The sequence below is a fragment of the Gossypium hirsutum genome, chromosome A09, assembly GCF_007990345.1.
Source record: "Gossypium hirsutum isolate 1008001.06 chromosome A09, Gossypium_hirsutum_v2.1, whole genome shotgun sequence".
Classification (NCBI taxonomy): Eukaryota; Viridiplantae; Streptophyta; class Magnoliopsida; order Malvales; family Malvaceae; genus Gossypium; species Gossypium hirsutum.
In genome coordinates this window covers 70,711,945-70,782,562 of record NC_053432.1, presented here as the reverse complement: position 1 = coordinate 70,782,562, position 70,618 = coordinate 70,711,945, and the positions used below count along the sequence as shown (strand labels likewise).

The 70,618-nt window shown below is 33.9% G+C and overlaps 9 protein-coding genes across 13 annotated transcripts in view; 5 read left to right on the top strand and 4 right to left on the bottom strand.

Annotated features, from left to right (window-relative positions):
* LOC121206166 (calcium-dependent protein kinase 32) overlaps positions 1-7,124 on the top strand; it is an 8,515-nt gene extending 1,391 nt beyond the window's left edge. Inside the window, exons 3-8 of the mRNA XM_041076584.1 lie at positions 4,735-4,878; positions 5,168-5,320; positions 5,464-5,579; positions 5,731-5,898; positions 6,185-6,415; positions 6,674-7,124. Of these exons, the coding sequence (XP_040932518.1) occupies positions 4,735-4,878; positions 5,168-5,320; positions 5,464-5,579; positions 5,731-5,898; positions 6,185-6,415; positions 6,674-6,829 (968 nt within the window). The 3' untranslated portion in view covers positions 6,830-7,124. The remainder of the gene's footprint in view (positions 1-4,734; positions 4,879-5,167; positions 5,321-5,463; positions 5,580-5,730; positions 5,899-6,184; positions 6,416-6,673) is intronic.
* A 142-nt stretch (positions 7,125-7,266) lies between these two features.
* LOC107891294 (pentatricopeptide repeat-containing protein At1g59720, chloroplastic/mitochondrial) lies at positions 7,267-9,680 on the bottom strand. Its single transcript, XM_016816048.2, has 2 exons — positions 8,714-9,680; positions 7,267-8,503 (listed from the first exon to the last, which is right to left on the bottom strand). Exons 1-2 carry the CDS (start codon positions 9,623-9,625, stop codon positions 7,676-7,678), a joined length of 1,740 nt encoding a protein of 579 aa, XP_016671537.2. The 5' UTR covers positions 9,626-9,680; the 3' UTR covers positions 7,267-7,675.
* Positions 9,681-23,037: 13,357 nt separating this feature from the next.
* On the top strand, positions 23,038-25,887 carry LOC107889398 (polygalacturonase). Its single transcript, XM_041076583.1, has 10 exons — positions 23,038-23,453; positions 23,549-23,680; positions 23,776-23,949; positions 24,069-24,089; positions 24,274-24,481; positions 24,641-24,722; positions 24,824-24,932; positions 25,016-25,132; positions 25,232-25,559; positions 25,638-25,887. The coding sequence occupies exons 1-9, from the start codon at positions 23,130-23,132 to the stop codon at positions 25,445-25,447; spliced, it is 1,383 nt and encodes a 460-aa protein (XP_040932517.1). The 5' UTR covers positions 23,038-23,129; the 3' UTR covers positions 25,448-25,559; positions 25,638-25,887.
* A 5,423-nt stretch (positions 25,888-31,310) lies between these two features.
* LOC107889399 (uncharacterized) lies at positions 31,311-32,371 on the bottom strand. Its single transcript, XM_016813805.2, has one exon. The coding sequence runs from the start codon at positions 31,849-31,851 to the stop codon at positions 31,540-31,542; it is 312 nt and encodes a 103-aa protein (XP_016669294.1). The 5' UTR covers positions 31,852-32,371; the 3' UTR covers positions 31,311-31,539.
* Positions 32,372-33,555: 1,184 nt separating this feature from the next.
* LOC107889400 (zinc finger AN1 and C2H2 domain-containing stress-associated protein 11) lies at positions 33,556-36,093 on the top strand. Its single transcript, XM_016813806.2, has 3 exons — positions 33,556-33,797; positions 33,874-34,002; positions 35,082-36,093. The coding sequence occupies exons 2-3, from the start codon at positions 33,904-33,906 to the stop codon at positions 35,868-35,870; spliced, it is 888 nt and encodes a 295-aa protein (XP_016669295.1). The 5' UTR covers positions 33,556-33,797; positions 33,874-33,903; the 3' UTR covers positions 35,871-36,093.
* A 2,444-nt stretch (positions 36,094-38,537) lies between these two features.
* Positions 38,538-40,637, top strand: LOC107889402 (uncharacterized). 2 transcript variants are annotated; one of them, XM_016813809.2, is made up of 3 exons: positions 38,538-38,701; positions 40,074-40,174; positions 40,257-40,637. In XM_016813809.2, the coding sequence occupies exons 2-3, from the start codon at positions 40,081-40,083 to the stop codon at positions 40,400-40,402; spliced, it is 240 nt and encodes a 79-aa protein (XP_016669298.1). In that variant the 5' UTR covers positions 38,538-38,701; positions 40,074-40,080; the 3' UTR covers positions 40,403-40,637. The 2 variants fall into 2 exon arrangements, with proteins under 2 accessions (XP_016669298.1, XP_040932516.1); XM_041076582.1 differs by having other exon boundaries at positions 38,554-38,701; positions 40,053-40,174.
* Positions 40,638-41,151: 514 nt separating this feature from the next.
* LOC107889401 (leucine-rich repeat receptor-like tyrosine-protein kinase PXC3) lies at positions 41,152-44,758 on the bottom strand. The gene is made up of 2 exons (XM_016813808.2): positions 41,806-44,758; positions 41,152-41,716 (listed from the first exon to the last, which is right to left on the bottom strand). The coding sequence occupies exons 1-2, from the start codon at positions 44,135-44,137 to the stop codon at positions 41,391-41,393; spliced, it is 2,658 nt and encodes an 885-aa protein (XP_016669297.1). The 5' UTR covers positions 44,138-44,758; the 3' UTR covers positions 41,152-41,390.
* Positions 44,759-51,818: 7,060 nt separating this feature from the next.
* Positions 51,819-54,636, bottom strand: LOC107890316 (NAC domain-containing protein 1). Of its 4 annotated transcripts, none has more exons than XM_041076581.1 (4): positions 54,345-54,636; positions 53,281-53,448; positions 52,366-52,667; positions 51,819-52,254 (listed from the first exon to the last, which is right to left on the bottom strand). In XM_041076581.1, exons 2-4 carry the CDS (start codon positions 53,360-53,362, stop codon positions 52,111-52,113), a joined length of 528 nt encoding a protein of 175 aa, XP_040932515.1. In that variant the 5' UTR covers positions 53,363-53,448; positions 54,345-54,636; the 3' UTR covers positions 51,819-52,110. The 4 variants fall into 4 exon arrangements, with proteins under 4 accessions (XP_040932515.1, XP_040932514.1, XP_016670272.1 ...); XM_041076580.1 differs by lacking the exon at positions 54,345-54,636 and adding an exon at positions 53,772-54,071 and having other exon boundaries at positions 52,366-52,664; XM_016814783.2 differs by lacking the exon at positions 54,345-54,636 and adding an exon at positions 53,772-54,066 and having other exon boundaries at positions 52,366-52,601.
* A 10,530-nt stretch (positions 54,637-65,166) lies between these two features.
* LOC107889403 (uncharacterized) lies at positions 65,167-67,480 on the top strand. The gene is made up of 3 exons (XM_016813810.2): positions 65,167-65,402; positions 65,484-65,981; positions 66,638-67,480. Exons 1-3 carry the CDS (start codon positions 65,306-65,308, stop codon positions 67,156-67,158), a joined length of 1,116 nt encoding a protein of 371 aa, XP_016669299.1. The 5' UTR covers positions 65,167-65,305; the 3' UTR covers positions 67,159-67,480.
* The last annotated feature ends 3,138 nt before the right edge of the window (positions 67,481-70,618 follow it).

Here is a 70,618-nt window from a genome sequence, read left to right as displayed (position 1 = left end):
ATTGGTATCAGAGCCAGATTCGTACTTGGGGAATACGACCGTTTACGGTACTATTCACGTATATGGCACTATTCACGTATACAGTACTATTCACGTATACAGCACTATTCACGTATACGGTACTGTTCACGTATACAGTAGTTGGGATTGAGGAGAAAAATGGCAGCAGCATCGTCATCAGCAAGGACTACTGTGACAAATGCAAAATTTGAAGTAGAGAAATGTGACGGTACCAATAATTTTGGTATGTGGCAGTGTGAGATCCTGGATGTCTTATGTCAGCAAGAGCTGGATATAGCCCTTGAAGAAAAACCTGACAAGATGGATGACAAGGAGTGGGCCAAGATCAATAGACAGGCGTGTGGTACAATCCGCCTATGTTTGGCCAAAGAGCAGAAGTACTCCGTCATGAGGGAGACATCAGCGAAGAAGCTGTGGGATACATTGGAAGAAAAGTTTCTAACGAAAAGTCTTGAAAATAGGCTTTATATGAAAAAGAAACTTTATCGATTCACGTATGCACCCGGTATGTCGATGAATGACCATGTGAACTCATTCAATAAAATTTTAGCAGACTTGCTAAATTTGGATGAGAAATTTGAAGATGAAGACAAGGCATTATTATTGTTGAATTCCCTTCCTGATGAATATGATCATCTTACCACCACATTGCTTCATGGGAAGGACACGATCACATTTGATGCAGTCTGTAGTGCGTTGTATAGATCTGAGACTCGAAAGAAAGATAAAAGAGATCACAGAGATACAACCGCAGAAGTCTTAACAGTAAGAGGTCGTTCACACAGCAGCAAACCTGGTAGAAGGGGTAAGTCCAAAGGGAGACCCGCCAAAGATGAATGTGCCTTTTGTCGTGAGAAAGGGCATTGGAAAAAGAATTGTCCTAAGTTACAAAAGGGCAAGTCTATTTCTAATGCATGTGTAGCGGAGCATGATGAGGAGTCAGACTTTAGCTTGGTTGGCATGGCAATGGCATGTCAAACAGATGAGTGGATATTGGATTCGGGATGTACTTACCATATGTGTCCTAATAAGGACTGGTTTTCTAGTCTTGAAGAACTAGAAGGTGGAGTTGTTTTTATGGGCAATGATAGTGCCTGTAAGACAATGGGTGTAGGTACAATCAAATTGAAGAACCATGACGGCTCAATCCAAGTTCTGACAGATGTTCGCTATGTACCCAGCTTGAAGAAAAATCTCATCTCATTAGGGGCCCTAGAATCTAAAGGGCTCACAATCACTTTGAGAGATGGATTACTAAAGGTAGTAGCTGGGGTATTGACGGTGATGAAAGGCACTAGAAGAAATAACTTGTACTATTTAAATGGAAGTACAGTTATTGGATCAACATCAACAGCTTCTGCGAAAGATGCAGATTCAGAGGCTACCAGGTTATGGCATAGGCGATTGGGACATGCTGGTGAAAAAGCTTTGCAGACTTTGGCGAAGCAAGGCTTGTTGAAAGGTGCAAATTCTTGCAAATTGGAATTTTGTGAACATTGTGTTCTGGGCAAGCAGACGAGGGTAAAATTTGGTTCAGCAATTCACAATACGAAAGGAATTCTGGACTATGTTCACAGTGATGTGTGGGGACCTACCAAAGTGGCTTCTTTGGGAGGTATGCACTATTTTGTCACTTTTCTTGATGATTATTCAAGAAAAGTATGGGTGTATCTAATGAAAAGAAAAAATAAAGTTTTGAATGCATTTCTGAAGTGGAAGAAGATGGTGGAGACTCAGACAGGTCGAAAGGTCAAACGACTTCGATCAGATAATGGTACTGAGTACAAAAATGATCCATTTCTACAAGTATGTCAAGATGAGGGCATTGTACGACACTTCACTGTTCGAGATACACCACAGCAGAATGGGGTGGCAGAACGCATGAATCGGACTATACTGGAGAAAGTTCGATGTATGTTGTCCAATGCTGGATTGGGCAAGGAATTTTGGGCTGAGGCAGTTACATATGCGTGCCATCTAATTAACCGATTGCCATCAGCTGCAATAAATGGAAAAACTCCGATGGAGATGTGGACTGGTAAACCTGCTACTGATTCTTTACATGTTTTTGGTTCCACTGCATATTATCATGTAAAAGAATCTAAGTTAGACCCAAGAGCAAAGAAAGCATTATTCATGGGTATAACTGGTGGTGTAAAAGGATACCGTCTCTGGTGTCCTGATACAAGGAAGATTGTTTTCAGTAGAGATGTAACTTTTGATGAATCAACCATGATGAAGAACGAGGATTCACAAAAGGATGACAAAACCAGTAGTACTTTGCAGCAGGTGGAGTTTGAAAAGGTTAATGATGATCCAGCTAATATTGAAAGAACAAATGATGAAGAAGTTTCGACCCAAGAACTTCTACAGCAACAAGATTCAATTGCATATAGGAGGCCAAGAAGAGAGATTCGTAAGCCTGCTCGCTCTGACGATATGGTGGCCTATGCACTTCCAATTGCAGATGATGATGTTCCTTCCACTTACACAGAAGCAATAAGTAACTCTGATGGTGTAAAGTGGAAGCAAGCTATGAATGAAGAAATGCAGTCTCTTCATAAAAATAGGACTTGGGAGTTGGTGAGACTGCCCAAAGGAAAGAAGGCAATTGGATGCAAATGGGTATATGCAAAGAAGGAAGGATTTCCTGGTAAAAATGAAATTCGATACAAGGCTAGATTGGTAGCAAAGGGTTACGCTCAGAAAGAAGGAATAGACTACAATGAAGTGTTTTCTCCAGTTGTGAAGCATTCGTCTATTCGGATTTTGCTAGCCTTGGTTGCGCAATATGATCTTGAACTAGTTCAGCTTGATGTAAAGACCGCGTTTTTACACGGTGATTTGGAAGAGGAAATCTATATGACTCAGCCAGATGGATTCAAGGTTGCTGGAAAAGAAAATTGGGTTTGCAAATTGACAAAGTCGCTTTATGGATTGAAGCAATCTCCGAGGCAGTGGTACAAGCGATTTGATCAGTTCATGAAAGGGCAAAGGTACACAAGAAGTAAATTTGATCATTGCGTGTATTTTCAGAAGCTACAAGAAGGAACTTTCATATACTTGCTCTTATATGTTGATGATATGCTAATAGCATCTAAGAGCAAAGTTGAGATTGAAAGATTGAAGACTCAACTCAATCTCGAGTTTGAGATGAAAGATCTAGGAGAAGCTAAAAAGATTCTCGGCATGGAAATATGTAGAGATAGAGCTCATGGCAGAGTTAGCTTGTCTCAGAAGCAGTATTTGAAGAAAGTACTACAGCAGTTTGGCATGAACGAGCAGACCAAACCTGTAAGTACCCCGTTGGCTTCTCATTTCAAGCTTTCTGCACAACTATCTCCTTCGACGAATACGGAACGAGAATACATGTTGCAAGTTCTGTATTCTAATGTAGTGGGTAGCTTGATGTATGCAATGGTGTGTACAAGACCCGACATTTCACAGGCAGTTAGTATAGTGAGCAGGTATATGCATAATCCTGGAAAAGGACATTGGCAAGCTGTGAAATGGATTCTACGGTATATTCAGAAGACCGTGGATGTTGGATTACTGTTCAAGCAGGATAATACACTTGGTAAAGGTGTTATTGGGTACGTTGATTCTGACTATGCCGGTGATTTGGACAAGCGAAGATCAACCACCGATTATGTGTTTACACTTGCTGGAGGACCAATAAGTTGGAAGTCTACACTACAGTCTACAGTTGCGTTGTCAACCACAGAAGCCGAGTACATGGCTGTAACAGAGGCTGTAAAGGAGGCTATTTGGTTACAAGGTATGGCTAAAACCTTGGGGTTGGTTCAGGAGCATATTAACGTGTATTGTGATAGTCAAAGTGCTATTCATTTAGCAAAGAATCAAGTCTATCATGCACGTACAAAACATATCAACGTACGATTCCATTTTGTGCGGGAAATTATTGAAGAGGGGAAAATTTGTCTTCAGAAGATCAAGACTGCAGTTAATCCCGCAGATATGATGACCAAGGTGGTAACAGCAACCAAGTTCGAACATTGTTTGAACTTGATTAATATCCTGCAAGTTTAACAGTTGAAGAAGGCACTATCAAGTATTGTTGTCAAAAGCAGAAAGAATTGTGTGAAGATAAGATTATCCTAATCAAATCTTCAAGGTGGAGATTATTAGAATATACCCATACCCCATACCTTGCCCATACCTTTCCCATACCTACCCATACTTTGGAAAGGTCAAAGTTATGGGCACCAAATATTTTATTTAGTGTTGGGCATGGGAAAATAGCAATTTTTGGTCCCTAAGTGAATAGTGACTTTGCAAGGTGGCCCTTGAATCTCAACTATAAATAGGCCAACCATTGCTCATTCTCATCATCCCACATTTGCCATTCTCTACTTAAGGCATTGTTCTCTCTCCCTATTTGTAAAGTTTCACTTGTATTTTTGGAGTGAAATATATTTTGTAGTGCCCGAGGACGTAGGCAAGATTTGCCGAACCTCGTTAAATTTTGGTGTTCTTTACTATTTAATGTTCATATTTTGTGAGTGTGATTGTAGTGATTTATTGTGCTATTAAATTACGATAGAGGGATATTCTGGCTAGGAAAGACTTGGTACTTAAGTGATCCTCGTGATCCACCTCTCTTTCCTGGGAATTGAACTTAGTGTGATTTTTCAGTACAATAATTTTACTCTTTCACACGCTTCCGCACAACAGAAACTTTTCCTTTTGCAGGTGAAAGGTTTACGGAGATAGTTGGAAGTCCATACTACATGGCTCCGGAGGTGCTGAAAAGGAATTATGGGCCTGAAGTGGATGTTTGGAGTGCTGGGGTGATCCTTTACATCTTACTTTGTGGTGTCCCACCTTTTTGGGCAGGTTAGTATGTAACTTCTGGTGCATTCATGTTACGAGCTGTGAAATTACAATTAGTTGATAAAGAACATAAAAGAATTATTCTACCGCACAAGGGCGATATTATGTGAAAGTTGACAATGGTACATGAATACACTAGTTCATTACTATTTCTACCCTTCAATACCTGACTGAACAGTTCAACACATTTTTCCTCAGTTTGATGCTCCTTTCCAGACTTTTATTTGTTTATTTCCATCTTTCGTTTTTATTCAGTTTCTCTTTGTTCGCTCTAACTTTCCTTCCTATGCAGAAACTGAACAAGGAGTTGCACAAGCGATTCTTCGCTCTGTTGTAGAGTTTAAGAGGGATCCTTGGCCTAAGGTTTCTGCTAGTGCAAAAGACCTTGTGAAGAAGATGCTCAATCCTGATCCAAAGCGGCGACTTACAGCTCAGGAAGTACTAGGTATACTTTAGTTCTAATGATAAAGGTTCTCTGTTCATGAAAATTTTTAGTTGCCACTTAAACAAAGGAAGTTTCTTAGCAAAATTACATAGCTGTTTATTAAAATTCCTGGAACTGAATCATTTCTTGCTTATCAAATTCAGCTCATCCTTGGTTGCAAAATGCAAAGACCGCTCCAAATGTTTCCTTGGGTGAAACTGTGAAGGCAAGGCTCAAGCAGTTCTCTGTAATGAACAAGCTCAAGAAAAGAGCTCTCAGGGTAATCCTTATTTCTTTCTGTTTTTATTTTTATTTTTTTATTTTGGAAATAGAACCTGAATAAAGCTTCCATTCGTTAGCTTTTTGACATTTCTCCCAGCTTTTTGACATTTCTCCCAATTTTGTATTCTGGGAAAATCTTATACTAATAGGTAATAGCTGAGCATCTTACGGTGGAGGAAACCGCAGACATAAAAGAGCGATTCCAAGTGATGGATACTGGCAATAGAGGCAAGATTACCATTGATGAGCTAAGGGATGGGTTGCATAAACTTGGCCAAATTATTTCTGATGCAGATCTTCAAGTACTAATGGATGCAGTAAGTTCTACTTTAAAATTGCTTTATCTTTTTTGTCCTTGATCTTTGGTTGGGAAGGGTTGAATAACTGTCACCATTAGTTTATTGATGCTAGTGGTTTCTAATGTCCGGACTTCGCTTTGGTACAACAATGCTGTTATCTCTTTTAGTGACCCATTGTTATATTGAGCACGGGAAAAAAAACCTGTTGAAATATGTGCATTGTGAGGATAATCAAAGTGTTTGAATCTTTTGGAAAAAAGTAACAGAACTTATTATTATTATTATTTTAATATTTTCTTTGCAGGGGGACGTCAATAGAGATGGATATTTGGATTATGGAGAATTTACTGCCATCTCCATTCACCTGAGAAAGATGGGTAATGACAATCACCTTAAAAAGGCATTTGAGTTTTTTGATAAAGACCAGAGTGGTTATATCGAGATTGAGGAACTAAGAGATGAGTTGGCTGATGAGCTGGAAACCAATGGCGAAGAAGTCATTACTGCGATCATGCACGATGTGGACACAGACAAGGTTAGACTGGTTTTCATTCTTTTTCTTTTTGAAGCATGCTATTCTGACATTCATATAGCCAACATTTTCTCAAGTAGAAAACATGATGTTCATACATCAATTTAAGCAAATCAATGAGAAAAGCCTGTGGTTCGAGTAATGTGACACCCAAACCGATGATTTTATTTAATGGGAATAAGAAGAATGGGAAGCAAATGTTTGTGACTTAAACGTGGATGCTGGAAAACTCATGTGGAATTATGATTGTTGAACGTGCAGGATGGGAGAATTAGTTATGATGAGTTTGTTGCAATGATGAAAGCCGGTACAGATTGGAGAAAAGCATCTAGGCAATACTCACGACAGCGGTTCAACAATCTCAGTCTCAAATTGATGAAGGATGGATCATTGCTGTCGCCTGATAATCCTATATGATCCAACAAAACAAACTTCCCTTAATGAGAAAATTAGACAAAAAAAACCCAGAAGTAATAGTGATGAAAAAGGCTGTTGAATTCATCAGTATTACCTGTGTGTGAAAATTCCTTTTGTTCTGGGGAGATGTAAAGAAAATTCCTTTGATTTACTAGGATTGAGCCATGCAATGATGCCAAGGGGTCCATCTATCTAAATATTGAAAAAATGGGGTTCGTTCATTTGTATTGTAAATTATCTTTGTTATTTATAGGTGTACTTGAAGAATGGAAGTGTGCGCTTGTAGTTTAGCCTTTATTGGTGTCAACTTGCTTTTTCAAGTCATAAGATAGGTGCCAAATGGATTTTTTTCGCTGGTTTCTTTGGAAAGACAAGATTTATTAGCCATTATCGAACCAAAGCATGTTAATAGATAAAATTTGTTCCAAGAAGAGCCCTGTTCATAATCTCCATTTTTCTTATTAAAATAAAATTATTAATAAAAAAAATGTTATGCAAGATAATATTACAACCCTTCATGTACCTCGTGCCGCAAGGGGTTGGAAATTTAACAATCTGGCTAAATGTTGCTAGAATCAGCTTAGCCTTCCTCATCAGGGGTCTCCCGAAGATTGATAAGCTATTAGAAATTAAGCTTCCATTGTCACTGTTTGCTCATCGTTGCCATGGTTACCATTAGTTTAATTTATCTAACCACTGTCATTGGTTGATTTGCGAAGTCGGAGATATGCCCCCCCCCCTCTCTTCCTTAGCTTAGCCTCAGGAATTCTCATATGTTTGGAAGCCGGATAATGCAACACTCCCACTGTGCTACCACTGTCAATAAGAATCTGGATCATGTTTGAATCACCAATAATCCTTGCAAAAGCAAGAACCATCTACAAACTTATGGAACCGAACACGATCTCTAACAATTATTTCACGCTCATAGATTTTACTGATGATCTTTGTCACTTCATGACAATCGATGCAAACTCTTAGATTCTTTACTATTCTAATTGGCACTGGTGCTTTCGTCTTTAAAATTCCATAAGCAATAGCAAGCCTCTCACTATGCTCACACAAATAAATTCCTTTCTCTTCATTACCAACATTGTGCAACACATCAGAAACCTGTGGTTCATGCCCAGCATCACTAACTCGCTCAGCAATAACCCTCAAAGCCTGTCTTATGTCCTTTGCCTCGGGATGATGCCAATCTCCCATCACAAACTCATGAACAAAGCCATCAATTTCAATTGATGCACACCCAGGCACTACCTTCATGCCCCTTTCCTTCATCATCTTTCTCACATGACTCATCTTCTCCCACTGTGCAACTGATGCATAGAAATTTGAGAGCAGAGTATAATTCTCTGGATTAGATGGTTCTAACGCAAGAAGTTGCTCGCCTGCGACTTCACCTTTATGCAACATCTTATTCTTCTGGCAACCAATGAGTAATGTTCGCCAAATTACTGGATTTGGAGAGAAAGGCATTGTTTGAACAAAATTGCAAGCCTCACCAACAAGGCTGGCCCGACAGAGAAGATCAACCATACAACCATAATGCTCTATTGATGGTTCAATTCCTAATTCAATCATGCTTGACCAATATCTCCTACCCTCAGAAACAAGTCCACCATGGGCACAAGCAGATAAAACGCCAATAAAGGTAACATGACTAGGTGTAACCTGGAAAAAGAAAGCAGAAAATGAGGATCACGAACTTCAATTTTTGTCATTCAAAACTATAACTACATTCTACAAAAGGATTTTATCCTGGCAAGCTAGCTTGATGGGAGCATGAGCATAAATGCATGGGATCATAACATTGTCTTGTGGAATGAAATGCTATATGAGTTTAAAATCTAAGATGCTTATCCTGCTCATCTATGTCAATACCTTGGATTCCTCCATCCTAGAAAATGCTTCCAAAGCCTCCTCTGCTAAGCCGTGAACTGCCAATCCAACAATCATTGAACTCCAAGCTTTATGGTCTTTTACTGGGATGCCCTTGAAAATTTCTTTAGCTTTTTCAATGCATCCACACTTGGCATACATGTTAACAAGTGCAGTACTAAGCATAATATCAGTCTCAATCATGTGCTTCTCGATATACGCATGAATCCACCTACCAATATCTAGTGCCCCTGCCATAGCACATGCAGAAATCACACTCACCATTGTTACCTTATCAGGAACAACATTCGAGGTTTGCATTTCCCTAAACGCACCAAACGCCTTATTGACCAATCCCATCATAGCATAGCCACTTATCATCGTACTCCATGCTATCACATTTCTCTCGTGAATTTCATCGAACACTTTCTCCGCCAGCCCAATATCTTCACATTTCGCATAAAAATTCAGTAACCCCGTTTGAACAAACTGGTTCGAGCCAAACCCAGATCGAAACACACGGGCATGAACCTGTCTTCCCTCATCGAAAGCCAAAATATTGGAGCAAGCCTTAAGCACGAAAGCCAGGGTAAACGTATTAGCAGAAGGATACCCTTTTCTGACCAATTCTTTATATAAAAAAAGGGGCACCTTCGATTGGCTTCCGACAAGATAATAACCCCGAATAAGGGAATTCCAAGAGAAGATGTTAGGGTTGGGGGTTTGAGCGAAAACTTTGCGAGCATGATTGATATCTCCATGGCGAGAAAGAGCACAAAACCCAACTATTTTCGAGAGGAGGAAGGATACGGCGGAGATAGGAAGGAGGCGAGTGAGAACATGCGCGTGGATTTGACGGATGACGCGTGTATCTGGGCATTTTTCAATCAGATAACCAATTCTCTCTTCTTCCATCCAACCTCACAGTTTTCTTCTTCTTTTTGCTGTCTTTAAATTAAGTTTAAAACCCGGGAAAAGTTTTAACTGAAAATAAAACATAGTGAAGATATATGGGCCTAATACTTAGGCCTGCATCATTTTTGGGCTTATAAAGTTGAGGTTGAAAAGCCCAATTTTATTTTTCTTTCATATTATACTTTTATTTTCTTTCCGGCACAAATCGGGTTATTGGAGTACCATTTTTATATCTATTTGATAAATAAATCTTTGAAAGAATTTTGTTATAGTTTTTTTTAAATATTATTTTTTTGTCTTAATTTAAATTTTTATCATTATAAAAATTTAAAAAAATTATATTATTTTTACTTTTTCAATAATAATATTTATAAAATGTTATAAAATTTGTATAAATTTTTAACAATTTAATATAATATATTTTAATTAATCCACACAATTAATGTAAAAAAAAAAATCTCAAATAAGAGTACATGTGTGGGTACCTCTAAGGTTTGTGATTGCTATGTATAGAGGAAGCCATTAATGCAGTTAATCATAAATTGGTAGAAGTTGCTTCCAACTGAAATCGAACATCAATATCTTCCTTTTGTTTGCTATAAATGAAATATAAACGCAAATGATGATTATGGTATTGGATAAGATCTGAACCTCAGATTTATAATTACTTCCATTGCACAATTATGGTGATCTGGTCATTATTCCCAACTTTTGAAGCCATTTTGCACTTGATTTCAATTATGAGGTTATTTTTGTTTTACCAAACATGATTTCATTTCAATAAAAGAGTACTATCACAACATCCTAGCAAAAGTTAGGAGAAAAAGCAGATACCAAGAACTAACTTGAGATTAAGAGAACGATAACTATCATATTAAGAGGACTTCACAAACATCTTATTAAGAGACATTAATTATTTATACAAAAAAATCGTATAACTACGTATGATCCTGCATACTATACCGATCCCCCAGTACCATTGATAACATTAGACACACACACAAAAAAAAAATCCCGAAATCACAGATAATTTTATAAACTATTAATTCATTTGTCATCAATTATATAATTATATATGATTCCCATAACTAATTGAAGAGATTAAACATTTTAGTCAATAACCCATTGAGTGATTTGCCTAACCCAAAATTGTCACTCATGGCACGTAATATATGTAAATGTAGGTGCCATACATTTGCTTAATGGCAACGTCCATCAAAGGCATTTAATCTCCAAATCTACCTTTTATAAATTGAAAATGGTTATAGGATAAGTATAGATTATAAAATAGAGAAAATTAAAACATCAACATAAACTCTCAAATTCATAATTTGAGCTTTGAACAAAACTTCATCACTCTCCTCTGGATATGAAATAAGATGCATTATGGTGAGAAAAACAAAATATTTACTTCATTATTTTAATGATCATTAGACCTTTACATATTTCGTTTTGCATTGGACTAAGACCAAATCCTTAAACTAATCCGATATACAAATGGTATGGAAGTGATGTTTTGCACCATACCGCCATGTTGGGTGTAAAAAAAAAATCAAATAAAGCTGTTTTTGGATGACAAATTAGGGCTGCAAGAACTTGTACCGAATTTGTTATCCAAATGTCATAACTGGAAATCAGTAGTTAGGGATTGCTTATTCTTGGTGCACAATGATTTGGTGGAAGAAGAAGAAGAAGAAGATAATAATATTAACAATAAAAAAGTCTTTTAGATTCATCATACATAATGACAAGCTGCATCACCAATATACATATGTACATGTATGATCCACTCCAAAGCCATCTCCTTCACTCAAACAAACTATGACCTCAACACCTTCTCTTACTTCCATTTTGTACCATAGAACTGACACGCTTCTTCTTGTTGTTTGTACAAGCAAGGTAACCCATCTACCCCTTCATACTTCATTCCCTACTTTAATCATCTGTTTAGGGTTTGATGGTCATGATTGACTAAAACTCATTACAGGTTTTTCTTTCCTTTATAGAAGAGAATGAATTTAAACCCTAATCATTGAAGTGTGAATAAGATAACATTATTTTATCAAAAAAAAAAAAGAATAAGATAACATTAGAATATTTTAATTTAGTTACCACAAATTTTTGTGGCAACTCCCGATTGGACGTTGTCTCTTTTTTTATTTTTTATATAATTTTCATAATTAATTAAACTAATAAATAATAAAAATATTAAGACAATTTCGCACTAAATTGTAACGCTCACTATTGAAAAAATGGTTATTTGAACGAAAAAAATTTGTTACAATTTTCGACCATCAATATAGCTTTAAATAAGAACCACACTTTATAGATAAAAAAAAAATCATAGGCTAGGTTTAATATGTAGTTTACTTCTTAAATATGTTTAAAAGTATCTAGTCGGTATCATAAATTTTTTTTATCTAGCTTATACTTGAACTTGTATTCCTTATTTCAGGTTGGTACCTCCACACTTACCCTGGTAGTTTATGTTGACGTGGCACTGATGGTCAATCCAATAGTGCAATGTAGCATACATATATTAAAAAAATTAAAAATATAAATTAATAAAAAATTATATATTTTTTTTACATCAAGAATGAACTTATACAAATAGTTGCCAAGATATATTTGAATTTAGATATCCATTTGTCTAGATTTATTTCAGATTTTTTTTAGCTAGTTTATATGTTTTTACTTTTTATTATTATAAAATATCAAGTTATTAATATTTTGAAATTAAAAATATGTAAAATTTTAAAATATATAAAGTAATAAAAAATATAAAAAAATATTTTACATCAAGAATGAACCTAGAAAGATGGTTATCCAAATTAATTGTAGATGTGCTTTTTAGTTCTTTATATATATATATATATATTATAAATTTATAAAATTTTAATTATTTATAAAGTTTTATAAATTTATAAAAAATTTAAATTTTTTTATTTATATTATATAATGTAAACTTTTATATATATTTAAAATATTATATACTACTTTTTATAAATTTATATTTTATATATATTTTTTAAAATGATAGTAACCTAAAAAAATATTTTATAAAAAAATAAAAATATATAAACTTACTAAAAATATATCTAAAATGAATTTGGACAAATAGATGTCCAACTTTAGATGTATATGGACAATCATATGACCAAATTTATTCTTGATGTGAAAAAATATTTTTTTATTAATTTATATATTTTAAAAGATTTTTTATTTTATATTCACCACATGTCATGCTGAAAGGCTACCACTTGTTACCATTGAATTGGTCATCAATGTCACGTTAGAATAAAGTGAGGATATTAGTACGGAGGTACTAACTTAGGTGGCAGAAGATAAATTTAAGTAGCAACTAAGTACTTTTGAGCAAGTTCAAGTAACAAACTACATATTGACTCAAAAAACTATTGACCAACAAGTAACCATATCAATGCCCCACCACAAAATTTTGGTTGCAATCAAAATTTTTCTCACTATAAATTTCTACCACAAAAAGAAAATTATAAACCCAAAAATAGTTGAAAGAAGTGGAAGTAGACTTCTTCACCAGATATTTGGATTAAATTCGAATCCTTGAGTACTAGACATTATTAAAAGAGTTTTATCTGAATATGATCTTCGACCCAAATAACATTATGCTCAAACTATAACGTGATTATATAAAAAAAAAATCATAAATTGTGACAACCTTTAATAACCAATATGCATGGAAACAACATTTGCTTTAACTCTTAAATATTATCATGTACCTAATTACCCTACAACCTAAGTACTAGAGTCTTAAAACAATATAAATTACACTTTAGTATTTTGTTATGGATGGGCACTTTTAATACACAATACAAATATTAGATAAATTTATAATAATGGATAAATAATTTTAATACATGAATTTTTTGATAAAGTTATTTATCTATCTATATATATTTTGTTAATATAGTATGTGTTAAACATTGTTGTTTAAGTAGTTTAAGAATTAGTTAATTTGTTGCTCTTGCTGTTATAGTTTATTTAATATTATTATATAGTTGAAAGCTTGTTTCTTTCGTTGAAATTTGTTGAGAGTTAGTTAAGGATGTTGTTAGTGCTAATTACTCTTCTGACACACCAATTGTATATCTCTATTTGAAGATATTAGAGTTTAAATAATAAAATAATAAAATGTTTTTTTCTCTCATCCTTTCCAATTTTTCTTTCTTTTCATCATTTCACTTGTTAACATATATTTTTGTGTGGTTTAATTGATGCTTTCTTCTTGATTTTATAGTGAGATTTACAAATTTATTTGTTTTCGTTGGTGATATCTATCATCAACTTCTTCATCTATTTAAGTGAAGGAAAGTAGATGATGGATAAATATTGGGTTACAAGTAACCAATGATTCTTGATGATTTTGTTGTAAGATGAATTTTTTGTTTCTTACTATTTCTTAAGTTCAATATAGTTCAACCTCATCATCATCTGCACCAAATGTTGAATCAACATTTGTGTAACTAATTAGCAATAGATAACTAATAGGTTAGTGGTGTAAGAAAAATGATGATGGAGATAATAATAAAATAAGATAAATAATTTTAAAGCTCAAAAGAGTAACTATTTTTCCCATCTACTCATAAGTATACAAGATTGTTGTCAAGTAATAAACTTAAAATAAAATAATTCCATTAAAGAAAGCATTTTGAGGATCAAACTCACGTAGAGAATGAACAAATAGGTAATACAATTTAATTAATTAAACTAACCACTTACTAAATTTAGAATTAACTAAAACATAAGGAAATAAGACTTTTACTAAACTAATCTAATCTAAATAAAACAATAAAAGTAAATCGAAAGTAATTGTTAATAAAAATTCACATAAATATAGTGGTGAAGAAATCTTCCGTTAGTGGAATTTAATAATCTATTTCAGTTATTAATGAATTTAAGGCTCATAACTAAGATGGTCATTGAGGTGGAGGTATTCTCAATTGCTGTATAGCTTACAAGCATCTAAGGAATTCCTAAGTTGGCATATAGGAATTAATTAAATTGTTGATTGTCATTATCATCGATCTCCCACTACCTAAGTTGGTTTATATCTTATAAGTAGCCTCGTAATTGGTATATATCTTAGTGAGTTGGGTATCTATTCAATTATATCACTTAGGTTAAGTCATAATCTTGTTGCACTCTCCCCTAGTTTATTCTTTAATCTATCATGCTCGACTTTATTTTTCTTCATTTTCACTTCCTCTTTTTCCTTCCTTCGTGCTCGATCTTGTATTTTAAGTTTAGTTTAACCTATGAAAAAGTCATAAAACACTTATTAAATTCTAAATACCTAAAGACAAATAAAATATAATGAAAATTTAAATAATGCAAATAATAAAAATTACTCTAAATGTTTAAAATTTTTCTTTAGAATAAAACAAACTAAGTGAAAAGGCCTAAAGATATAAATATGATGAGCACCCATCATACCCTACACTTAAACTTTTTCTTGTCCTAAAGCAAATCAAAGACACTAAATGCAAATTCAACCTAAGGTACTTGTCATAAATCCAATGAACAAAATACAAATTTGTTGCGGAAAGGATCGATTCGAGAACTCCGATATGACTACAAGTAAATTGACCGGAACGAAAAATAAAGTGAACACAAGGATTTACGTGGTTCGGCTTTAATGCCTACGTCCACGGGCAGAGGCGAAAAGAAATTTCACTATAACAAGATGAAGATTACAAGTGTTTTACACTCAAGACACAACCCGAGAACCTCACAACTCTCAACCCCTATAGAAAACCCGAAAGCTAAAATCCTAGCTTTCAAAGAACAAGCTTTGCTCTCTCTTGGTTTGGGATGATGAATATGGCTAATGAACCTCTCTATTTATAAGAGAGTTCAAGGACATAATTGTCCAAAACTTTGGCAAAGATTTGTGGTTGAAAATGGACACCAACAACCATCCACTAATCCACTACCACCAACAACCCACTACCAACAACAACAATCCACTACCAATTTTAAGCCATTTCTTAACAAATCTCCACCTTGGCTTGAAATTTACCAAGCTGAACATCATAGTGAATTCCTCGAACTGGATCACCTCTTCCAAACGCCTCTCTGGCGCTAATCAATCCCGAATACCTATCAAGTCCAAGCAATGCTTGAACTTATATGCAGGGATCACCTTAGTTAACATATCTGCAGGATTCTTCTCGGTAGCAACCTTGCTGATAACAATGTCACCTTGCGTAACATGTTCCCGAACAAAATGATATCTGACATCAATGTGTTTGGTCCGTTCATGAAACATCTGATTTTTAGTCAGATGTATGGCACTCTGGCTATCGCAAAATACAACAGTGAAATCCTGTTGTAAACCCAAACTGCTTACTAGACCTTTCATCCACAATGCTTCTTTCACTGCTTCTGCTAACGCCATATATTCCGCCTCAGTCGTAGATAAGGCTACGGTAGACTGTAACACAGCTTTCCAACTAATGGCTCCTCCAGAATAAGTGAAAACATAACCCGTCAGAGATCTTCTTTTGTCCAGATCTCCAGCATAATCAGAGTCCACATAGCCCGTGACACTGCTAGTGCAGTCACTCTGATCATATACCAAGCATAAATCTGCAGAACCTCTCAAGTACCTGAGAATCCATTTCACGGCCTGCCAGTGTTCCTTGCCAGGACAACTCATGTATCTGCTGACCACACTAACTGCATGTGAAATGTCTGGACGAGTGCAAACCATTGCATACATCACGCTTCCAACTGCACTCGAGTATGGAATGTGAGACATTTGCTGCTTTTCTTCATCAGATTGTGGTGACAACTCTGCAGAGAGTTTGAAATGTGGTGCCAACGGAGTACTCACAGTTTTCGCTTTATCCATGCCGAAGCGTTGAAGAACCTTTTCAATGTAGTTCTTCTGCGACACACGAAGCTTGCCCGCCTTGCGATCTCTGTGAATATCCATGCCCAAAATTTTCTTGGCAGCACCCAGATCCTTCATCTCGAACTCACCACTCAACTGCGACTTTAACTTGTTGATTTCCGACATGTTTTTGGAAGCAATTAACATGTCATCAACATACAGCAACAAATAAATGTGCGAACCATCTGAGAGCTTCCGATGATAGACACAAGCATCATAGTCACATCTTGTGTAACCATGCTGAATCATGAAGCTATCAAACCGCTTGTACCACTGCCTTGGGGATTGTTTCAATCCATATAAAGACTTCTTTAATAGACAGACATGGTCTTCTTTACCAGGAACTGTAAAACCCTCTGGTTGACGCATGTAGATTGTTTCCTCGAGCTCACCATGCAAGAACGCCGTTTTTACGTCAAGCTGCTCAAGTTCTAGATCAGACTTGGCCACCATGGCAAGTAATACACGAATGGAAGAATGCTTTACGACTGGGGAGAAAACTTCATTGTAGTCAATCCCCTCTTTCTGAGTGAAGCCTTTAGCAACCAATCGTGCCTTGAATCTAGTTGCTTCAACCCCTAGGATGCCTTCCTTTTTCTTGAAGACCCATTTGCAACCAACTATCTTCTGGTTACTTGGCGGCTTAACCAACTCCCAAGTATGGTTCTTGTGAAGAGATTCTATCTCCTCACTCATAGCAATTGCCCACTGTGCCGACTCATCACACGTGACAGCCTCATTATAACTGGAAGGTTCTATACCAATGGACTCCGCCACACTGAGCGCGAAAGACACCAGATTAGCGTAACGCGGATTTGGTTTGATTTGTCTCTTCGTTCTTCCAGTGGCAATGCTATATGGTTTTTCTTGAGGTGACTCATCTTCATCGGAATCTTGCACCTCAACTTGATCATCCTGGACTGAAGTACCTTCCGTAGGAATTGGAGCGTCCACCTGACACTCCACCTGCTTCTCAACACCGTGATCTCCCATTCTATCTGACACCTCCTTTTCCCGGGAATTTGTGGTGGATCGAAGTATGGATGACTCATCAAAAGTCACATCTCTGCTGATGATGAACTTGGACGAAACCGGATCAGGACACCACAACCTGTATCCTTTCACCCCTTGGCCGTATCCAAGAAATATGCATTTCTTCGCCCTCGGTTTGAGTTTTCCCTCATTTACATGAGCATACGCAGGGCAGCCAAACACTCTTAAACCAGAGTAATCAGCAGGAGAACCAGACCATACTTCCTCAGGAGTCTTCAGCTCAATAGCTGTTGATGGAGATCTGTTAACCAAATAACAAGCAGTATTAACAGCTTCAGCCCAAAATTCTTCACCGAGCCCAGCATTTGATCGCATGCAACGAGCTCGCTCCAAGAGAGTTCTATTCATGCGTTCTGCAACTCCATTTTGTTGTGGTGTTCGACGAACAGTGCGGTGTCTCACTATTCCTTCATTTTTGCAGAACTCATTGAATTCACCTGAGCAAAACTCCAAGCCATTATCCGTCCGGAATCGCTTGATCTTCTTTCCTGTTTGATTTTCGATCAAAGCTTTAAATTGCTTGAAGTTGATGAGAACCTCATACTTGCTCTTCAGAAAATACACCCAAACCTTTCTCGAGTAATCATCGATAAAGGTAAGCAGATATCTGTAACCACCTTTAGAAATTGTCGGAGAAGGCCCCCAAAGGTCAGAATGGAAGTAATCCACTGTGCCTTTTGTCTTGTGAATCCCAGTGCTGAACTTTACCCGAGTCTGCTTACCGAAGACGCAGTGCTCACAGAAATTCAACTTTCCTGTACACTGCCCAGACAATAATCCTCGTTTGCTTAGCACCGATAAGCCTCTCTCGCTCATATGCCCGAGCCGCATATGCCATAACTTCGTGGTGTCAGAATCTAGATCATCTGATGATGACACTCCCGCAACACCTGTAACCGAGGAACCATCGAGGAAGTAAAGGCCCCGCTCCAAATTACCACGTATCACAGTCAAAGCACCCGAGAATACCTTGAGAACTCCACCTTCAGCAGAGTACCGAAAGCCTTTCTTGTCCAACGTACTCAAAGAGATCAAATTTTTCTTCATTTCTGGAATGTGCCGAACATCAGTTAGAGTTCTAACAATACCGTCAAACATCTTTATACGAACTGTGCCAATCCCCATGACTTGACATGCGTGGTCATTTCCCATTAGTACTGAACCAGAATGCTTCTCGTATGTTGAGAATGCATCTTTCGAAGTACTTATATGAAATGTAGCTCCCGTATCAAGAATCCATCTCCCACCAGCGTAAGAGTCGGATACTGCAAGAACGATCTCGGCATCACTTGAAGAATCTGCATCAGCTACATTCGCACGATCATTTTGTTGCTCCTGTGATTCTGATTTCTCCTTCCTTTTCGGACAATCTACCTTCATGTGCCCGTACTTCTTACAGTAGTAGCACTGTATTCTCTTCTTGGACTGCGATCTAGGATGGCTTTTACTTGAACTTCCACCCTTTGCCTTGGATCTTCCTCGAGCAACCAAGCCTTCGCCTTCATTGTTTTCGACCACCTTACCAGTGATTTTCTTCCTCAACTCACTGGAACTTAAGGCATTTTTCACCTCCTCTAGAGTCAGGTCATCACGACCGTACATCATTGTATCAACAAAATTCTCATACGAGGGAGGCAAAGAACACAAAACAATTATTGCTTGGTCCTCATCATCGATTTTGTTATCGATATTATTCAAATCCATGATAATGGAATTGAATTTATCCAGGTGCTGGGAAACAGGTGTACCTTCCTCCATCTTCAGGGCATAGAGTCTTTGCTTGAGGTAGAGCCGGTTCGTCAATGACTTCGTCATGTACTTGCTCTCTAACCGGAGCCACAAACCGGACGCGGTTTTCTCATCCGCTACTTCTCGTAGCACTTCATCTCCTAGACATAGCAGAATAGCACTATGTGCTCTTTCTAGCATGTCATCCTTTTGCTCTTCCGAAAGCGTGCTTGGTAATTTATCTTTACCAGACAATGCTTTTAGCAATCCTTGTTGAACCAGCACTGCCCGCATCTTGATGCGCCATAAACTGAAACTATTTTTCCCGGTAAATTTCTCGACATCATACTTAGTCGATGAAACACTTGTAGCCATAATTTGGAACCTTTGAATGAATGATAATATTTTCTTCCTGATGTGAAAGATCAGACAAAGCTGCAGTCACAGGGCAATTCAGAAAATATTATCACTCCTTCAACTACGCTCTGATACCAATTTGTTGCGGAAAGGATCGATTCGAGAACTCCGATATGACTACAAGTAAATTGACCGGAACGAAAAATAAAGTGAACACAAGGATTTACGTGGTTCGGCTTTAATGCCTACGTCCACGGGCAGAGGCGAAAAGAAATTTCACTATAACAAGATGAAGATTACAAGTGTTTTACACTCAAGACACAACCCGAGAACCTCACAACTCTCAACCCCTATAGAAAACCCGAAAGCTAAAATCCTAGCTTTCAAAGAACAAGCTTTGCTCTCTCTTGGTTTGGGATGATGAATATGGCTAATGAACCTCTCTATTTATAAGAGAGTTCAAGGACATAATTGTCCAAAACTTTGGCAAAGATTTGTGGTTGAAAATGGACACCAACAACCATCCACTAATCCACTACCACCAACAACCCACTACCAACAACAACAATCCACTACCAATTTTAAGCCATTTCTTAACAAAAGTTATGAAGAAAAATCAAAGTAACTCTATCAATAACTTAACTCATTGAATATGTCTAAAGAGGATGTTGTTAATGTCAGAGATGATTTTCAAAAAACTTACATAGCTTGAAAGTACTAAAACATTGAAGCTTTTGTATATAAGTGTGTGCAAATCACACCTGTGCAATCTCATCAGTACATTAGAAATGTAATAAACAATACTCATCCTTTCTCCATTATACCAGTTCCAATATGTAATAGAGTCACCGAATCTTTAAAGCTTGTAGTTGGGCTTAGGTCAAGGTATGATAATTCAAGGAAATTGACAAGAAAGGATCGACATAGACTTAAGTCACTTAATGATTAAAATAAGCAATAAGTATTAATTTCCCATCTCTCCCAATGATGACTTGATATTTTCTTTTCAACTGTACCTTTTTACACTAATCCCTTATTTCTCCATTTGCAATGATAAAACATACTTAAAAAGGAAGAAGTAAAACAAAAGATTTTCAACAATCAAGCACAAGCACCTTTTCTTTTGATTTCCCTTTTTCTCTTCTAAGTGTTCTTTCTTTTTCCTCAAATTTTTACAATGAAGCACAAAAGAAATAAAAACATGTATGCTTTTATCCTTTTTCCTCACCAATTCTTTCACCAAAATATACCCACCTAACTCATTAATACTTTTAAGTTGATAAAAGAGAATAGGCTAAGACTAGAGTTGTCCAAGGGCCTAGCAGCTCGCCCGAACTAGGTTGGCCAACCAAAAAACAAGCTTAGGCTTAAATTGTTTTTTGAAAATGAGGCTTGACCTAATCCATAGATAAATTTAGAGTTAAAATTGAAGTACTATTATAAACTATATAAATTATGAATTTAATTGAAATTTAACAAAAAAAATATTGATAACAAGTAAGATATATCATGTTATGAAGAATAAAATGAACATGACAAAATGTATAAGCATGTCAACATCTATAAACCCAGACTAAAAAACATTTGAGCTTGATATGGCTCAAAATTATATGAAAATAAAATTACTTAATTCAAAAATTGTACAAAAATAATCAAAAACAATCTTAATTTTTTTCATAGATGCCACTGTGGCCACTAAAATTATAACTTACGATCAGGATTAACAATCTTAATTACGTGACATGAAGGAAGAACTCTAAAATCCCAAAGTAAGCATTTTCATGCTTTACAAAAATTACATCGTCATAACATAAATATATAATTGTGTCAAAATTTATATAAAATTTTAAATACATTACCAATATATAAATTTGTATTTAATTCAACCACTATAATAAATTATACAAAATATGAGATTAATTAAGACACAATACAAACGCAACGCAAACACATAATTTATTATATAAATGGAATCATTATAATACATTAACAAGTTATAACCTCACTCTTATATATTAATTTAGGATCACTTTAGAATAGTTCGTAAAAAAAAGTTCCTAACAACATTGAGCAAATAAGTGCTCTCTCATTCTTCTTCAAAAGTAGAAACACATGTCTTTATATATGCATTGTAATACTTTGTAAATGAAAAGTGCGATTTGAATGAATCTCTAAAATTCCACCTCATGTAAATCTCTTATTTATGGAATAAAATAAAAGAGATCTTCTTGACTTTAACTTCTTTAAAATTAGTATCTCTTTAATTAAGGTAAATATATCACCAGACCTCTTGAAAATTTTTCTTGATTTAGTCTTTTCTCAATTATAAAATCAAACAAATAAGTTGCATAACATCCGGTTGCAACTGACATTGCATCTGAGACATGCAATTGACAATAACAAAAACAACTAACGAAACTCGAATTGAGACAGAGTAGTGCAGAATAGAAATGAATGTATATATTCAAGCGGATGCCTAATTACAACTAATGTTGTATCTAGAACGCACATCTGGCACTACCAAAAATCAAATCGAAACGAAGTCGACAGAATAAGGTTAAATATATTGGACGAAAATTACTTTTAAAACTTCACATTCATAATAAATTGAAACACAGAATCAAATATTCCAACGTTCCCCACCATCATTCCTAACAAGATGATAAAATGAGCACCCAAAACAAGGCATGTGAAAGATTGGACGTATCTAAGAGTTATCTCACCTTGGTATGTATCATTTTCATTCATTATAATGTCATGCAATCAATTCTTTTTAAAGTCAATTATTTATTACACTTAAATTGTTAAAAGAGTTTATTTCAGTATTTCATGGATTAAGATTGCCAAACTATTTTACACAGTACATTCTTCTTTCTGACCTTGTCAGCATTTGATTGGTAGGTACCCTTATCCATATTTCGGTATATCTGTCAAACATAAGTTCACCAAGTACATCATACATGTATAATTCAACAATAAATGGAAATAAATTAATAATATTCAATATTTTAATATAAACAATCCAAATACTAATAAATGATTTTTAAAGTATGACGATTTTAAAAATTACACATTCATATGAAATTTGGATATATTATTAAAATTATTTTTAAATATTTAAGATGAACAAAAATAAAACCGACTTTAATTACCTCCAAATAATTTTTTATTAATCTTCAACATTGAATGATGTTGGAGTTAGAAAAGGCAGAGATTATTTCGTCTCAATCTCTCATATCGTAGACCATACCTCAAAGAGTGTTGCCCAAAGACACCAAGCAATCTCCCTTCTCTTAGTATTTCTTTTTTTCTTTATAAATATAGAATCTCATCATTAAACTAACTCACAACCATACCAATTCTCCCCTACCTTTCATAAGATTAGTTTATTTCTTTTTCTTTTATTCTTTTCTCTTACAAAACAAGACGCAAATGGATGGACAAATTAGACAAGTAGTCGTCCTATATTTCATAACCATTTTCTCTTTATTCTCACGTTACAACTCTTTGGAAAAGGACCCCCCTCCTCCCTCTTATAATTACTTTGAAGACCTTGTATCCGCTGGATATGATCCACAAGCCTACCCTTCATATTTCACCACCACCATTGATGATGGGCACTTTAAGGATTTGATCTCACAAAGGACTCAAGTTATTAGCCAGCTCCAGAAGTTAGGTGTCATATCAGCACCATCAACTAAAACAGTTAATGTCGATGATTTTGGAGCCACCGGTGATGCCACTCAAGACACTCAGGTTAGATCACACAGAAATATCTATATAGATATGAAAGTTCATACCGTTCATAAAATTCAAAGGGTGTTTTATGTGATAATCAATGATGGTTTCAGGCATTTGAGAAGGCTTGGGAAGAAGCTTGTTCGTCCAAGGGTGAAGTTGTGCTTGAGGTGCCTCAAGGAAAACGCTATCAACTCAAGCCTATTAGATTTTCAGGTCCCTGCAAGTCTAATCTTACAATCCAGGTGAGGTTGAAAACCCCCCCATTAATTTAGTTATCCCCCTCAACTTCAACGCCAAGCCAATGATGGATCATAATCCATTTCGACCAAAATTGCAGATATATGGAAGCATGGAAGCATCTGATGATATGTCAGACTACAAGGAAGATACAAGGCACTGGCTTATCTTTGATAGTATTAATAATCTGTTAATTGAAGGTGGTGGAACTGGAAAAATTAATGGTAATGGGAAGATATGGTGGCAAAACTCTTGCAAAATCAATAAAACTCTTGTAAGCTTACCCCCCCAAAAAAATTTTCTCTATATTTGCTTCAGGTTTTATTTTTGCTCTTCCTTTCTCTTATCAACTTTTTAATCATTATTTGTTTCTTTTCTTTTATTGTTTTGCAGCCATGCAAGGATGCACCAACGGTAGGTTAAATGAGTCGTTTTTTCTTTTATCATCCAGCTTTTAAAGTTACAAGAAAGACTGAGGAAATGAAACATGAGTCTAGTGAAGTTAAAAAAGTTTTATTGTCACTCTATTAAATACGAGCTCGAAAATTTTTAATTATAACATAATTGTGGTGGGGTAAAATATAAACTGTCGTTTCAGGCTCTCACCTTCTACAATAGCAAAAACTTGAAAGTTCAAAACTTGAACATCCAAGATGCACAACAAATTCATGTTTCTTTTGAAAAATGCAACGGTGTTCAAGCTTCTGGTCTTGCGGTGGCAGCCCCAGAGAGCAGCCCCAACACCGATGGGATTCATATCACTCGTAGTCAAAACATATGGATCACAAATTCTGTCATAGGAACAGGTACTGTACATGGACCGAACTTGAACAATCATATATGGTCTTGGCCCATGGACACCTTTAACAGAATCCCACCCAAAATTCTACAATTTATTATTATTATTATTATTCTATATTGATTTTGCCTTGCATGTTTTTTGTTTTTAATGTTTTTAACTGAAGGTGACGATTGTATCTCCATTGTAAGTGGATCCAAAAATGTGCAAGCCATGGACATAACTTGTGGCCCTGGTCATGGAATCAGGTCTTTAACCCTAAATTTTATCGCCCTTTTTTCTTTTTTAGATTTACTATGTTTCTATATACGTTACTTACATCTATCCGATTGTTATGATGGGAGGCCAGTATTGGGAGCTTGGGATCTAAAAGTTCAAAGGCTTATGTCTCGGGTGTGACTGTGGATGGAGCTAAGCTTTCTGGAACCGCAAATGGTGTGAGGATCAAGACATGGCAGGCAAGTGAAGCTTTCTAAATAATATCTACGATATCCATTCAAGATGTGTTTTAATACAATATTGTATGATTAATGATGAGCAGGGAGGGTTAGGAAGTGCAAGCAACATCTTATTCCAGAACATTGAAATGAATAACGTCAGCAACCCCATCATCATAGACCAAAACTATTGTGACCAAGATAAACCATGCAAAGAACAGGTGACGCAAACCTATGCTAAGTGTTTGTTTATGTATGCAAAAGAGTAATCTACTGTTGACTCTAATATATATGAACTCGATTATGTTGAATTTGTGCAGAGCTCTGCAGTTAAAGTGAAAGATGTGGTGTATAAGAACATCAATGGGACTAGTGCTTCTGAAGTAGCAATCAAATTTGATTGCAGCAAGACTCATCCTTGCCAAGAAATTTTGCTGCAAAATGTTAAGTTACAGGAACAAGGAGATAGAACTGCCAAAGCTATCTGCAACAATGTTAAATTGACTGAAAAGGGAACTGTTTTCCCACAATGTTAAATTGGCCTTCACATGTGGAATAATAGATATACAATATATATAAATGTGTGTCAATAGTAGAATCTTAGATTATTTGTTTATAGATGTGGAGAAATGAAGAAATCAGTTTTAGGTGAGACAATTGCTTCATTTGTTGAGCTTGAGATCCTTCATTTCCCCTTGCTGTCTTATGATTTGCTAATTATTTCAGGTTTATATATATGGGATTAGAAGTGCTTGGAGGACTCACTTACAAAGCTACTGAGATTGTTTCTCATTACAAGGACTAGGCTGATTCTGTAAATTAGTACTATATTTGAAGAACAATAAAACAACGTCTTATTTAGAAATACAGACAAGGCAGATTGTTTATTTGATAGGGGCCGGATGTACTGTAATAACATTGTTGTAAAATCTAATTATGTATATCTCTCTGTCTTATGAATAAAATTAAATTCCTACATCGTGAGATTTGTTTACGTTCTACAGGATAAATCCTCATTCACTTTCAAGCTGATTAAGCAAACAAATTTATCAGTTATCCCCATGTCTAATGTCACAAGGACCGCAAATTCTCTTCATTAAACAGACGATGTTACTTACCCATGTGTAGTACATAAATAATTAACTAATCATCAAGATTGGAATAATAATGTATTTTGCATATTTGTAGAATTTTGTTAAAACACAATAATAATAAATTTATTAATTAGTAAATAAGAAAATTAGTTGTCAAGAAATCAACAAGGGGTGGATCTTTTATCCTTAAGGCTAAGTGTTATATCATTAATTCATTCGTTACACTCCATTAACTATATCTAATTAGAAGTTAACTTTGAGATTACTATTTTAATTTAGTTAATTACTTTTTATTCCTTCATATCCTTTCTTAATGTTAGCATTGACTACCATCCTTAATTGGTACTTCTAGAGTTGGTTAAACAAAGTTGTGAATTAAACTCAATTTTCATGGTTACGATCCTGGGAATGAACTATGTTTAAAGTTGATATATTTTAACAGTACACTAGGAAGTCATCAGATATCCATAGGTTGACTTGGGAGAAAGACTAGTTGAAGAAGGATTGTGAGGCTTGGATGGCTTTTTTTTGACAAGTTAAGGTGATCATATGATATACAGGTTAAGGCCAACCTGGAGATGAAAAAGCTATTGGAGAATTTTGACCACTCATTCACAACAAATGTTCAGTGAAAGAGGCTTTGGTGAAGGAAAAAGCTGCAAGTGGAGGAGGCTAAACACCTTCAATGGAGCTTGGATGTCAAGGAAGATCACGCGAAAAAGATGCTAGAGTTGAACGATTGTTATCTTCAGCAAGCCGCGAATCTTGAAAAGTGAATGGCAAAGGAGGAAGGAATCCCTTAAGGAGCAATTTGCTGAGCAAGATACTAATGTTGGGCTGTTATTTTAAAGGGGGAGATTAATAAAGGGAAGCAAGTTCATTTCATCCAAGACTTGACAACGTTGCATCTTCAATTGAACCATGATCCTTTTGATGTAAGCGATGTTTAATCTTACCGCCATTAGAGAGTTTTTGCCCGGAGATGACATGCACAATCCCTCTGGTCCAGAATGCGAGCTTCTGAAGTCTCAGCTATCAAGCTCTAGTGTACTTTATCATCTGCCTTCTACTCCCCAAGCTATTGATGATGGCACTACTTTTCTCATCGAGGAAGTTGCTGGAGTCCACCCTACTGGAAACATTGTTAATATTATCGATTCCCCTTGAATCATTTTTTTATAATCTTTTACAAGTTAATAACAATTTTTTTTCTTTTTTGCATACCATTCTATTTTGCTTTTAGCATATATTGGTGTTTTATTTTTGTTTATATATATGCATGTGTTGGGTTGGTAACACGTGGTTCGCAAAATCCTTTTTTTTTTATGCGGTGAACCATGTTATGTGACGTAGAGAGATCATGTTGGATGATTTAAGAAATATTCAACGCATTTGCCAAATGTGCTCATAAGTTGTTTCCTTGAAAGGGGAACTTTTTATATTGGATTTGATATATAAATTTGAATTCAATTTATTTTATGCTTATGGTGTTTGCTTGCTATTGCTTTTTCTGCGGTAGTTTTGCCTGAAAAGGCTAGGTGCCCTGCCTATAAGGCACCTTTGCTTTTGCTTTTGCGTTCTTATTGGTGCATTGGAAACTTCTGTGTGCGTGCCTTGAACTGCATTTGGGGTGGTGTTGTGGTGTCAAGTAATCCTTCAATTGGTTACTTGTCAGAGGATGGGCATAGGGTATCCTTATTGCTATTTATTAGCCGATTCCCCATTTCCCCCATCAAGTCTTCCCTAAAATGTGTTGGCAATGGCAATTGCATAGTTTCTGTTGTAAGTCTTGCATCTGCATCTATTGGGGAGAACTAAGGAATGATCTTTTTTTCAGTGTAGAGAACTAAAGTGGAGAGCAACTTCGTTGATGTCGAGATAATCGTAGTCCACTGCACAAGGGAGAACTAAAATGGTGAGCAGTTTCATTAATGGCGAGGAGAAAACCATAGTCTGCTGCACAAGGGAGATCTAAAATGGCGAGTCACTTCATTGATAGTAGGGAGATAACCATAGTCCACTACATAGGGGGAGCATTTGGGAGATTTACTTGTATCTTTGTCTCGCATCCCTCGAGGTCACTTGAAGAGTACCACTAGAGCAAAGTAGGACTGAGTCCATTCTCTCGGCATCAAGGAGGGGGTAGCTCCTCGATGATTGTGATGAAGAGACCTTTTGGTTGGAGCTTCATTTTGTTGGAAAAGTCTAAGGAGAATTTGGCGAGCTTTCGCTCCCTTAATTTGTTATAGTTGACACATTGGAGAACAAGGGGCTTTAGGCCGTGACGATGAATTCTGGTGAGGTTGTCAATGGAATGCCTTGGGCATCTTTTTGGTGGTGTTGCAGTAAAAACAACTCTGCGAAGTTAAGACCATTAAAGGTGCTCTTAGTTCCTTTCCATGCTTAATAAGCTTAAACCTGAAGAGGTTGAGCAAGATGTCCCTAGAAGATGTGAATAAACCTAACGAAATGTCAAGAGGGGTCACTACTTTAGTGTCGTGCACTAGGGCTACTAGAAGTAGAGATTGGGTTGGGGCGGACCCCTCAATGGTAGCTGCGTAGAGGAGTAGATTCCATCAATGTGTAGCATATCCTGAAATAATATTGATAAGGACTTGTTAAGTCCACCTTTCAAGATATCATATGGCCTCCACATCGTGTTTAGTCCACGGTTAGTAGAATCACCAATAGCCGTAATTTTCTATTATTTGTGATATTTTTCGTTCTATTATACTATTTATGTTATTAATTATATTATTTAAATTTATATTTTATTCATTATTAATTTAGAAAATAATAAGAGAAAATGGAATTTTATTTTTAGCAACTTTTATGATTTGGATTTTGAAAATAGTATAGTTTTAATATTTTGATCATAACTTGAATTACTGACCTTCATTTTAGGTTCATAATAAACCAGTTCGAAGAAAATTAAAAGATTTATCTAAAATTATTTCACAGATGAAGCCCAAAAATATTAGAAAGACGTCCAAAAACGGCTTGAAAGTTTAATGAAAAAATAGTAAAAATAAAACCTAAAAATAATTCTTCTTTATTTAATTAATGTCACTTTTATATTTTCTCTATTATATTATTTTTGTCCTATAAATAAACATGATTAAGTGAAAGATTAGGAGATTCAGACCTAGTCGTTCTTAGTTTTATCTTGTTTTCTATATTTTATGGCTTTCTAAACCCTCTTTTCTAGTTAAAGTAATATTCGAAGTTTGATTCTAAAATATTGTGAGATCGAATTGCTTTTAATCTTTCTTTGATCCTTAGTATTTGCATGTTTTCTTGTTTAATTATAATTGTTCAGGTTTGTTAAATATTCTGCTAGTATTTGATAGCTTAGAATTATTGTTTTGTCAATAGATAACTAGTCGATCGATTAATTTCTAACATTTGCGACCACTGCATGATTATTTGTATAGTATGGACATGCGATCTAACTTAAATAAACTCTGATAATGTGTTTGTTGGTTTGAATTGTGTCTCTTTCGTTCTTAAGACTATTGGTAAATTAAATTCTTAACCGATCATTATAAGGTTGTTAGTCAATAAGAGAAGTAATTAATGGTGATCGTCTTAATTATCGAGAAGGTAAAAATAAATTAGGTTATTAGGCGATGATCGGTGACTATAACTAATTTATTAAAAAATATTGAAATCATCTTTGCATTAATGATCAAACCCTTGAATCAATTGAATAATTTACTTTGATTAAAGTTTTTCCTTATTAATTTCTTATATTTTATTTTATTATTTATTTTTTAAGCTGATTTATTTTAATTTTAATTTTTTATTCTAAATTGCCTTATTTATTTTTATTTTTATTTTACTTGTTTGCTAATTAAAGAAATAAAATTATTATCGTGCCTCTGATACAACCCTACTTGTCATTTTCCACTAATTCATTTTTCAAGTAGGTTTTATTTTTGATACATTTAACAATTGTACACAAATCCACCAAAAATAAATTCTAAGTCTAAAAGCAAAATGTAAAATTCATTATATAAAGAGTAGGTCTATCCCATAGGGATTGGTTTGACCGTGTTCGAAATTCTCACAACCAGGACACTTCTTGAGCAATTTCATGCCCATGACTCTTGCAATCTTGCATAAAATAAATAAAAGGGTTAAAGTAATACTAAATTAAATAAGTAAATAAAAATCGATTCTGAAATCAAATAAAATAGACTCAATTGATGAATATTCTATCATCGGGTACAACATCAGTCTTGATTTTAGAATTAATTAACATATTACGAACGTTTTCTCGCTCACTACTAAATTAGTTATAGTAATCAAGGATACCTTAACCACCAATTTCCTTAATCGTAAATTAACTATAGGAACCACCTTACAATAAATCTTCACCGAAGGAATAACCCCAAAAGACACTTTCAGAATTTGATCCGTCAACAGCCTTGCTAATTAAAACAACCTAACTCTAATCAATGATGTCAACCGTACGAAAAATTAAATCACTTAAACTCATATGTCACCCGAGTGCAATCTCAATCCATCCACTTAAACCATTCATAATTATAAAAACATAGAGTATATCCATGCATTTAGATCTTTAAACATGAGGAGTACTGCAGCTGCAAGAAAATAATTTTATTAAAAGATCTCTCAACCATTCCTAAAAACAGATTCATCAGCGTTACATAACATTGAGTGCAAGGGTAGAAATCCTGCCCGAGTTTTTCCCTATATTAGGTAGCAATGAAAGTAAATTATAAAAAGGGAAAGGTTAAGCTTGTGGGGGTGAGCTATGATTGCAAATGTAGCAGTGAAAGCAAAGCTTAAACTAAAGGTAATCACTTGTCCTTTGATCAATCAAGCTTTGGACATTGCTTGATCGGATGAACATGTTTTACATGATACTTTTAGTATCATTTTGTTTCTTTATGAAAAAGTAGCAACGGTAAGTTTTCATGGTCGGATCTCATAAAATCTTGTGAAATATTAGCTTTTGGAAAAGCAACATTGAGTTTTAAATTCAAAAGGCTGTAATTACTAGAGTATATGATATGCTTTTTCAGATGGTGGCCTCCTTTGTGCCTTGCTGTTGCAATGCCTTTTGACCACTGTAGATATGGTAGGAAGCATGCACGCATGATTTCCGGGCTAAAAATTTATCCTAAAGTTGCCAACATATAGCACATATGAAAAATGTCCTTGATGGCTTTTTGGTAGGATGGTTGAGAGGGACCTGATATCTTGAGTTAAGACCTAACCTCACTACCACTTTAGCTAAGAATAACATGTAAATAAATCACAGGGGTAACTAAACTGGTAACATGCATGATTTAAGTTTCCATTAAAAGCACTCTCCTGTGATGCTGCCATGGTAAAGAATACAGTAATAACTTGTTGTTAGACACTGCCAAGAGAGTTCCCCTTTATCTGTTCATGCTAATACACTGTTATAGTGTTCTCACTACAACAGTTCCACATCATATAGTTGAAGTAATCAATAACAACTCTTACACTTGCATCAAATCATTTCATGTATGTATAAATCTTCATTTCTTTTCCTCTTCTCTTGCTGGCTTCGGTTCTTCTTTGGGAGGTGGAACTGCAGCGGGGACTCCACCATCAATGCAACTTCTGCACTTGTTTTCTATCCATCCTTCAATGTCGTTCTCCCCATTTCCACCGAAATGCCTTCCACCACATAGCCGAGCAATGATCCCTGCAATAACACCTATGATAGTTATAGCTGCCAGCACTACGATCAGTGTTTCGATTGATCGATGCGAATAGCGACTTGGTTCCCTCACTGTGGGTGGCACCTCAACTACCGGTACATACTGATTGTTTGACCCTGTTTCCATATCTATGATGACAATGGAAACTGAACTAAATGCTCATACACTTTGTATTTCTATTTTGGTTACTGAATAACGGTGTAAGACTGAACTCAAGGACCACTCACGGAAAGCCTGCATACATGTGAGTAAAAGGCAAAAAAAGAGATAGATAATTGAGAGTAAAGAAGGGTGAAAAGGTGAGCAGACTATGAAACCAAGAAAGCAAATGAAGTAGCAGATTACCAAGGCTTAAAAAAGCAGTTGAGAGGAGGAGGAGGAGGAGGAGGAGGAGGAAAGAGAGAGCAGTGATGTTTGTTGGGTTGGAAGAGAGAAGGAACACTATATTTGAAAGTGGGAAAGACGGAAATAGGATAGGATTCCAGAAATAAAAAAAAATAAAAAAAAGTATTTGCAGTCTCAATTTTGGGCACATTGGATCTTCTTTGCTGTGATTATTTCTCGTCCAGCTTTTCATTACTTTTTATCTGCTTTGTATATTATTCTATTTAAATTGTAGTCATTTTTGTGTTCCCAATTTGTTGCTATTGGTATCACATGTGAATGTTAAAGAATGAGACTCCCAAGATGAAATGCGCAAGTAGTTTAGGTTATTGAGAGTTTCCTAGTTATTAGCTATTTTGTTGTGTCTTGTAGAAGTAGGAAACTTTACAATATTAATAATAATATTTACGTCTCGGAGTTTAGGGTTCCCCCTGGTCCTGAGCCCACTCATCAGTTGTGTAGTTTGTCAAAATGCACAAAGACAAAGACAGGCATAAAGCAGGTAAAAGAGTCACTTGACCCAATGCCTTCGCCTCAGCCAGCCTGACCACATCATGCGTTAATGCAGAGAGAGGGAAAGGGGGAAAAAAATCAATGTCGTTATCTGGATTGGAAATTTTAAGAAAGGATTAGAAATCAAATAACAATGTCGAATCACTTGATAGAAAAAAAAAATACTAATCTATTTAAGCAGTCTGCGCAATTCTCCTTTTTAATAATTGTAACTGGTTCAAGTAATCTTATTCAATTATATTCTTCATCTATTATAAAATTTGTTGATGCTGGATTAAATGGATAAGCTTTCTGATCATTTAACCGCTGCTGCAGCCTTCACTGGAGTTGTCTATAGATCGGGTTTGGACTGTAATAAAATTTTAGGCTCGATTGATAGGCTTGACCTAAAAAATGAGTTTAAATTTTTGTCCAAGTTTGACTCGGATAAAAACACAAAAAATAATAAAACAAATATTTCTCAACAAATTAAATTTTTTTAAAAATATTATACTTAAATAACACTAAGACGAATAACAATAGAATAGTTAAATGACAGTAAAACAATAGAAAAGCAACAACAAAACAACAGAGTTTCTTTTTACAAATTTGGGCCGAGCTAAACCCAAGCAAAAAAACTTCACCTGAGCCCAAAAAACTGGTATTATTTTCTGTCCGAACCCATTTTTTAAGTTTATATTTTTTTTTAAATCTTCCCACTTTTAAGACGGATTTTTGGGTTGAACCACCAGATCCGACCTAAGAACAAGTCTAGTATTGAGTATATTCCCTCAAAAGCGTGAAGGAGTGGATTGGAATGTTGTTATCTAAATCAAATTGGGCCTACGGCATGTTGATACAATACCAACAAGTAGCTTTCTCCATTTTGGAAATGGGCTAAGCTGGTCACTGCCCAAAACATATATTCATACATCAGAATTAATGATTTACTTATTATTTAATATGAACCAAAATTTATGATACCATATGCGGCGGACGTGAAGGCTTAGGCGGCCCAAAGAAACAAAATCCGACCGCCCATGTTTGTTTTACATTCCTTGTCTTACTTTCTTTTTTGACTTGGAAAAAGAATACAAGGCGAAGCTTCGACGACTTTTTTGTTTTCCCTTCGATTCCGCTTTCAGAATACGCGGAATTTGGAAGATTTTCCGACCGGGTCCTCGCGTCAAATTCGGGTAACCCAAAAAGAAACCAAAACTCAATTCTTCTTCTAATCTTATCCGCATATATACTAATACTATATTTTTGCAGTTTGATTCAGCTGGGGATAATTGAATTAGAATGGGAACTCCCCAATTCCCTGACCTTGGAAAGCATTGCTCCGTCGAAGATTGTAAACAGATCGACTTCTTGCCTTTCACTTGCGATCGTTGCCACCTGGTATTCCTTTTCTTCTTTCTTTTTCTATCTCTTGGACCTTGCTTTACCTTCATATCACTGCATTTCAATTCATCCGCCTCCCCCCCTTTTTTCCCAATATTTATATTCATTGATTCCTTTTGATATGTTCCTGTTAGCTTCCATATCTTGTTCTTCTGAACCCATTGCAGCTTTATACTTTAGATTTATATTGGCAATCTCCTATGGACCCAAAAAATAAAATTAGAACATAAGGATTTATACGTTATACTGCCTATATGTGTTAGAGTGTATTAGATTTTGATAATTCGCACACAATTTAGGCTATTTCTGGTTGTGATTTTATTTGGTTTTGACTTAAGTTTCTGAAAAGGTAAAGCTAAATGAAATTGATTGACCATGTGAAAATTACTGGAATGAAACTCGGAATTAGATCGAAGTTTACAGTGTCCTGTTATTTACATTTAAGTAAAAAAATCAGCATTTAATTTTCAATTCCTATACAATGCTAAGTTGATAGAATCAATTCTAATCTTATAAAGAGTATGCAATCACAGGGAAACAGTTTTTCTAATTAGCTCCAGCAATCTGCCCTTGTTCTGCTTGGTCCGACTGCAAATCCTGCTGTTTCTTTCCCTCCAAAGTAAATCATTCTATTCCATTTAATACGTAGGACGGTTATGCCAATTCAAGAAATTTACCTTTTTATATCTAAATCGTCAAAAATATCATTTACTTTGAATAGTAAAAGCAAGAATCATCTGCAATTAGTCTAACTAGTAACTAATATTGGTTCAGTATCCAATTTAATCATTTTTGATGATGGATAAGCTATTATAATTATTTGTTGGCTAAGATTAGCTGAGAACTAGTGTGCTCTTCTATTGCAACCCTGCTTGAGATATTGCTCTGTAGTTTCTTTTGTTATGTTCCTGGAACAAGCAGAACTTCCAAGGGATTCATATCAACCAAAAGCTTGGATCTTGTTTTGAATGATTTTCTGTGTAATGGATTGTTGATTTCCAGCCAATTATTTTTTAAAATCTTTAAGTGAAGTTTCTCTTTTTCATTCTTATAAAATGTGAAAAATCTTTCAACAGGTATATTGCCTGGAACATAGAAGCTACATTAAACATCACTGTCCAAAAGCTGATAAAAAAGACGTTACCGTTGTCATTTGTCCGTTATGTGCTAAAGGAGTTCGCCTGGTTCCAGATGAAGATCCAAACATCACCTGGGAAATGCATGTTAATATTGAATGTGATCCTTCAAATTATGACAAAGTCACAAAGAAGAAAAAATGTCCAGTTCCAGGCTGCAGGGAAGTTTTAACATTCTCAAACACAATCAAATGTAGGGACTGTACTCTAGACCACTGCTTAAAGCACCGTTTTGGGCCAGATCACAAATGTCCCGGGCCTAAGAAATCCGACCCAGGTTTTCCATTTATGGGTCTTTTAAGCAGGAGTAGAAAAGAATCGAAAACCAACCAAGCTCCTGCAACATCTTCTTCCAAGTGGGCTACAAGTTTTCTTAATGCAGCGTCTACTGTTCGAGCCTCAGCTGAAGCAGGTATGACCAAATTGGGCAGTGAAATAAGCCAAAAGTTGCAAATTGCAAGGGACGGAGTTGGGCTGAGCAGCAGCAGCGGCAGCGGCAGCAGCAATGGGAATGCAGGGCAAGTAGAGGAGTGCCCACAATGTGGAGCGAAGTTTGCCTCAGTTACAACATTGGTGGATCATGTGGAGAAGGTACATGAAAGGAACAACCAATCTCGAGTTTTTAAGATGTCGATCGATGTCTGCCCCAAGTGTAGTAAAGGGTTTCGTGATCCAGTTGCGCTTGTAGAGCATGTTGAAAGGGATCACGGTGGCACTTCGAAAGCTTAAGAGGGTTCGACTGCAAATTGTAAACAGCATATTGCTGGAGATGTAATTGTGTCATCTTGTGTTGCTTGAATTTTTTATACCTCAAAATTAAATGGAAACTGGTAAGCTGCTCTTGAGAACCCAACTTCAGGTCAAATGATTTTTCAACTTTCAATTAGTTTGTTTCATGTAACCTTAAAACTTTAAGGTTAATTACAAGTTTTTATGGGAATACATTAATTCATCTGCTTGTTCATATCCAATGTGATTCATATCAAAATTGTACAATAATCCTATGAGTATAGATGAGCAAAAAACATTAAGATTGTAAATTTTAGCTAAATGTTCGGACTTGATGTGCATAGTATTGAGTATATTGATACAAATTATTTTGATTTCAATAGTAAACCCTATAAAATAAATATTTCTATATCTTTGCCCTAAAATCTTGACTGGTTTCACATTAAAAGAATCTAAAAGAAAAAAAGGGTCTAAAAGAAGGGAGACCTTAGAGGCGTCCCTTTTCTCATTCTTTTCCTAAAAGATTTAGGGTCCACTTGAAGAAGCCGAGTTGTTGAAATTGAAATACCAACCTCCTCCTCCTCTGTTTCCTCCACTTCTATCTCACTCTGGACCTATAAAAATATTACCAAAAACAAATGTTGTTTTTTTTCCCATAATTAGAAAATTCATTCACAATTCAACAGAAAAGGGTTCTCTTCTCACTTTGCATTCAATAGAACAAAACTTGGAACTGTAGCATTGAAGTTCGTGGCCACAAACGTCACATTTATCAACTTTTCGACCATTGATGCGATTTACGTGATCGTTCCTTCCTTTTCTATTAATATAAACCAGCTTTGAAGAATTGCAAGTATAAGGTTGGATATCTGAAACGTCCATTAATTTCCTTATGCTCTTAACCCTAAGTCCCACTCTGCTTGAAGATTTGTAAACCTTTAAAAAAAAACCACAAAAATATAATGCTAATACCATGCATGTTATGCAATAATGATAAGCATTCTTCTTAAATCAACAACAAAAAAAAAAATAAGATTACTTACTCGGAGACTTTGATGGCCAACATGTTTATGAGGGTGGTATAAGCAATCTTCACAGAAAGCAGATCCCATGCAATCCCTACAAAAGAAACTACACGGTTTTGCACTATTGCATTCACATGAACTGTAAAATTTAGTTCGCAACAAAGGTTTCAGCCATGGCAATTTACTCAACAAGTCTCCTCCCATTGTTATTTTATTTCTTTGGTTTCCCCCTTCAGTTATGTTGGATATATGCATACATATGCATACAAACAGGTAGGAAGTAGGCTAAGCCTTACACTACTAATCTCATTAACTTGTTCGTTACTCTGATTAATGAAACCTATTTGTTAGATTGAGTAAATTCGATTTGAATTGGGCTTGAGTATTGAGTCAATTTTGGTCTAACTGAATCACATCTTTCTACTTTACAAAAATTAATAAATTAGTCCCTCTATTTTAATTTTCTGAATTTGGTGTTCATAGAAGATAACCTTGCTGTTCGTAAGTCACATGAATGCAAAGTGATAATTTTGCTGATTTGCTGTATATAAATTATTCAACTGATTAATTTTATTAATTCTTCGCATATAATTTAATTCTATTAATTTTGTTTTAGCTATGAATCTTATATTTCATAAGTTATGTTATAAAAAAATATAAATTATTTTTTAAAAAATTATAAAAAGTCATTGCTTCCTCGTTTTGTAAATTAAACTTATAAAATCAGAATAAATAAGTGGTATTAGATCAGTGTTGGATAATAGAAATAGTAATTTACAAGTTCATATAAAATTTTAAATATTTTTATTTTTTTATATTTTTTAAATATTTTTTTATAAATTTTATAAGTTTTTAATAGTTTTATGATTTTTTTAATCTTTTTGATAATTTTTATTGGAAAATGAAATATTAATGAGTTGTCACTTGTTACCATTTAATTGGTCTATTACTTAATTTTAATTATCAATGTAATTAAGTACAAAATGGAGGGACTTAATTGATATTTTATTAACAAATTTTTATATCTATAATCCTTAATTTTTTTATCAAACATAATGATAATAATAATTATAAAAAACTTTTTTTCCCTTGGCAACTTTTATGCTCTCATAAAAAATGAATAATAATAATAATTTAGTTGTCAAATGTTGATATATTTTATTAATTTGATTCACATTTTTTATTTAAATTTGATTATTAGAATTTTAAAAAAACCAAATTGATTTTATTTAATAAAAATATTGACTGAAATATTAATTTTTAATGATGTTAGCATAATAACTCGTATAACGATCCATATGCACTTCATGTTAATATGACATTGTTTATTTTATATTCACATAAGTAATTTAAAAATATAAAAATATTTAAAAAATTATAAAAAGCTCATAATAATTCAAAATAATGAACATTAAGTAAACGTGAATTCATGTTTAAAAATTTAATATTTTAATTAATATTTTTATTAAAAAATATCAATTCATTTCTTTTTTGAAAAATTAATTATCAAATTTAACTTAAAAATTAAATTTGATATTATGTTCAAAATTATAATTAATTTTACTTTAAAAAAGAATTTGGTGAAATTTTCCTTAAATTATTATTCCAATTTTATCCACTAAATTCGCTAGAACCTTCTTGAACCGTCGGATTGAAAGAAAAGAATGTAGCCCTTGGATCTAAATGGTATAAATTAGACCTCCGTGTATTCAGCTATTGCTTACCGAAATTGGTGTTCCTTCTGGCCGATCCGTTTTCTTTACCTCGACTTTTCTGCATCTCCTTGATCCCCGACCAGCAGTCCCGGTTTGTTCCATCCCTTCTCGTAACGGCTATGAAACACTTTATTCGCTTTTATTTTAGATTTGTGGGTTTGATTTCACGTCTTTGATGATGCTTCGGTTTTATTCGGCTTTGTTTAATTCATTTTGAGTTTTTTATTTAAAAAAAAAGAAATGATTGCTTTCTTGGTATTATTATTGATTTTGGGTAAAGGATTTTCTTTTTATGTTTTGGGTTAGCATGGATGTGATTCAGATTGGATCGAATAAGGCCAGAAGAGAAGTATTTTGGGTCTAATTGATTGTTCGTGTTCTGAATTTCATTTTGGAAGTTCGATTTTTCTTTTTGGGTTTCTTGTTTTGGTTCCTCTTTAAAAAAGGGAGCAGGAATGGGATTGCTAAAGGTTCGGTTAGGTAATTAGGGTTTCATGTAGAAGTGAGTTTCACTGTTAGAATTGATTGGATCATACAATGTGGAGAGCAATAGAAATTGTTTTATAATAGATTCTATAAAGCTCCTAATCTGATAAGAGCCAACACTCCTATTTCGATGAGGACTACCATGGATGACGTAACTTAAACTTGGAAACCATCTGAGCGAACTATGTTAGAAACTTTAAATTTCTAGCAAATGAGATTTACTAATACTCAGAAAATATTCTGCAACTTCAACTTAAAAGACATGTGAAATGGTGATTTAAAGGGGAAAAATTAACTAAAAATGACTACTCAAATCCCACTATCTGAAGTGATAAAATTCTTTATAATAATGCCTACTTAAGCACCTAACCTAGCATGCTTCTGAAAGCTGGTAGAGGTTGCTGCCTGTCTGCTCCTTTACGGGGTAACTTGACTATCTTTGCAAGGATCCAACCTAATACTTTGATTTTTTCTTCTGAATAAAAACTTGTTGAAATTAACTATAAATTGAATAATTAATTGGAGGTCTTGTAGTTCACCTCACCATATATCATAGTGCCCTTTCTGAACTTGAGATTTGCTATTTCGTAAGTTGTGATTAGAGGTTGGTTGCTATAGCTGTGTATGATATGTGGAATTAGATATAAAAGATCACAATTAATATGTTTGAGAGACCTAGTTGTCACATTTTACAGTTGATCCCAATGGCTCTGTTTATCGGTCAAATAATGCTGTGACTAGTTATCTTTCATAAATTTGGTGGTTCTATATTTTTGGGGTGTTAAAACCTTTTATCATTCAGTTATATGCATAGGAAAACTTGGGTAAGCTAGTCAATTGTTTGTTGCTACTTAAATTTTAGTCTAAAGGCATTAAACTAGGACTACAGTATTGAGCAATAAGTTTTGTTACATACAACAGTTGCAAGTTGCAACTTTGACTCATTCTTTTCACAGCTTCTTGTCTTACCATCGCAGCTTGAAAATGGCAGCAAAATATATTATTGGTTCTGTTGTGGCATCATTTGCTGTTGCTTATGTAATTGATAAACTTGTTGCTGATGAGAAGATTTTTGGAGGTAGGCTGTTTACTTTTTGCAGATTTTGTTATTGGCTATTTCATTTCCAGGGTTTTAATGATTGCTTTCTGCTCTAACTCAGGGACTACACCCCACACTGTTTCCAACAAGGAATGGTGGGAAGAAACTGACAAGAAATTTCAGGCATGGCCACGCACTGCCGGTCCACCTGTGGTGATGAATCCCATCAGCCGCCAGAATTTCATTGTTAAGTCGGGTTCTGAATGACGTAATATTTGCTTGTATTTTAGTCGAAGTGTCAGTTTGATTTTACATTCGCTGTGAAGAAATTGTTGTATTAGACTTGGGTTAATCCGGCTTTGCATTTAAGAGTAGCTCTTGGTTCCTAAATATGTCTGTACTCTTTCTAAAGGTCAAAATTCGGTCAGATCGACCAGATGATGTCAATCGTACTAGATCTCAATAAACATCTGCAAAGCAGTACCAAACTTTTGTTTTGGCATTCCATGTTTCATTGACAAAACAAATTTTAATGGTGTAAATTGCTCTCTAACAGAAGGCTGATTACTTCCATTTATATTGCAAGGCAAATAAATAATGACCTTCGGCCTCGTATAATCAAATGCTTGGAGTGTGTTTACTGGAAAAAATCATTTGCAGTTTGGTTTGCATTAATGAAGGTATGTGGGATCACTCCTAAATATATAGTCAATGAATGAATATAAATGGGTTGTTTCGGATTCTCATCTATCATCAGTTACAACTCTCCCATTTGTGTTTGGACACAAATTGTAGTTGTCTGAGTAGATCGAGGTGGACAACCCAACGGCTGGGTTGTTTATTACTTTAATTGTTTATAATATTAAGTTGTACAACACTTTCGAGTTGGTTTGATCCGAACTTAAGTCACTCCCTGCATTATGTCTCAACTGTTTGGTATTTTGACAGAGAGCATATTGCAATGCGACAATCAGAGGATGTTGATTTTGATAATTTAGTATACGAGTGAAACTCCGTTAAAGAAAAGAAAATCATATCTAACAAGTTCGGAAACCAAAAACTTTGGATATTACAATCGAAGGCATCTTAAGGTAGGTTGTTCTTGTTTGAGCCGCCCTCCTGCCACCCCCTTTGCCCACTTGTTTAGATAAATGAATTACTCAAAATGGAGTAGGTTGGGACATACATATCCAAGCCTCAATATGGATATATTCCCGTCTTAAATGGCTGAGAAAGCAGATAAGATAATTGTGGATCAATTTTGCCTTATTTCTTGGAGCATTTCCACTACCTTCTTCATCTTGGGTCGTTTTGCGGGTGTGGTGTCAGTGCAGAGTAAAGCTACCTTCAGAGCTGCAAGCATTTCTCTCCTCCACCCAAAGGAAACCGTGCTAAGCCTTGCATCAAGTATCTGCTCAGGGGTCTCCCCTCTTGCTCGAGCACCATGAACCCATTTCACTAAGTCTACTCCTTCCCCAAAATCCTCATCCACTGGCAATCGTGTGGTGAGGATCTCAAGCAACACCACACCATAGCTATACACATTTCCTGGAGCGGTGACTTGCATTGTATATGCGTATTCTGGATGAAAAATAAAAACAGATAAACAAATTCAAAATTACATAAAAATGGCGACAAGGAAACAGGATAATACAGTAAGGTTAATTTACCTGGGGGAATGTAGCCGAAGGAACCAGCAACAGCGCTAATACTTGCAGTACCTTTGGATGGATCTAAGAGCTTTGATATTTCAATCTCCCCAACCAATGGCTTAAAGTCCGCATCTAAAAGTACATTGCTCGAAGATATATCAAGGTGGATAACAGCCACATGATGGAGAAAAGCCAATCCTTCTGCTACTCCAATGGCTATTGATAGTCTTCTGGGCCAGTCTGGCTGATACTCTGACTGCTTCGACGATTCGTGAAGAAGTTGTGCAAGTGTTCCATTTGGTAAATAATGATGTAACAGAAGAGCGACATCTTCATAGATGACGAAACCAATAGGATGTACGAGATTATCATGACAAAGCTTGCTTAGTCTTTCCAGCTCTCTAATCATCTTGTTTTGATGATGAACTATGGTCCTATCCATCGACTTCAGTCTCTTTACCGACAAAACCAATCCGGAAGGCATAACTGCCTTGTAACTGGTGCTGAAAGTCCCATTGTTGATTTTGTTTGAATCCTTTAAAGTGGCTTTGACTACAGCATCTAGATCTACAGCCTGTCTGAGATTCTCGACAAACACAGTCCCTGCTATGATGGTTGGCTGGTCACTGGTTCCTTCATCTTCAATCTCTACGCTTCTTGCGGCCTTCTCTTGTCTCTCCCTCATCATAAACAGGACCACCACTACACTGACCGATACAAACACCGCAAGACCTGAACCGATAACAGCTAGTATGATCCTGTAAGAGACAGTATGGTGGTAGTCCGCGGAATCAGAGTTTGCACATGTGAAGCTCAATGGCTCCCCACAGAGCCCTTTATTTGCTTGAAAGCTTGAATCCGGACTCTTCTGGAATGGTACGAATGTCGGGATCGGACCAGTGAGAAAATTATTTGAGAAGTTGACCTCTATCAAGCTCAACATGCCTTTAAGTGCCGGTGGAATATTACCAGTAAGCCGATTACTGGAGACATCCAGAGAGACCAACTTATCTAGTTTCCCTAATTCCGATGGCAATTGACCATGGAGACGATTGAAGCTCAAATTTAGAGCTATCTGCAAGTTGCGAATATGACCGATCTCAGGAGGAATACTTCCAGTGAAAAAGTTATTGCCAAGCTGCAATTGAAGCAGTTTCACACAATTCCCAATCTCATGAGGTATTTCCCCTTTGAATGAATTCTGATCCAAGAGCAAGTATTGCAATCTTGTCATATTACAAATTTTATTTGGTATGGTACCATTAAACTGGTTCTCGCTTAAATCAAGCTTGTTAAGATTCTTGCACTCCAGAATTGATCTCGGAATATCCCCAGACAGACTGTTTCCAGAAAGAATCAACTCTTGAAGATTCATAAGTTGTCCAATCTCCGGCGGAATTATTCCTGTAAATCCATTGTAGGCCAAGTTTAGGAGTGTAAGATTAGTACACAGCGCAAACTCCGAGACAATTTCACCAGAGAGGTTGTTGTTATCTGCCTCAAAGTATGTGAGGCTAGTGTCATTTCCAATGGTCCTGGGAATGGTGCCAACAAGTTTATTATTCCCAATACGAACACTAGAAAGGCCTCTGCAATTACCAACTTCTTCAGGAAGCTCACCAGTAAGTCCATTCTGGGTGAGAACCAAAATTTCAAGCTTCCCCATGGCAAATATGCTTTTTGGTATTGACCCATCAAGCTGGTTTGAATGAAGGTTTAGCAACACCAGTTCAGAAACCAAACCTAGATTATCAGGAATCTTACCAACTAACTGGTTCTCATAGGCTGTAAAAACTCTCAAATCGGTCAAACGGCCAACCCAATGGGGAATAGAACCATTCAATCTATTGCTAGAAATGTGAAAATCCTGCAACTTTGCTAGCATCTCAAGTTCTTGAGGTATCTCTCCTACAAGCAAGTTGTTTGACAAGTTCAATGATCTAAGGTTTCTAAGGCCACCCAACTCCACTGGAATAGAACCTTCAAACTTATTCGATGACAGATCCAGATATTCAAGCTCAGATAAATTCCCAAAAGCTGAAGGAATCCGTCCATGGAAGTTATTAAAAGAAAGGTCGAGCTCCTTCAATGCTTTAAGATTAGAGATGAGAGTAACATTACCTCTAAGCATACGCCTAGAAAGATCCAGTCTTTCAACAAGGGAATGGTTCAAGCCACAACGAATACCTTCCCAGCGGCAGGAATCTGTTTCGTTATCACCCCAACCTGCTACACCCCCAAGGTCTTCCTTAATGGCTAACAATGTAGCTTGGTCATTGAGCTGAGCCTCCCCAAGAAATGATTTCGATAGAAACCAAACAAGCAAAAATGACAAGTACAAATATGCCATTATATGAGCTTTATCTTTTTATCAAATGAAAATTCAACAACAAATACAATCACTTGCTGATTAGAACCCACATTACGTTTTCCCTTCAATTTTGGCTCCAAATCTCAAATTTTAGACGAAGAAGCAGTGAGGTTGGAGCTAAAGACAGCAACTTTCTTATGGATTAAAAACATCACAGCTTAGAAAAAGAATGGAGATAAAGCTGGAGATTGAAAACCCAGAAAAAAGATGAAAGGTTTTTTGCAGGAAATCCCAGTAGAGATAGTATCAGAATCCAAGGAGAGGAGCCCATAGTTTTAGGAAAAGAAAGGGTTGAATGAGAGAGAAAGGGAAAGAAACAAAAGAGAGAAGAGGGTACATGGGCATGTTGGTTATAGAAGGAAGAAGAAGATGGTTTGTAATATTGTTGCGCAGAAACAAAAGAGAGGGAAGGAGAGGTGGTCTGAGAAAGAAAAGAAAAACGAGGAGTTCACGTAAAGGGCTTTGTCACGAGAAAAGAGCAGGGGTGAGTGAATGAGGCTGCACTGCACTCTCTCCCTCTCTCTCATACTGAAAACTGAATAAGTGTCATCAGACATGATACTGCCAAGGTCTCTTTTTTTTTTTATTCGATAATCTGTCTGGTCAGTCTTCAAATATGGAATGTTAATATATTATAATTACTATATTTTCTTCAAACTAAATCTTTGTTTCTTTACTAACTAAATAACCTTATTTATGAAAGCTCTTAATTTTAATCACAAGTAACAATATTATTTTAATTTTAATTTTAATTTTTTTTACTTTCATCATCATTAATTTAACCTTGAATGTTATTTTTGTCCTAAGTTTTTTTAGATTATTTTAGTTTTTAATTTTTAAAAATTAATAAATTTATCTTTTTAATGCAAAAATTAATTAAACTATTAAAATACGATATTAACGTGACAATTTATATAACAATTTACCTGTGAAAGTAAAACCTTTATTAAAAACATTTATTAATTTTTTAAATTTTTAATAATTTTTATAAAGCACATACAATTTACATTATGGATTATCATGTCATTTTTTTTATTAAAAACATCTATTTTATAATTTTTTTTCTCCTAATTTTTTTCCATTTTTTAGCTAAACTATTGGTCAACAGTGGTCAACGATGGTTATTAGCCACATCATCTGTCAAAGTTGGACACATGGCATGATCTGATTGGTTGAACTTGCCACATATTTTTAACACCATGAACTTTTTGACAAAAAAATATAATGGAGCAATAGTTTAAGTATCAAAATGAGACAAAAAGATTATGTACCAAAATAAAAAATGAATATAGTTTGGAGGCTAAATTGTGAATAAGACCTTTAAATTATTTCAAAAACACCAAACACTTTTCCGGCAATAAAACACCTAATTAATTGTGATTTTTTTTTTTAGAAAAAATTTCATTGATATGTGAAATTTTTACTATCAAAGACATAAAGCCATAAAATCAGCACATCTTGGGTTCAATGCACATTGCATTTTCAAGAAGAGAATGCAAGTTTATACCTTGAAGATGATATTATTAGGAGGGGCAACCACGAATCTAAATATAGATTATAAAACAAACCTAACATATACAAAAAATAAGGAGAAAGAATGAGAAAGGGTGGAAAAGGAGGGGGAAGAGGGAAGGACAAGGTTGCTACCAACGAAATAGTGTCATTAGAGGTGTTCTAGCAGCCTTGTCGTCAGACAAGAAAGGAAGGAAACAAAAACGTATAAGTAAAGGAACGGGGGAGGAAAAGAAAGGGGAAAGGGAAATAGAAGGACGATGGTTAGGGATAAAGGAAGGTCGATTGTCGACCTAAGGTCACTGCGCAATTGGCTAGAAAAAAAAACAAGGTTATTTATGTGATTACATTTGTTACTATGGAAACTAGTAAATCTAAATTGTATACAATGCTATGAATGATGAGATGGAATTCATGTCAGATAATCAAGTTAGAGACCTTGTTGATTTGCCTTAAGGAAAGAAATCCATTGGTTGTAAATGAATATTTAAGACCAAGAGGGATTCAACAACAACATTGAAAGACACCAAGCTAGACTTGTTGCTAATGGATTAACTCAAAAAAAAGCAATTGATTATAAAGAACCATTTTCTCTTATCTCCAAAAAGGATTTCTTTTATACCATCATGACATTAGTTGCCCATTTTGACTTTGATTTGCATCAAACGGACGTGAATATTGTAATGACTCGATTTTCAGTAATATTAAAAAATGCGGTTTCAAAACTCTATTTCTATAAATTGAGTCTGCAAATATTTAATATGAGTATTTATGGAGATAATATAAAAATATATTAAAGATTGGTCTAATAATTTTTTCGAATTAATAGTTAATTAAGGCTTAGTGACTAAATTGTAAAGTTCCAATCACTACAGATTTTTAATTAACAAACAACTTGAGGATTAAAATAGCAAATAGTCAAAGGTCCTAAATGGAAATTGGACCATTTTTAAGAGAAAATGGATGATGATGGTAAAATCCACTAAAGTTGATTAAAGTTAAGATTAAGTTAATTAAACCATGATTATGTTAATTAAATTAAATTAATTAAACCTTAATAAAACTATATCAGACAAGTTAGTGGGAAAACATGTGAAATTCATCCTTTATCTTCATCGCATTTGCTTTCCATGAAGAAGAAAAACCTAAGGGAGCTTAAAACCATTCGACCATGATTTGGTAGGTAAATTTAAGTCGTTTTCTTGTAATTTTATGAATTTGAGGTTTTGAGAACTAAATTTATGTAACGCTTTGAAAGTTAGAAATGTTAAAAAATATGGTTTTGAAACTCCATTTTTATAGTTCGAGTACGTAAATATTAAATATTTATATTTAGGAGGTTAATATAGAAATATATTAAAGTTTGGTCCAGTAATTTTGTTAAATTAACAGTTAATTAATGTGTGGGGACTAAATTATAAAATTTTTATCGCTATAAAATTTTAATTAGCTAAAGGACTAAATTGGTAATTAAAGCAATTCTTATTAATAGATAGTGGAATATGATGTTTGAATCCACTCATAATTGTTAATGAATAATCAAGTTAATTTAATTAAGTAATTAAGATTTTAATTATAATATAAAAGATAAAATGGTGGAGAATTGTCATGTTCTTCTTCTCCACCATTCATGTGTAAGAAAAAAAAGAGAAAAGAGTTTTGAGTTTCACACTATTCAGCCTTTCAAATTGGTAAGTTTTCAAGTCATTTTCTTAAAATTTTTATGTTTTTGAGAATGTGAGAGTTTGATTTAGCTAGCTCATGTACCAATTTGCAGAATTGTTAAAATTTTTAAAAGTTTTCATTGTTGATTTCTTAAAGAAATTGGTGTTAAATTAATAGATTTTAAGCTTAGATGAGAAAATTGACTAGATTGTAAAATTTAATTGTTAGTTTTGTTCATAAGGACCAATTTGAATAAAATGTAAAATTTATTGTAGGAATAAGAAATAGGAGGTCTCTAATGGGTAACACTGAAATCGGATTTCAATTTGGAGTTTTAAATTGGAAGTTATGCTTGTCCCGATTTTATGGATTAAATTGAATAAATTGTAAAATATATACTGTGAAATCGAATGTATTTTGATATGGAATTTGATATTGAACTATTATTCATAGTTAAAGACGATGCAGGACTATCGAGAGAGAAAGGAAAGGAGAGAGTCGACGACGAGTGACGCAAGCTTTCAGTTTGTATTTGTATGATTTGATTCAATATAATTATTGCTTATTCATGTTAAATTGCATGACTTAGTCATGAGATAAGAATATAATACTTGTATGAGTTAAGTTGAGATGATTGATATGATATATCGAGATAAAGGACTGAATTAAGAAGAATAGAAAGTTACATGGCTTACCTTATATATGAAATTGAGTTGAGATTTGTTATATAAGGTATTGGAATGGTGAATTGATTATGAAATTGACATTTATAAAATGTTAATTGAACTTATAATGAAATTAGAAATTGGTTGCCTATTTTTTTTTCCTTTTTTTCATTGATAGAATTTTCTTTTTCAAAAAACTGGACTTGGGTTGCCTAACAAATCGACAACGCCCATGTAAAAAATATATTTTTTCTTCATCATGAATATTCGTATTTTTCATGGGTATTTTAAAAAAACATAGGGTGCCTCTCGACACAGTAAAGATATATTTTTTTAATTGATGATTGGATCATGATTAGGAAAAAAGAAATAATGCTACTGATTGATTAGGCAACACTGATTGATACTATAATAAACGAATTATTTTTGTATATAATTTTTTCTCTAAATTATTTTTTATAATTAATTAATATCTTTGAGTTATTTATATAAAAAAATCCAAGATAATAAAGCTGTGAAATTAACAATAAAACTTTTATTTCCCTGTCAAATATATATTTTGGGCAACAGGTTTGTGGTCAAATATTGTGATTTCTTGTTTGTTACTATCTAAATTATTGATGAAGCTAATGTCCCCTTGAAATTGAAACCTCTTCCCTTTTTTTCCTAAAAAAAAAAAAAGAGGGAAAAGCCTAAGCTAGATGAATTATTTCATCAGGAAAGTGGGACCTCAAAAATGGGTTTTGTTTTTGTTTTTGTTTTTTAATTGCGACATATTTCAGACAAGTGGGGACATGACTTGTCTACTTAACGCTAAGCTGACCCACCATCTTATGTAAACATCATAGATTTAGTGTTACATTAGATAATTGCATATATATATATATATAAAGAATGTCACCAACATTCAAAATTCGTTCTAAAACAAGATAGACATTAAGGTTAAAAAAAAAAAAAGAAGCCAAATACAACACCGAGAAAAAATGGTATGAAATTATTATTTGATGTTATCCTTGTTTTTTATAAGAAAATGATAAATTATATTTTTTTCTCTTAATTTTTAGTATTTTTAGTTGAATTTAAATTCTTGCAAGAGGAAAAAATTGAAAATAAAAAAAATCTAATTTTTTATTTTTTATTAAAAAAATAAAAATAATATAAAATCACAATTTTATACAATACTTTCTCATTCAATCCATATAATATTTATCACTTTTTTGCTCATATGGTGGAAAAAAAAATCAAAATACTATTCCTTCAAAAAAGAAAACAACAATTCTCTCCCTCCCTAGCTTTTAGTCACAATTTTCAACTCTCAATTCTTTTAAAGAAAAAGTTGGCGAGATTTATGAGCAGATAAAATTTTCTAATTTGGCATAATGGCGTGATTTATAGAGGAGCAATAAGTCAAGAAAAATCAATAGGGGGTGATGATGGCTTCAATTGTAGCCTCTCACCATATATTTGACTTCACATGAAAAAAAGAAATTTAAAGAAAAAAAGGCTTTTTCTCTTAGGAATGTTTGCTTGTAAAGCCAATGTCTCCAACTATGCAAAGCTTTTTTTTTTTTTTTTAAATTAAGCAAAATAAATTAATAATTAAACAAATATTAAATGGTACTATGTATCTACTAATTACAGCTACCAGCAATTTTTATTTTATTTTACATAGATATCATCAATAATCATAATTAATCATGATTATATTTATTAGATTGTAATTACAATAATAAAGGTTTATGGATTAAAGATGCATAGGCTTAACATAATTAAAATGGTTGTAATTATTGATATGAAGATAATCCCTCGAGGCTTGAACAGTCAACGACATGAATCATGCATGAACAGTAGCGTTGAAGTTTAGTTTCACCTTTTTCTTGTTTCAGTCTTGGTATTGGGAGGGTGGAAAGTGATTCTTTGTTCTGAAATTTTACTAGGAAACAAAACACTTTTGGGAGGGTGGTAGCAGCATCCAAGGCATGGTCAGGTGCGTGCGGCCGCGTTCGGGTGGTGCAGTGCAGGAGAAGTGAGGGTTCAATCTGCTCCAATTTACAAACAACTCAACTGTAACCCATCATTTCAGACCCAACCCAACCCAACCCAACCCTACCCTACCCTACAATCAAATCTATATTTTCCCTTCTTAACACTATTCCTATTGTGGAATTCTATCCAAATATATTATCAACTTCAGTTAAAGCCACAACAATAATCGCATTATTTCTTCATATATATATTTGCATGCCGGTGGAATACTTGGGTGTATATGTCAGTACATGCATAAACTCCGTATGTCTTCTACTTGAAATTAGATAGCAGATTCTAAATAAATATTTCATTAACATAAGAGTTACATTAATTTCAAAAGTAGTAGAAAATCGTATCAAATCAGGCATAGCTACACTTTCCTTTTTGGCTTTCCCTCCACGCCTTTGTTCGAAACATTTCAAGGGCGGCATCGCCCCACCGTCCATTCGCCAACTAACGGCATGCGCAAGTGGAGATGGCTTGTGGGGTAAACCTCCCAACTTTCTTTTTGGTATTTCTCAGTTTTATGCTACCACCAAAATAATGTTAAAAATGTTTCCGAATTAACATTTGATCGATAAAAATCACTTTTAATTATTATTATGCTGACATGATTGTTAATAATGACCAACTCACTCGATGCTAATATAGCAATCTCCATTAATAATAGCTTAAGGTTTAAGATTTGATATTCCCTATTTTAAACTAAAATAAATAATAAAAAATATTTTTTCCATTCAAAATTTAATCCAATTTATCTTCAAATTTAATCAAACCCTATTGAGTACATAAGGTTTTAGAAGATGGCGCAAATTAGGATTTCACTGTGGGAGATCAGTATTGAATATTGATTGAGATTGGGGTCTCTCTTTAGAGGACATGATGAGGACTTTTGTATCATGGACTGTCTCTCCTTCTTGGGGGCATCAATCAGTGGTCCTTTTTCTTCTTTTTTTTTTCTTTTCACTCTCCGACCTTTTCTTTTTATTTTACTTTCTGTCTATTTCAAGTTTATATCACAACTTTCCACTAGAATTAAAGAAAAAAAGAAAAAACAAATTAGTCCATCACCAAGCTTCTCATTCTGAAACAAGAAATTATTTTCCACAACCATTTAACTAGATTAATAGGATGAAATATAATCTTAAAAGCTATTTAATAAGATATATGAGAGTTTCTTATTCTCAATATACCCTGGCTAAAACATAAAAATGTTTTTAAATCACAATTTATATAATTTCTTTCAATTCTATTAAAATTATTTTTTATAATATCGTTTGATATTATATATGAATTTTACTCACACTTATGGTAAAACACATTTTATTTCTAACTGTTGATTTCGGCCTAGCCTACCGCTCCATTTAGAAAATCTAACTTCACCAGAACATGTTAAGGCTTCGAGTTGGGGTATGTCGCATAAACTTATCATCGAGTCTGACAGCAAGGTTGCAGTGGAATGGTTTCAAAGTCCTAGCAGAGCCCTGAGTGTTCTCAAAGAGCTTATTCTCTCATTTACGAGGCTGGTTAGCGATGAGACATGGTTAATTACGCATGTGCCGAGATCGGTGAATGGGGAAGGAGACAGTTTGGCCAAGGCTGGTGTCGAGTCTGGCCATGACATCCTCTCTATTTTGTGAGTGTTCGCTGTTGGTGATTGTCTTTTGAGGGGTGGCCTTTTCTACCTTGATGTCTTTGTTTTTACTTTATGGCTGTATTATTTGATAGACGTTTTCCCGTGTACTTGTTCAATGAATTATATACTTTCAATATATAAGCAGACATCCAGATGAAAATATAACTTTTGTTTTTAAAATTTCAAATCAAAATAATTTTTTTTAAATGGATTGATTCAAATTTAATGTGAAATTCAAGATAATATTCGGAAAAAAAAAATCTAAATCTTAAATAATACGATTGAAATTCACTTAAAGGCATGCAAATAGCACTTGTATTTAGATAGAATTTCAACTCCCCCCCAAAAAAGTCAAAACCTTTATTCATTGTCGTCGAATGCTCCTTCATTTGGTCTCGAGGGATAGAAACTCCCTTGCATTGGCTGATATTCATGGTTTCCAGACATCAAAGAAAAATTATCATATTTGCGGCCGGCGGTGAAGATTTGTCTTCATTATTCTGCGCTTCTATAATTGTAGGGGTTGATGCTTCGCTTCTGCTACTCATTTCCCTCTTCTTATATAGCTTGCACAAAACCCAATTATCCAGCTACAACACCAACTATTACATTAGATTTTGTGGGGGAACAGCAATACCGTATAATTATTCTACAATAAAAAGTTGTAACATAAATATGAGTAGGCAATGAGTAGATCTTACGGTCATGTCACCCCTGGGTTTAGAGTTGATTAGGGTATTCTTGACAGCGTCGCTAAGCCTATACTCATGCATTTTCCATTCAGTTTTGGTGCTATCGGGGCGGTTTCCTTCGTAGAAATCAAGGAAATTTTTTAATGCTGCAGGATTTGTAGAACCTTCAACGCTGATGGCTTTATCAACTCCGGTTGTACACCAATATCCATTCGGCGTACGACGGTCCGGCCTTAACTTTGTACCTAGAGTTTTTTTAAACCTCGGAGTGAAAATATACCACTTATTGTCTGTACTTGGTTCCAACTCTTCTGATCGATCACCATATATTTATAGTCATCAATTTGGATGATTTATTTTTATAAAAATATTTAAACCCAACTAAATACATAAATATTGAGATTTAAACCTCAACACCATCTTACACGGTCAAATTATCATCTTCACTAAAATCTTTTGTAACATGTTGTGAATTTATATATTCCTTTATTTATATTTTTCAACTTGTTTTTATATAATGACAACGATAAATTGTATTTAAGCGCATTTAAATCTACATTCTTTTATATTAACAATAATATTAATATCAAACTAGTTAACCCTCAATCGGTAATTTCCATTATAAATTCAATCATTATAAGTACTAACTTGCATTTTTTACTCTACTCTGGAAAACCAAAATTTACTATTAAGTCAATGTCTAGAATATCTTTCAAAGAAAAAATTAGTAAGTATATATACTTTATTTAAGATCAAAATAAAACGAGAATGGTTCTGAAATAAAGTGTATAGAGACTGAACATCCAAACTGTTGTAAAACCTAATCAAATTGATGAAAACATTAGATAGAGATAATAAAGAGAGAGATAAAGAAATGCATGGAAAGTAATTACGTTAAGGGGTAGGGTTTAGGTAGATAAATACCAGTGAGCTGGGCAGGATGTTTGGAGTAGAGATCAACGTCATGAAAGTGGTCAGGGTTGGGTTCACCGTTAAACCTTTTCATCAAACAGTCAGCTAGGAATTCGTCGGAAGGGAAAACCTGATTTCCCCTTGGGAGCTGGATTTCATCGTTGCCGACCACTGCTGCACCTGAGGATTCCATGTTGCATAACATATCATGCTCTTGCTCCATTAAAAAAAACTGAGAATATTGAGTTTTCTACTTATCTTTATGGCATACATAGGGGAAAAAAAAGAAATGAACATATTGGGAGTTCAAGATCCGATCGATCATTTTTCATGGAAAAAAGAACCCAAATAAAGATTCTGTTGCAATCCAAGATAGGGTTCAATCATGTAAGAAAACGATCCAAGCAAACACAATAGCAATACAATAGGGTTCAATCATGTAAAAACCAAAATAATAATAACAAGAAGAAGAAAGAACAAGATGAGCAATGTTTGGGGGTTACTAGTATTTGGGATGTCCGAATGGTGTGAGGCCATCGTACAGTCAACGGTGGAGGGGGAAGAGTTTTTCCGACGAGGGAGAAAGAGATTCAAGGTAGAGAGATAAAAAGCCCAATACCCTTTACACCTCCCGATCTCACCTGTTATATTGCCTCAACGTTGCTACTTGCTACTCTTGGCGACCATTTATTACTTTCAAACTTCATATATAAACATAAATTGTACAACAAAGGCTCCGTTTGTGACTTAGAAAGTTCGTTTTCAGTATTTTTTCAAGGTTTTTATTTTAAAAAAATATAAAATTTCATGAAAAATGATTTTTTTAAAGATAGGATTTTCTTTTTGAGAAGTTTTTTTAACTCAAAAGCCGACCTCTTTATTAAAGAATGGAACAAAGAAAAATAATTAAAAGAACCCACAATTACAAGGAAAATACTAAAACGAATCTCTTGATCGTAAGATTCTTATCGGCAATTACTCAAACAAGATCATTAACAATACTGGATAGAAAACAATCAAACAAGAATTGAAGTCATTAGAATGCAAATCCTCACCACCCTTCCAAGAAAACCAACCTTTCTATAGAGGTTCATAAAGACGATAGTCTACAGCCACTGTTTTTACCAACACTGGAGCATTTTCGACCGAGTAGCCATTTTTACCTCGACTTAATCCCTCTTTTTGAGAAATTATATCTTTATTGTTAGAGAAAATCAATATGTAATATTGTAGGATATAACCATATAATACTTTCTAGGCTAATCCTATTAACATAAACATTCTAACTAATTGACACGTAAGGCTAATATGAAAGAAAAGAGAAGAATAGAAAAGAAAATAAACTGTGAATATGTTATACAAGGGGCAAGAAATATATAAATAAAGAAAGAAGGAAGAATAGAGAATTTCATTCCTTTGAATGAAGTACTTATAGTACAAATATTGTTTATTCTAACTATTTCGGAGTTGATATCTTTGATGGTGATTGATGATACCAGGCTGAACTAAAAGACATTATTGAATGAATGTGTTAATTGACCATGGTGATTATAATTATTTGAGAGTTGATATTGTATGTAATGAATTCAATGTTTGTGAACAAACAGTTAGCTGAAAGTGTGATGATTCTGCAACATGTAATCATCAAGCAAGAGAAACAAGATCAATTATCCTCACTTTTGATGGTGGGGTTCAAGAGAATCTGATTAAAATAAAAAGAAATCGAGTAAAAGAAAACTAGTACAATTCATATTTACTTTCTCTCATGAGAATATCACTTTTCACTTAATATCTGTCAAATTATTACTTGAAAGATTTTGCTTGGCATCTATACTAACATTCTTTTAAAAATTATACTGTTTATCACTTAATCAATTAAGGTCTGTTATATATTTAATAAATGATTAATATTTGATACATTTACAGCATGTATTTGATATATTGACAATATATATATTTATATTCTTAAAACAGTTTTAAAAAATTGCCACATATCTATTCTTTTTTAGTATTTTACTATATCCTTATAGGACACTTACCAAATATTTTCTCTTTAATAAATATTAATATTTATATAAATTTCATAATTAAATTTAAATTTTTAAATCAAGTTAAGTTGAAGTGAAAAATTCTTGACCAAATCACTCCTAGCCTACTGGGCCAAGCAGGCCCTCGAGCAATGAACACCTCATGTGAAACCCAAATCAAATCAACTCACGTTGCAATACCGAGAAAGCATGTATTGTGTAAAATCGAATAATCCCCATCTGACTACTTAAAAGAATCAAAACAAGCACACCATATCAACAACACTTACTTCCAGCCCAAAGGAACAATGATTGTTTTAAAAGAGGCTTAATTATAACTATCCTAGAAGAAAGAAGATGACCACTTTACTATGCTGGAAAATTCAAATTTATCCAAATATTCTCACTAGTCATGTCATGAATGTAATAGCCCTAATTTGACCCTAGTCGGGAAGTGGTTTCGGGACCACAAAATCGAGTCATGAAAATAATTAAATGTTAAATTTCATATCTATTATATGAGATAATGCATGTGTGAAAAATTGATGCAATGATTTTTATCATTTGAATGTGAAATCATTAAATAGGACTTAAGTTGGAAACTTAGAAAATGTGCTTGATTAAATTTTTTTTAATGGCCAAACATTATATGATTTAATAGATGATGATTTGCATGTCAATTTTGCCATTTCCAAATTAGTGGCCGACCATGTTGATTGCTTGAGTTAAATATATGTATTTTATATATATACATTATTAAATGAAATGAATTTAAAACATGAAAACAAAATTAAATAAAAGGAAAAAGGGTGACAAAAAAAAAACAATGTTTTCCATATTCCTTCTTCCATTGCCGTAAGTGAAAGAAAGGTTGAAGCTAAGCATTCGGTCCTTTAGATATCTTGAATTAAGGTATGTTCCATGAGTTTGCTTTTAAAATTTTAGTGAATTTGAGATAGTTGCTAAGTCTTTTACTTAGCCCATGTGTAAATTTTAAGTTTGGTGTTGTCATGTATATTCGGCCATGGAAGTTTTCTACTTCATGGATAGTGTGTTAATGTTTTGAAATAGATATGGTAGAAGGATAAGGTTTGAGCTTGTTAATTCTTGAATTGGTTGAGTTTGATAAAATTTAATATTTGTGGCTTAATTGTTTAATGACAATCAGCTATGTTGAAATGCTAAATTAGTGCTAAATTGTAAGTATTTAATTGAGTGTTAGCCGAAACTGAGCTTATGATAGTAATTAGAATTTGTGAAATTTATGCATTTTGTTGTCCAAGTGTGATAAGAACCATACGGTTATGGCATGTAAGCATGAAGATTAGATGATGGATAATTTTAAATGTGATATGGTTAGAAGTTGATTTAAAGGCTTAATAAGTTAGTTTAAGGTGAAGTCATTAGCTTATGATATTCGGTTTTGGCTACTATGTGTTGGATCTTGAATATTTTAATGTTTTGAATTAGTAATGGATGAAAGATAATGTTTGAGTTTGCTAAATATTGAAATTAAAAGTTAATTATTTATTTGTTGGGTAAGAGCCGAAAGTGAACTTAGGAGATGAATTGAGGAAAATTGTTGTTATATGTTAAATGGTTGAGGTTTTGTTGTCATGTAGTGAAGGAGGGTTAAAATATTTAATAGGTCAATTGAGTGAAATGTTAATGTACGAAATCTCATATTAGTTGATAGAAGAGGATGCTTAAATTGTTAAAAATTTATTTTAACATAGCTGAATGTGTTCATGAATGAAAGAATTATATTGGTTTTGAAATGTATATGCTGCCGAATGCATTTTTAAGTAATAGTTGAAATTCTTGTTATGAGCGAATTATAATATAACCGAATAAAGGCATGATTAATGAATTAGTGACAAGTGAATTTGTTTAATCTAGCTCAAGAGCTTAAGGAGCCTAATTCGGATAAGGGAAAAAGCTAAACTAACCGAATAGCATATTTGTAGTCATTCGACGACAGTCAAGGTAAGTCTTTGAGTAATGAAACTTAGCTTATGATTTGATAAAATCATGGTATATAAGCATAATAAATAAATTGTGACCTATTGGTTCTACTTGAATTACGTAGTGGGATAAATAATTTGTGCATATGACTTGTAGCCGAATGGTTATAGAAATCATGTTGGATAGCGAAACGAAATCGTGTTCTTTGTATGTGGCTATTGAGCCGAAAGTGGAATGGTTGATAAGCATGTTGTGCTTGTGTTCAAATAATGTAAATGAAATGCTAATGTGTTATGATATATATATATGTGTGTGTGCATGATAATGGAGAATTATATTCGGGCTAAGTCCCAATGGCATTCGTGCTGGTGTTATATCTGGGCTAAGTCCCGAAAGCATTCGTGCTGGTGTTATATCCGGGCTAAGTCCCGAAGGCATTCGTACTGGTGTTATATCCGGGCTAAGTCCCGAAGGCATTCGTGCTGGTGTTATATCCGGGCTAAAGTCCCGCAGGCTTTGTGCTGGTATTATATCCGGGCTTAAAGTCCCGCAGGCTTTGTGCTGGTATTATATCCGGGCTTAAAGTCCCGCAGGCTTTGTGGTGGTGATTGGATTTGGGTTTTAAATCTAGCAGACTTAATGCCGATGATTGGAGTAAGATTATGATTTCGAATGTCCGTAGTAAACTACCATTGAATATGTTCAATACATTAAGTTGGTCAGGTATGTATTATATACTTTTATATGTTAGATTGATCGGAATTGAATTATGAATGCGAAATGAGAAGTATATGTGAAAATATCATATGTGTATGTGTGTATTCGGTTATGGTGAAAGGTTATATGAGATTGATTTGGTGATATACATGTTAAATAATATGAATCCAAAGAAAGGGTAATAAATCTGCTTGGGACAGCAGCAGTAACGTTATTTCAGAAAATCACCATAAATTGTGGAAGTTGGGTTAGAGGCTAAATAAATTATGTCATGAAATCTTAATGAGTCTAGTTTCTTATAAAAGAAACCGTGTAAGCAAAAGAGTTTCCAATAATGAGATATTTGAAGTGGCGTGGAACAGAGTCAAAATGACTTCGAGGTCCCCTGTTCTATTTTCAGAAAATCATTATAAATGGTACAAAAATGATTATAAGATAAAATTTATATTCTTAGACTCCCTAATGAGTATAGTTTCAAATGAAATAAACGATAACATATTTCGAATTCTGTATAATGAGAAATTTGATTCGTAGTGAAGAGTGGTCAGATTAGTCAAATAGTGAAACAGGGGAAACTTCAATAAAAATCTGGTATTGATTGGTCAAACCAAAAATTCTGAAAATTTGATGGATGGAAGATATATGAGTCTATTTTTAGCAAAAATTAACGGCACTTGATTTGGTGTTTCTTAGCTTCAGTTATAAATAATTTAGTGACTATTGCTCAGGAAGACAGCTTGTAGTGAATTTGTGATTTTGTTGCAAACATGGTTAAAACTTGTTAATGAGATGCTTTTCGAGTTCTTATGATCTTATTTGTAATTTCAATATTTGGTTTTAATTGAGTTCAGATTCAAGTGAGGTGAATTTGCTAAATATGCATTATGTTCATGGATACTTGGCTAAAATGGCAATTATCTAGGAATGATTTCTTGAAAATTTGAATAATCGATCTATAAGTAAATTAATTGTTTGCATTGCTTAAAACTTACTAAGCATTGAAGCTTACTCCGTGTTCTCTTTTCCATTTCTTATAGGTATATACTTTAGCTCGAGTTGGAAGGGCCGGAGATATCATCACACTATCGAGTCATTATGTGAGTTGAGAAGATTGTATATCATCATGGTTTAAGGCATGTATAGGATAAACTATAGGTAGAATGATATTTCGACTTTGTATACATTATAGCCATGCGAAGATGGCTTGCTCATTTTGTTTAGAGAAGCCTTATAATTGAACTAATGTGGTGAAATGTTTTAGTTATAACTTGATAGTAGTTAATTTGTTATTAGATATTCGGTTATGTTTTGATAGTGAGTCATTTTGGAAATTTATAAGAGCTCTTATGGAAAATCAATGAGACATGTTTGCATTGTTGATAATTTATGTCTGGTAAGTATCTTTGACCTTATAGAAGTTTTGTTCAGTCAAGTAATACCTCATAACCTTATTCCGGCAACGGATACAGGTTAGGAGTGTTACAATGAACATATTGAATATATAAAGTTTTAAGCTACCATTACTACCGTCTTTTTCTCAATCCCATGGAAACAAACCAACTTTAACCGGATGTATGTTTCCCAGAAATGAAGATGTTAGAATTCATGTCATGCAGATTTATTTTTTGATATAAAAAGCAACAGTTGTATGTTTTATTAGAAATAAAGATACTAGAATTCATGTCATGGTGGAAACCATTGTTGCATCCGTATATTATGTTCGTCTAACACCAACATGTTGTCAAAGTAATCGAGAAGCTTTTTGTATTTTTTATATTCCACATATATTTTAGAGCATTCTTCTTTAAAGAATTTACTTAAGTGAGGTGAATGCACCAATGTTTCCATCTTTTCTTTATATGCTTATCATCCGGTTCATGAATCCTTTTGGTGGACCGACACTTTCATGGTGTACTAGCGCATAATTCCTCTATCAGTAGCAGTCAAAATATTGATCAATCGATCTATAATCCACAATGCACACAAATGTATTTCCTAAGCCATCCATGAGAGCACTCAACTCACAATGATATCATTTCAATAATTCTTATGTACCCTACATAAATATATTTTTATGTCAGGGAACTTTTCAGCAGCACTTCCCGTGAGAATTCATAGTCACAATTGGATTCATTCTACTTTGACTTCAACTCAACTTTCAGCTTAGACTCATGCTCTTCTCTTAGATCCAATTCGTATTGGTGCACAAAGTTCTTGAGTGTGCTTCCATTGTTCACAAACCCATCAAAATAAGCATGCATACTCTCGTCTGTTTGAGTTGATTTCATTTCAGCTTAGAAAAGATTTCTAAGATAAAGAGGAACCCGAATTTCCCTTTCATCATACAATTTCAAGAGTCATTCATTCTCATTCAAGCCATGATTAGTGATAAACTTAGCCAACCTCGAATTCAACTATAGTTAGGTTTGCTTGGACAATTGCCTTGAATGCCTTCTTTGTTGCATTATAATCATCAAGACCCTCCAACTTTATAGATAGCTTAGTGCAGACGTTCCATATGCAAAATCTAAAGGTTGTGTTAGGCATCATTTCGTTGATCACTGCACTTTTGCTTTCGCATTAGATTGCTAAAGTGTAGTGAGGGTGAATGTCTCTAATAGTAGACAATCTTATTGTAAATAATCACCCAAGTGACCCAACATCTTTGAGTAAAGTCAAAGCACATTTAAGTAGGATAAAATAACTATTGTGATTAACTCCCACAAATGAAGTAAATGAAATTTTATATATGTTCAATAAGTCATGTCAAAATTAATAACATCATAGAAGCCATCGTAAGTTGTTTTATTTTGTGGATGGATAAAAATAAAAAAATTCAATCTTTAATCACCATCAATGTCAATCTTGTTGTAAAAGTCCTATTTTTCTATTGCATTTTGGTTAAAAAAATTACATAATGACTTAAAATTACCCTCTTCTAAAATCATTCTCCTATTTTTATGAAAGGAATTTCTACAATCCCTAACTAAAACATATCATTTCATCTAGCCTACCTAATGAAACTTTGACCAATTGAATATTCTTGACAATTTTGATGTCAATCTATATAATTGGTCTTGAGAGTTCTATTTAATCGTGTAACGACCCAAAATTTACGGGTATCGAAAATTTAAATTTTCGGGTCATACTTTCCACAAAATAAATTCGTAAATATTTATTAGAAATATTTACGAAGCTAGTAGTGTAGTTAATTAGACTTTGGTTAAGTGAATTAGCTTGAATTAAGGCTAATTTAGTGAAAGGACTAGATTGAATATAGGTAAAAGTTTAATTATAGGCTAAAGAAAATTGAAGGGACTAAATTAGCAAATAAGCCTTATGTGACAAGTGTGTGGTAAATATAAATAAATGTGTATTATTTTAATTGGTACAAATGTATGTATATATATGTATTTGCTTATTATTTAAGAAATGATAATTATAATTATGTATATATAATAATATAAAGTAAAATAAATAAAAGAAATAATAAAAAGAATAAAGAAACAAAAGTAAGAAACAGAACGGAGAAGTAACGAAAATTGAGGGAAAGAAAGAAGGAAAAAGGAAAAGAAAGAGAAAAGAGAAAATTAGCGCTTTGAAGTTTCAAGTTTAATTGGTAAGTCAATTTAATCCTTTTTCTTGTAATTTTTATGTTTTTGGAATCCTAGAACAAAGCTCTACTTGAATTATGTTGAAATTTAGAAAGTTAGTGGATTTTTAGATGTTAAATAAGTTGAATAAATAGATGAATTATGTTATAAAGTGATAGAAATTCAAGTTAGAAATAGGAGAAGGATTGAATTGTAAAAAGAGATATAAGTTTTGTTATAGTAGGGACTAAATTGTCCAAATTGTAGAATTGATGTTTTATATTGAATATGAAGAGCTGAAACTGTTTAAAGTAGGTATTAAATGAAAATATGAGATTTATTTGAAGAAAAAGAATGGTTATGGTGGAAGGATTAAATTGGAATTTTTGTAAAAGTTACTTGGAAAATTGAAGAGAGTGTTATTAAGTAATATGTATTGATGATTTTAAATGTTAATTTTTCCGTAGCTAACGTAGCACCGGAAACGTCATCAAAGAAGGGAAAAGAGAAAGTGAGCGAAGATAACGAATAAACTCGAGAATTACGGTTTGTATTTCTATAACCAAACTTAATAATTATTTTGATACATATTATTGATATTATGTATGGCTATTGAAATTAAGGTAAGTATTGATATTGTGGTATTGTGTTGATTTATGAATATTTGAATTGAAATGTATATTGATTTTTGATGATGAGTTGAAAGTGAAATAAAAACCCTATTAACAGTGTCGGGCTAGTCGGATATAGTTGGCATGCCATAGGATTGGAAGTGTTTAGGGATATTCTGACTCTGTGTCGATGAGACACTATAAGTGTCGCCTTACTGTTACTGTTCCGGATTCGTTCCGATGAGGTACTCTGTGTACCGCTACTGTTACTGTTACTGTTACGGTGTATTCCGGCTTCAGCCAATGAAACATTGTACGTTATCCCGGTGTGTGGGTTGGATCCGTGTATCCGTCCATGTTCGAGTTATGTTAATAGGGGTAAATTACTGCACTGAAGACTGAATGATACTGACTGAATTGTATATCTTACTGGTTTCGACTCTAATCATAAATGTTATTATGACATGAAGACAATTAATTGAATGTTCATGATGTGTTTATTCATTGAAATCTAAGGTTTAAGTATAAATGCATAAATTAAGTATTGGTTTATAGAAATACCACTGAGTACATACTCAGCGTACGGTTTGTTTCTGTGCGTAGGACTAGGTACGAAAGAAAGCTAAAGATTCAGCATCCAAGCCAATCCCGGACTCAAAGTGGTGAATACTTTTCTTTTGGTAAAATGACATGTACCTAAGTTGTTAAGGTGTTATTTTGTACATGATAGTGAATGAACATGAAAGATGTTGAAGCATGGTATGAAATATGCATATTTTGGAAGGTAAATTTATATGAATTTGTTTAGTATGATAATGTAGTATAATTTCAATATGAATTGTGGTATCCATGACGGTACGTTGCTTAGATGATTTAATGTTTAATTGGACATGTATTAAGTGTGTTTAATTGAGTTTTTGTTGAATTAAAAGTTGAGGAAATTATTAGCTTAAAGCTTAAGTTATGCAGGGTTGGTAAACTTGAGACGAAAGGCTCATTTTGAGTCCACACGACCTGGCACACGGGCGTGTGATCAGACCGTGTAAGACACAGGCTTGCACACGGGCAAGTTGATAGGCCGTGTGTCCCTTACATCCTTAAATGTGAAGTCAGGATAATACACGGGCAAAAAACACGGCCGTGTGTCTTGGCCGTGTGAAGGACACGGGTATTAAGTATGGTCGTGCGTCAAAATTATATGAAAATGACCTAAAAATGGTGAAAAATCAGATTACCACATGACCTAGCCACATGGGCGTGTGCCCAGGCCGTGTGACCCTCTGATGCCTAAGAATTTGTAAGTCAGATCTGCCTATGGGCTGGCCACACGGCCATGGAAACCCCATGGGCTGGCCACACGGCCATGTCCCAGGCCATACAGGTGTGTGCCCCTATCTTCAAGGAAAATTTTCCAAAGTAGCCAGTTTAGTCCCGAACCACTTCCAAAGCATGTATTGGGCCCCATAGGCCCATATTAGGGACTTTATCGTGAAATTTGAAAAGAATTGATCTGGAATGTAAATTTATGACTCGATTTTGTATAAATGTTAGTGTATAAGTCCGATAATACCTCGTATAAGTCTGGTAATACCTCGTAACCCTATTCCGGTGACGGATACGGGTTAGGGGTGTTACAAATCGAGTCAACATAAGTCTGACCTAAATACCTTATTTACACACCACCATCAATCATCACCGTCTAATACAACATTGACCCTAAGTAGACAACTACTTCTGTCGCTACTCTATTGTCATGAGATTTCCAACTTTTATAACAAGTCAAGTGAGTATACTTAGAGACTTCGCCATCCTTTTTACACAACAATCTCTTCACATAAGGATGACAAGAATAATCATACTTAATGGGTTTCGACCCGATCCGATCTGATTTAATAGAGTTTGGGTTTTTTAAATATAAGGTTTTGGGTCGGATGAGAGTTAGAATAAAGAAAAATCTACCTTGCCTTGCCTTAAAATAATTACCAAAATACTCTTTTCTATATATAATATTAGTTTAAAATATATGATAATAAATTTTATGTTAATATTTACTCAAAAATAATTATACCTAGAAAATCATTAATAGTATTACTAAAAATAAAAAAAATTAAAATTCATTTTTATTTCGATAAAAATATAAAAAAAATTATGAGGAGTGAAATATAGGTTTAATTTTTTGAGTTGAGATAAATTATTATTTGGTTCAGGGTTGGGGTGGGATTGGGTGAAGTTAGTGGTATATCAGATCTATGAATTTAATTTTGTGAACAAGAAAATCTAGATGACAAAACAGCGTTGTAAATTTATTTTTGTGAACACAGTGAAAATAATGCAGGCATATTTAACTACCAAAATTAAGGGGAAAAAAAGAGAGAGAAGAAAACGTATGTATGCCTACGAGACAACCACTAATCGTAATTTGCATTTAAAATTGTTAGAAGTGATTAATGCGGTAGGAAGAAAGGAGGATGCAAGCACAACAGACATCATAAATCGCTGTAATGGGTGCTTGCTTGTAGATCGGCACGTGGCGCTATTAAGAAGTCAAACCTTATAAGGAAACATGTACATCTTGTTCAATTAATAGCCCCTAATTTGTTGATGTTCCAACACAAGGAAGGAATCACCTCGCCATCTCACATGACTCACACTCCTCTTAATATCACCAAATTCAATAACCATCTTTCATTTACTCTCTAATTTTTTCAAATTTTATAATGAATATGAAAATGAGTAAGATTTTTGAACTCTTGACATACCAAATGGGTTTGGCCTCAAACAAAAAAATACACCAGACCCAAAATCTGAGCCAATATTTTCAAAAAACAAAATTCTAAAGTCTTAAAAAGAAAAGAAAATTAGAGCAAATCACGGCAAAGTATCATCATATGGGGTCCAACTCAAGTACGTAGAAAATTTGCAACTTGGGTTTCGAAAATAGAGCCGAAGCCACACATCTTCCGGCTAATTTGGCGCTTCTTTAACATGGGTGCTTCCTTCCTTATCCTTGTATTTTTACGTGTAAATATTATTTCTTGCCAACCCTTTTTACATGCCTACTTTCCCATTTTTCTTGTATTTATAAGACTTGTCTAGAAGCTGCTTTTTCTTCTACATCGAGACAATGGCTACTTGTGCTTGGTTACTCTCCCTTTGCTTTACTCTCGTTTTCTGTCTGTGTAATGCCTCTCGTACGCCACCCATTTCCCCATCCCTTGATGGTAAATACTCAACTTTGCTACTTTTTTTCTTTTCTTCTTCTTCTTATATGGTATTATGATTTAAGTAATATTTATGTGCAGGATTTTTGACCAATGGTAACTTCGAGCAAGCACCCAAGAAAGAGAACCTCAACAAAACAGTGATACTGGGGAAATACTCGCTTCCAGGATGGGAAATCGATGGCACGGTGGAGTTCATGTCAGGGGGACCTCAACCTGGTGGGTTTTACTTCCCCATTCCACGTGGTGCCCATGCTGTGAGGCTGGGCAACGAGGCGTCCATCTCTCAGAATGTGAATGTCAAGCCTGGCTTCATTTACTCCATAACATTTGGTACCACAAGGACTTGCGCCCAAGATGAGGTGCTCAGGATCTCTGTCCCTGCTCAGACCACTGACATCTCCATTCAGACCCTTTACAGCACGGATGGTGGTGACACCATGGCTATTGCTTTCAAGGCTACCGCTAAAGTAGTCAAGGTCACCTTCCATAACCCTGGGGTTCAAGAAGATCCAACATGTGGACCTCTCTTGGATGCCATTGCCATCAAAGAAATGCCTCCTCTAACTTATACCGAAGGTAAAGCCATGGACTTCTTTTTATGTCTTTCAACCTCTATATTAATTGCTGCATTTGGTCCACAATCACTAGAATACAGTCTTTGATTTGAAGCCAAAACAGAAACATACAAATATGACCACAAATCCGTAAGTTAAATGAAGTCTAATGCGGGCAGTCCCGTAGGCTAGGCATTTTCTCTTTCTGTACATAATATATAATTACTGCGTACTGATTTATCATGCAATTGGACGCGGTTTTTAAGGAGTGTTCCCTTTACAAAGGCGATTAATTAAAGTACGTGCAGTTTTTAATGAGCTCCCTTTACACAGAGCAGAGGGGTCTGAATAAATGTGCCCTGTTCAAACGACACAGGTGATTACAAAAATTAAGTATACATCTTTTTTCTAAGATTTTATTTAAAATAATAACAAAACATAAACATCTTTATAAATATATGGTTTATTTTATATTATACTATTACCCCCTTTTAATTTCTCAATTCATTGCATCAATATCAATTGGTCTTTTTTTTCCTCTTATGTTGATAGTAGATAGATTATGTGACTGGATTCCTTTTCCATTTAAATTTTCACGTGGATTGTCATTTTGGCCTTCGACTCTAGTTTAATTTGACCCTACAACAGTACCTAATATCCTGATGTCTCCGAAAGCAGGAAACCTAGTAAAAAACAGTGGGTTCGAGACTGGCCCCCATACCTTCAAGAACTTCTCAACAGGGGTCCTCCTGCCTCCGCACAAGCAAGACACCATTTCACCACTCCCAGGGTGGATCATTGAATCCCTAAAACCCGTAAAATTCATCGACAAGAAGCACTTCTCGGTTCCTTCAGGACAGTTCGCCATCGAGATGGTTGCGGGAAGAGAGAGCGCCATTGCCCAAGTCATCAGAACAGCTCCCAACAAAGACTATACCCTCACTTTCACCGTCGGAGATGCCAAGAACGATTGCCATGGATCAATGATGGTCGAAGCCTTTGCTGGTAAGGGAACTCTCAAGGTCCCATATGTTTCTCAAGGAAAGGGTGGATTCAAGACCGCGAGTTTTAGGTTCCAAGCTATCTCTGCTAGAACAAGGATTACTTTTTACAGTGCTTATTACCATACCAAGTTGCATGATTTTGGCCATATGTGTGGGCCTGTCTTGGATGATGTCAAGGTTCTCCCTGTCTCTTAATCAAAACCATGGTTGTTGGTACGCCGCCGGTACCAAGTAGCTTAATGAACACATATTTTCAAAGTTTGATATATTGGTCGAAACTTAGAATTATTCCAACTTTCTTTTGCCTCATGAAAGAACTTTGGCTTGGCATTTTTCCTTTTTTTTTTTTTGTTTGAGTTTGGAGGTTTCTGACGGAAAAATTGCTGTTAGATGTACTAGTATAAAACAGGGTCATCAGAGAACAGAGTCATGCAAGCTTTTAATATCTTGATGACTTATTTTTACATGTTTAAGTCGCAAAAGTGGTCTTGAAATGAATTATATAGTTTCGAATAAATATCGTTGCCAAGTTTATTTCAGCAATTGATGACTGATGCTCACTCTTTTATTTAACTTTTTTTTATCAGATAAAGTTATTATTAGTAATAAAAATAAATATGGACACTAGAATGGAAAATCTACAAAAATAGTCACTTTTGTTTGCCTTAGGTTATATTTTAGTCACTTATGTTTGAAATGTTATGTTTTAGTCACTTATGTTACTATTTTGTTACGAAGTGATCACTCTACCGTTAAATTCTGTTATCTCTCTAACGGTAATCCTATGTGGTAGTCCAACTAGATTTTAGATGCCAACTTGAATTTCTAAATGGGATGAAAATAGATTTTTAAAATTAAATTTTTTAAATCTAAACCTTACTTAAAAAAACTGTTCATCTCATCTTTTTTAATTTTTCTTCAGTCTCTTCTTTTTTTCAATAGTTTTTTTTTCATTTGAGTGGAAAAACTATTATTAAGATCAAAATAGTTGACATCAAATTGGCTGCTTCATAAAGATGGATTCAATGGAGGGTTTAGGTATGTCTTCTTTGCATTCCTCTATCTCTTTTATTCAACTAAATTAAAACCCTAAATGAAAAGATATTAGATTTTTTATTGTTTAATGAAAACCCTAAATTAAAATTCTTGATATGAATATTAACAACTAAAAGAATTTCTAATCAGAAAAAAGAGATACCCACAAGGGGATTGTGAACAAACAAGCCGATTCAAATTAGAAAAAATCAGATTGAGAAACCAATTATTTAAGAACGTGAAGAATTGGAAAATACAATGATTAGGAACAAAAATGATTACCATCTTCTTATTTGTCAACAACCACTTCATTTTAAGTCTTAGAACATAAATTTTTCGGTGAAGAAAACATACCTGGACCCTCCATTGAATCCTCTTTTTTGTTTTTGTAGGTGAATAAAATTTTTTGATGATAATAGCTTTTTTAGTCAATTGAAAAAAAACTAAAACAAGAGGGGAGATGAACGGTTTTTAACTAATATTTAGGGTTTAAAATTTTTAATTAATTAAATTTATTTAATTAAAAATCTATTCTCATCCCATTAGGAAATCCAAGTTGGCACTTAAAATCTAGTTGGACTGCCACATAAGGTTACCGTTAGGGAGATAACAAAACTTAACGGAAGAGTGATCACTTCGTAACAAAAATAATAACATAAGTGACTAAAACGTAACATTTCTAACATAAGTGACTAAAATGTAACCTGAGACAAACAAAAGTGACTATGTTTGTAGTTTGCCCCACTAGAATTGGATCACCTAATTTTACCTAGAAAGTAATTTACTACAAAACCAACAAATAAATGTGAGGGCACTCCACTACTTGCTTAGCTACTCTAATGCATTTGCATTTATGAGCAAAAAAGAGGGAGATGGAGTTGGTTTGGTTTGGTTGGTGTTGTTTCTATTGAGCTTCTTTCTTGTCTTCTTATATGTTGGATGATACTTTGGATATTTGATATTGCTATGCTTTGGGGTTTGTAATTGTTGAAATGTTTACCTTTACCATGATATTTTCATATTATGGTTTTTTATTGTTAATGCTTCCTGTTATCTTGGTTAATTTCATGCTTAAATTTTATAGTTAAATGGACGAATTAAGAGGGAGTATTGGTTGAATTACCTAGCTTTACGTGCTGTTATTTTTTTTTATTAAAAAGGTTAATTATCTAATTGGTTACTTCAACTTTTAGAATACTTTTATTTTGTTCACACATATAAAAAAATTCATTTTAATTTTGTCATTCAATTTTCATTTTAATCATCCATGCGTTTAAATAATTAATGGTAACTGTACATCTCAATTTATGTCCACATTATATTTTCATTTTCATTTTGGTCAACATAAAAAAAAAATCCCTTAATAGTATCAACCGACTTATTACTATAAAATTGAAATTCATTAATTTAATCTCATTCTAAAATTTTAAATTTTATTTTATGTTTCCAAACTAAAATCAAATTAAGTATCTCATTTTTAATAATTGTTTACAAAACCCAAACCCTAAACTCACATTTTGTGATATCAAATATTCCATTATAAGCTAAAAGCAAAAAAAAAATCCTACTAATTAATTAAATTAACTAATTTTATCTTATATACCCAAACAAAACTCATAAATATTTTCATCACTTTTTTTCATAAACAATGAATAAGCAATTAATTTAATTAACTAAAAAAGTTTTTTTTTCTTTACTTTTAAATTAGTATAGAATATTCGAGATTATAAAATATTTTTTAAAAGTTTTGTAAATAATTATTAAATATGAGTATTTGACATTGATTTCATTAATGATAATTTGGAAATATAAAGTAAATTTTTTTCAAAATTTAGGAGATTAAATTAATTAATTTCAATATTATAGTTATAAATCAATTGACATTATTAAAAAATAAAATAATTCAAGAATTTATTTAATTAATTTTGATGTTTTGAAATTTAAAATTTTAATATTAAAAAAAAAAGAAATTTAGAATTTTTAGTAAGAGAATAAATAAGTACAATTTAATAAGTTTTTACAAAAAAAGTCATTTTAACATTATTTTATTTTCGATTTTAGCCCTCAAACTTGAATTTTTTTATCAAATAATCCAAAAATAAATAAAAAATAATTTATTTTAACTTTGTTTACGTGACATACATGTGAATGATACCTTATCATTTAATTAATATTTTAAAAAATAAAAAATTATTTTTAAAAACTAAAAATCATTGAAATTATTAAAAAAATTATATTTTAAATATTTTGATTTTTTTTAAAATAATTAAATATTAAAATATTATCCGTTTTAAAAAAATTTTGACAAAAAATATAATTCTAAAAATTAAATAAATTGCTAAAATAACTTTTATTCTAAAGGGTAAAAAAAAGTAAATAAAATATCCAAAATCAAGCGTAAACACAGGGACAAGACAAAGATAAAAGGGATTCGCCATGCGAAAATTTAAAAATTTTATATATTCTTAGTCCAAACAGTATTAAAATTTTTTATCAAAATTTATTTGTGGCATCAATTTCTTCATGAAATAGAATAAAAAATGAAGTGAGTAGAGTCAGGTACAACGGTAGCCTTGGCACCAAAACTGATCACGGGGGTTGAGTTAGGGTCTGGAGTCTT

Coding starts and splice junctions, on each gene's coding strand:
- LOC107891294 (XM_016816048.2), bottom strand. CDS start 9,625: ATGGAAGAAGAGAGAATTGGTTATCTGATTGAAAAATGCCCAGATACA. Junction 8,504..8,713: donor CTAGGATGGAGGAATCCAAG/GTATTGACATAG, acceptor TTCTTTTTCCAG/GTTACACCTAGTCATGTTAC.
- LOC107889398 (XM_041076583.1), top strand. CDS start 23,130: ATGGATGGACAAATTAGACAAGTAGTCGTCCTATATTTCATAACCATT. Junction 23,454..23,548: donor ATGCCACTCAAGACACTCAG/GTTAGATCACAC, acceptor TGATGGTTTCAG/GCATTTGAGAAGGCTTGGGA. Junction 25,133..25,231: donor ATAAACCATGCAAAGAACAG/GTGACGCAAACC, acceptor GAATTTGTGCAG/AGCTCTGCAGTTAAAGTGAA.
- LOC107889399 (XM_016813805.2), bottom strand. CDS start 31,851: ATGGAAACAGGGTCAAACAATCAGTATGTACCGGTAGTTGAGGTGCCA.
- LOC107889400 (XM_016813806.2), top strand. CDS start 33,904: ATGGGAACTCCCCAATTCCCTGACCTTGGAAAGCATTGCTCCGTCGAA. Junction 34,003..35,081: donor CTTGCGATCGTTGCCACCTG/GTATTCCTTTTC, acceptor ATCTTTCAACAG/GTATATTGCCTGGAACATAG.
- LOC107889402 (XM_016813809.2), top strand. CDS start 40,081: ATGGCAGCAAAATATATTATTGGTTCTGTTGTGGCATCATTTGCTGTT. Junction 40,175..40,256: donor TGATGAGAAGATTTTTGGAG/GTAGGCTGTTTA, acceptor GCTCTAACTCAG/GGACTACACCCCACACTGTT.
- LOC107889401 (XM_016813808.2), bottom strand. CDS start 44,137: ATGGCATATTTGTACTTGTCATTTTTGCTTGTTTGGTTTCTATCGAAA. Junction 41,717..41,805: donor CTTCGGCTACATTCCCCCAG/GTAAATTAACCT, acceptor TTTTTCATCCAG/AATACGCATATACAATGCAA.
- LOC107890316 (XM_016814782.2), bottom strand. CDS start 53,805: ATGGCCTCACACCATTCGGACATCCCAAATACTA. Junction 53,449..53,771: donor TTCGGACATCCCAAATACTA/GTAACCCCCAAA, acceptor TGGAATCCTCAG/GTGCAGCAGTGGTCGGCAAC. Junction 52,668..53,280: donor ACATCCTGCCCAGCTCACTG/GTATTTATCTAC, acceptor GTGATCGATCAG/AAGAGTTGGAACCAAGTACA.
- LOC107889403 (XM_016813810.2), top strand. CDS start 65,306: ATGGCTACTTGTGCTTGGTTACTCTCCCTTTGCTTTACTCTCGTTTTC. Junction 65,403..65,483: donor CATTTCCCCATCCCTTGATG/GTAAATACTCAA, acceptor ATTTATGTGCAG/GATTTTTGACCAATGGTAAC. Junction 65,982..66,637: donor TCCTCTAACTTATACCGAAG/GTAAAGCCATGG, acceptor CTCCGAAAGCAG/GAAACCTAGTAAAAAACAGT.